The sequence below is a fragment of the Jaculus jaculus genome, chromosome 5 (assembly GCF_020740685.1).
Source record: "Jaculus jaculus isolate mJacJac1 chromosome 5, mJacJac1.mat.Y.cur, whole genome shotgun sequence".
In the NCBI taxonomy this organism is placed as follows: Eukaryota; Metazoa; Chordata; class Mammalia; order Rodentia; family Dipodidae; genus Jaculus; species Jaculus jaculus.
The window spans coordinates 22,413,789-22,485,877 of record NC_059106.1 but is presented as its reverse complement, the minus strand read 5'-3'; the positions used below and the strand labels follow the sequence as shown (position 1 = coordinate 22,485,877).

The window sequence follows — 72,089 nt, the reverse complement described above, 5'->3', positions numbered from 1 at the left end:
ACAGACCAAATGACTGAACCTTCACTAGTCCCTTACAGGAAACACCTGAACCACAAGACACTGGAGAGGGTAGGATCAAGACTGACCTAAATCTCCTACATCTTCCTTCCCTCCCTCTCCCCCTCTCCCCTCTATCTCTCTCCTCTCTAACTCTTGTATATTAGTTATCTTTTTCCTCAATTTCTTAGTGGACACTGACCTGTAACCCCCACTTCCAGCTTGGGCCTACAATCCACAATGAGCTTTTGATCAGAGAAACCTACAAGGTTTCCCAAAACAATGACAGACTTCTGTCAGAGTAATTGATGACCCACCAAAGGCCAGTTGTAAGACCCTATTGCTGAAGACTCCATACGCAGCTGACACGTAAAATGGAATGACATGGCTGGAAGCCAGGAGAGAGTCAGTCCCCAGACAGTCAGCGTGTCTAGTGCCAGATGGCGCTACATAGGCGACTGGGGGAAGTGACCAAGATCTGTCCAAGCAACACATTGTTTAACCTAAGTAGCAACAAATAACCGGATGTGATGCCCACACAAGTGCAAGAGTGGTACACAGCCATGGTGAGGAATCAATTGCTCTTGATTTGGCTAACTGATCCACTCAGTGGTACTAGACCCTTAGCTGGAGCTGGGAAACAAGTCAGAACCATACCCAAACACAAGCCCACTCTACAATATCAAGCTACCATCAATCACGGGGTATAAGAGGGCCTACACCTATCAAACTGTCTGTCAAAAAAGTAAGTGTTATCTCAATTTTCTGGGTGCTAACTTACTCTCCGTTGGAGAATCTGCTTCTCTTTTCCAGATAGATGCAGATCCTAAGAAGAGAGCTGCCCCAACATACCTCAGAAGGGGCCCAACTGAAACTAAGGACAACTGGCGAAATAAGCAAGGGTGATGTTTTCCTGTGAACTGGATACCAGCACAAAGGGGAAGGAGATCAATGCAGAGAAAAATCAACTCCTACCAAATCAGAGAGCCAGAGCCTCAGAGGCCCCCAACACCTCAGCACTGAAGCAGACCAAAAATGAACCCAACATGGCTCAGGGAAATCTTGCGGAAGAGGGGGCGGAAAGAATGTCAGAGTCACATGTTGGGTCATGATTTTCAGAGACATTTATCATACTAATAACTGGGGGCTAACTCCACAATGCATGGCCCATTTTCAATAACAAGGAGGGTCTAATGGGAGGGGGTAGATCACAGATGATCCTAAATAATAGTACCAAACTGCCTGTATTTACTGAAAAGAAAACTAATAAATTAAATTAAAAAAAAAAAAACAATGACGTAAGGTAGACCCACAAAATTTGACCTCAATAAGCTCCCATTTGTAGAGATGTGAAACTTTTGGAATCGGAAGCGATCATGTCTCAATTTGGAAAAGACTAATTGTAGGTTTAGAAGCGGACATTGATGAAGAAGATTCTAGAGTTTGTTTTGGGCTAAAACCCTTGTTGAAATCCACAGAGATAAGAGGAGATGACAAGGGCCAGGTCACTAGCCTCCCCGAGCTGTGTTTTTTCTCCCACCTAGCTCTGCACGCATTTCTCGGCTTTGGGGGGTGTTTTGTGGAGCCAGATGGGAATGAGACAAGGGAAGTGCAGAATTATAAAACAAACATGAGGTCTTTCTAAACCAGGGGGTCTCCAACATTTACACTTTTAACATATTTTGGGAATACTCAAATATTTTCCTTATGTACATTGTATCCAATATTCACTTTCCTAGACATCGGAACATAAATTTTTGAAGTTCAAGAATATACAAACACATAATTTATTAAGCATCAAAGCAGTGACACTAACACATATCAACTTTAAGAAAACTCTAGTATATAACCATTAAAATGAGAATTTATTGGTACTATATTAATATTATTATGAAGATTTTTAAAATATTTTATTTATACATTTATTAGAGAGAGAGAGAGAGAGAGAGGAAGATAGAATGGGCACACCAGTCCCTCTAGCCACTGCAAAGTCCAGATGCATGTTCCACCCTGCACATCTGGCTTATGTGGGTCCTGGGAAATTGAACCTGGGTCCTTAGGCTTCGCAGGTAAGTGACAACTGCTAAGCCATCTCTCCAGCCCCATTATGAAGGTTTTTAGTATGCATGTGTAGCATGCGGTGCGTATACAGTATATGCACATGCATGTGCAGATGTTGACACTTCATGTGCGCAGAGGCAAGTGTCGAACATTGGGTGTCGTCCTGTATCTCTCTTCTGCTTTGCTTCCTTGAAATAAGGTTTCTCACTGAACCTGGAACATCCATTTTCCCTGTCAGACTGTCTGCCCCGTGAGCCTTAGCAATTCTCCTGTCACCACCACTCCTTAGAATCGTGATTATAGGCATGCATATCCATATCTGGTTGTTTACATGGGTAATGGGAATTGAACTCACATCATGCTTGTGCAGAAAGTGGTCTGACTTCCTGAGCCATCTTCCCAATACTGTGAGACCCATTTTGACCTTCACACATTTAGGGACCTCAGCATGGCTTTGACTCTTCATTGAGCCAAAGTCTTAAACTTAAATTTCCTCAAATATTTAGAGAAAAAAATCACATTGAATATCCCAAACAGGGCTGGAGAGATGGCTTAGTGGTTATGATGCCAGTCAGCAAAGCCAAAGGACCCAGGTTGGATTGTTCAGTACCCACATAAAGTAAGATGCACAAAGTGGCACGTGCGTCTGGAATTCGTTTGCAGTGGCTAGAGGCCCTGGAGTGCCCATTCTTTCTCTCACACACACACACACACTCTCTCTCTCCCACTCACTCCTCTCTCTCTCTCAACATTTTCTTTCTGATTCTATTTCAAATGAATAAGTAAATAGTTTTTTTAAAAGAGATTAAGATATTCAGCAGTCACTGAAGGTCGTGATCACGTTTCTTGTGTTTTCAGTGGGGACAAGAATTGAGCCCAATCCATCGTACTCTAAACTCAAGTTCCATTATTCACTTCTCTGTCCCAACACGTAGCCCTGGCCTTTGTCTCTTTGCAACACTTGTCTGTTAGAGCAGCATGCTAGATATAAACAACCAGACTCACCATAAACTTGAGGGAAATAAACAAAGGTGCTCAATTAATATTAGGACCAATCCCCCCAAGGTTTCAGTCATAACTGTTGCTTTATACTTTGTAGAAGATTGGAAAGTTCCAGCAGGGCAGGCTGACCAGACCCAGCTAGCTCTTTTGATTTTAATTTCAGTTTGATCAAATAATTCCACAAGGAAACAGTGCAAATTTGAAGGTTTGAGCTTAAGGCCCCAAAAGAAATCACTCCTTTATTACATTGCTAGTTAATATTTTCTTTCCATGTACAGTTTGCCTATATAAGCAAAATTATCATTTGCACTGCTTTTCAAGAAAGAAAAAATTTAATATAAGATCCCAAACTCATAATTCAAATTGAAGTAGATTAAATTGCATATTCAGATCAAAGTCTACCAAAGTTTCTAATTTTATATGTATGTATGAATAGATGTATGCTATATGTTGACTCTCATGCAAATATGTATATTTTATGCTTTGCAACTTATTCCTTGTTCAAAAATATTGTGAACATTTATCTATGTAAGTAGATCCAAATCAACTGAATTAATAACCTGCTATTGGACTTTTAATTTTAAGTGGAAACCATTTTTTTCTTTTAAAATAAATAATATTTTGTTAAACATCCTTGCCCTGCTTGCAAATTAACTTCTTTGTAATTAAAAAAATGTTAACCAACAATTTTTTATTGAGTCTGTGTGGCTGTCCATGTGGGCATGTGTGAAGGTCAGAGGACAGCTTTTGGTGCTGGTTCTCACCTTCCTCCACATTTGCTACGGGATCTCTAGTTGACTGCTCTTTTGTGACTTCTGGAAAATTCTGTCTCCATCTCCTTTCTTACCATAAGTACACTGGGACCACAGAAGCCTACTACACCCACCACAGGTTCCAGGTATTTTATATGGGATCCATATTCAGGGACTCAGAATTTTCTGGCAAGTAGTTTATCCCTTATCCCCTAAAATGATATTTTAAAGGGGACATCATGACTGATCTAATAACACCTCTTTTCTTAATACTAAATTGTATTGTGTGAGCACAACATTCTTAGGGTCTCACTCTAGCTCAGGCTGACCTGGAATTCAGTATGTAGTCTCAGGGTGGCCTCGAACTCATAGCAATCTCTAACTCTGCCTGGGGATTAAAGGTGTGTGCCACCACTATGATGCATTTCTAGTGACTGAGTTTCTGGGTCAGAGGACAGTGTTCTTTTAAATAACTGGTGATTTTTGGGCTGGAGAGATGGCTTAGTGGTTAAGCGCTTGCCTGTGAAGCCTAAGGACCCCGGTTCAAGGCTCGGTTCCCCAGGTCCCACGTTAGCCAGATGCACAAGGGGCGCACACGTCTGGAGTTCGTTTGCAGAGGCTGGAAGCCCTGGCGCGCCCATTCTCTCTCTCCCTCTATCTGTCTTTCTCTCTGTGTCTGTCGCTCTCAAATAAATAAATAAATAAATAATTTTTTTAAAAAACTGGTGATTTATCAAACTACTTTTCAATAACACTATAATAATTTGTGATTCATCATGAAAATATGCATAAATCTTATTCATATACTTATATGATAGTGATTTTTTTAAGTCACATAAAATCCATTTTCTCAAGTATCTTTGAGGTTTCCATGAATTTGTTATTAGCTTTTATTTTTTACTGGTCAAATTTATACCATCACATATATATATATATACACTTTTTTTTTTCTGTTGGAGTAGATTTATGTGTTTTAGCCTGTGGTTTTCTTTTAGTTCTAGTAATAATATAGGTAAATTTCTAATTTTAACTGCTTCAGCTCCTGTTTTAGAAGTGTATGATATGGGTATGTGTGTTTGTATGTGTATGGACAAGTGTGAATGTCCTCTATTATTCACCACATGTTTCCTTCAAATGGAGTCTTTCACTGATTCTGAAGCTTGCCATTTTCACAAGCCCTAGCCATTCTCTGGTCTCTGCTCCCCCACAGAATTGGGGTTATAGACATGCATTATCATGCCTAGGTGCTTTATGTGGGTGCTAGGGAATCAAAATCAGCTTGCCCCAGTCCCTCTCAGGCTCATGCTCTCATGATTGCAAGGCAAGCATTCTTACCTGCTGAGCTCATAGAATAAGTTTTCCATCACTGCTACTCAATAGATTTTTTTTTCCCCTGTGTAGTTTTTTTGTTTGTTGCTTGCTTATTTTTTCTTATTTTTATTTTTTTTAGTTTTTTCAGGGCAGGATCTCACTGTAACCACCCAAGCTGACCTGGAACTCATGCTGTAGCCACACGCTGGCCTAGAACTCATGGTGATCTACCTATCTCACCACCACAGCTGGCTCCTGTATACTTTTACTCCTTCCAGATGAAATCTAGGATCATTTGGTGTATTCCACATATACATAGATACATATTATTGATGCTGATGCTTAATTTATCAATGCTAGGGAAGTTAAGAGTCATGTTCTTCAGTGGCAAATTGTCAGTACTCTGGTCAAGAATTGACCCACCCATGCTCATGCAAGCAATTCTATTTAATCAGTGGATCCTAAGAGAAAACCATGGAAGTTGGAAGGGAATCAGTTGAGAAGAAGAATGGGCTTATGGGAAGTGGGATACAGATATGACAGGGTAATATGGGTGGTGAATTTGATCCCAATATATTATATACATAGATCTTAGTTACTTTTTTGTGACTGTGACCAAATACCTGGTAGAGGTAAGCTCAAGAGAGGAAAGAGTTACTTCTGGCTTGCTGTTTTGAGGGGAAATATTCTATCATGGTTGTAGGGGCTTGACATGGAGCTGACTGATATCATAGCAGTCATCATTAGAAAGCAGACGGCAAATCTCAAGGCCCACACCAATGCCCCACTACCACCAGAAAGGATCAACCACCTAAAGTTTCTTTAACCTTCCCAAACAGCACCACAGGCTGGAGACCAAGTATTAAATCATGTGAGCTGGCAAGGGCATTGCACATTCAAACCACAACATGTATGAAACTGTAAAAAATAAAATACATTTTTTTAATTAATGCAAAATTTCATTCAAGTTAAAAGTTATCCTGTAGCAAACCGATAAGTTAATAATATTGACTATTCCTAACCTGGGACCTGACATGGCATTTCTTCAAGTTTTTTAAAAGCACTTCTTGAGACTCACTGATCTCTTGCTCCAGTGAGTGCATATGCAAAGTGAATAGGTCAGAGTTTCCTGTTCTCCCACCTCCTCCCTGTTTCCTGGTCCAGGTTAGTAACCCTGCTGTTGGTTTAGGACTGCCTGGACCCTGTAAGCATGTCTTGCTATGGAAACAGGCCCCTTCCTCAGCCTTACTTATTAAATGGTCCCTCAGCCCCCAACTATCATATGCCCTGCTCAGGAAGTTGCACATACACAGAGTGAGTAAGCCAGAGCTCCTTGTTGGTTCCCTATCACTCAATTCCCTGGTGTTGGTACACCTGCTTCTGCCTTGGGGCTGCCTGGTCCCTACATGTGGGCTGCAGAAGCAGGCCTTTTGCTCTGGTACCCAAAGCCCTAGTCCCCTGAGCTAGAGGGTACATGGGCTACTGTAGGAGTTTGTCTCTTGCCCCTGGCACTTCAGCTTCCCAATTCCTGGTTCCACAACCCATGAATCCCATGCACATGGAGTGGGTAGGCTACAGCTCCAAGTTCCCAATCTCCCAGTTCCCCAGATACCTTTGATGTACTTGCAATCTCCACAAGGTGTATATATGTGGTTATAACCCCATCACACACCAATCAGGCTCACATTTAAAACATAATACCCACTAAAGATTCTACAAGGACAAATACTTGCTCCCCACTCAGCAGAATAAAATGTTTTCTCCAATATGAGTAGATAACAACACACACATGCGCACACACAGACACACACCACACACACACAAACACAACAGTCAGAAAAGTGAGAGGTCTCCACCAAGGGTCCCTAGTCCCACAAAGGAAGCCTCCAATAAAATCATAGAGAAAGCAACAGAAATTTAATCCCAAAATGAAAACACAACACCCAATATGACCCTGATCAAAAGGATTTCTGGACTGGAAGCAAACCATCAAAATAATAATTGTATAAATGATATTGAGAAGAATCATCTTTTGGAGCATTCAGCTTTGACCCTAGGCTTAACTTAATTGAAGAAAACCCTAAAAGCCTCAAAGAGCTATGAATGAATTAAAGATGAGTCAACAAATGGAAACTCTCAATAACTAGGTGATTAAGCTTAATGAAGACTTGATCAAATGTAAGAATGAATTTCAAGAAGCACCAAGAAAACCAGGCCTAGAACTGAAGTTGTACCTCAAAAACTAGATGGGTATGATGTAAAATACTACAACAGGAAACAAAAATTAAATAGGGCTTTTAAAAACCTCTCTAGAACCCCTCACTAACAGAGTTACACATGTGGAAGACAGAACCTCTATCCTAGAAGACAAGACAGAAAGAATTGATCAGAAGCACAAAAACTTTCCTGAGTTCAAAAACACATGTGAACAGAATATGAGGGAACTTTGGGATACCCTGAAAGGACAAAATATATGGATAATGGGTATACCAGAAGGAGACAAAATCCAGGCCAGAGGCAAAGAGAAAATATTGAACAAACGTGTTGAAGAAAACATTCCCAATCTCTCAAAAGAAAGGTCCATCCAGATACAAGAAGCTAACATAACATTAAACAGACAGGAGCAAAAAACAAACTCTCCAAGGCACATCATATTTAAAAGTCTTAACAATGAAAACAAAGAGAGAGTGCTAAAAGCAGCAAGAGAGAAACAATTTATTACATACAAAGATAATCTCATCAGAATTACCTTAGATTTAACAGTGAAAACCCTGAAAACTATAAGGGGCCTACAATGAAACATTTCAAAATCTACAAAACTATAGCTTCCATCCTAAGATACTGTACCCAGAAAGAACATCCCTCATAATAGATGGTGAAAGGAAAACTTTCCATGCAAAAAGTCAACTCTCTGGTTACATGAACACAAAGCCAAACCTAGAGAGAATACTTCAGGGAATATTCCACCCAGAAGAGTCAAACAACCAATCTCAAGTGCTTACAAGGAAAAGATCACAATAACCAAAAATAGACCAGGCTCAAAAAAGTATAAAACATAAGAAAGCACCAAACCCCATAAAGCACCCCATCCAGGCAGAGATTAAATTGAGCCTCAAAGTTATAGCCTTAAACATTAATGATCTTAACTTGTCCATCAAAAGACACAGGTTAGTAGGGTAGATTAAAAAAAAAAAAAAGGACACTTCTATCTGCTGTCTTCAAGAAGCCCACCTCACTACCAAAGACAAACATAGACCAATGGAAAAGAATTGAAGACCTGGGTAAAGAAACTACACCTATTGATCTTTGACAAAGGTGTCAATAAAGTAGATTGGAGAAAAGACAGCATCTTCAACATATGGTGCTAGACAAATTGGATAACCATATGCAGAAAAATGAAATTAGCCTCACTCATCTAACCATACATAAAAATCAAGTCCAAGTGATTAAAGACTCAATATAAGACCAGAAACTCTTCTACTGGAAGAAAAGGTAGGAGGAACTCTCTACAATATAGGAGTGGGGAAAGAATTCCTGGACAAAACCCCAGGAAATTAAGCAATCACTCAACCAATAGGATCTAATGAAGCTAGAAAACTTTTGCATAGACAAACATACACAAGCAGAGCAATAGATTGCCCACTTAATGGGAGAAAATCTTCACCAGCTATAGCACTGACATCAACCTAATATCTAGAATCTATAAAGAATTTACAAAACTAAGCAATAAAAATTCAATCCAATCCAAAATGGGCAGAGAACAGATGAAGGAGTTCTCAGAGGAAGAATTACAAATGGCTAATACACACTTATGAAAATGTTAAACCTCATTAACCATTAGGGAAATTCAAATTAAAACAACTATGAGATTGCACTTTACTCCAGTAAAAATGGCAATCATTAAAAAAAATCAAATAACATCAAATGTTGGTGAGGATGTGGGGAAAAAGGAACTCTCATCCATTGTTGGTGGGAATGTAAACTTGTACAATTACTATGGAAATCAATATGGGGTTACCTGAAAATGATGAACAGAAAACTACCAACAGATCCCGTTATTCCCTAACTGGGCATTTATCCTCAATGCATCATGCTTCACTACAGAGATATCTGCTCAACCATATTTATAGCTGCTCAATTCATTATAGCTACGACTGAAATCAACCCAGGTGACCATCATTGGATGAATGGATAACAAAGTTGTTGTATATTAACCCAGCGGAATTCTACTCAGCAGTAAGAAAAAAATGATACAATGAAATTTGTAGAAAAATGGACAGACTTGGAACAGATCATAGTAAATCAACTCACACACAGGAAGACAAATGCCAGATGGTCTCACTTATCTGTGGTTCCTAACACGGACCAACCAGAGTTGCTGACATACCTGATAGGCAACTCCAGGCCCAGACAATAGGGATAGAAGGATTTGAGGGGAGGAGAAGGAGAAGATGGGAAATAAACCACAAAACTGAATCCAAAATAAACTGGCACAATAGAAACCTATATCCTTGGGGATAGACTAAAAGATATAACCCTCAACAGGAGTAAGGGGGAAGCTCCTAAAAAGAAGGGACCTGGAGACAGTGGGATGAAGCATAAAATTTAAAAAAAAAGATGTTGTTGCTGTTGTCTCTGGCCTGTAACTCCTAGTATCAGAAATTGGCTGCTGCCCACAATGAACTGTTGATAGGAGAGACCTATGAGGCCCCCCAAACAAGACAGATTTTTGTCAAAGCACTTGATTACCTGCCTGAGGCAAAAGCTAAGACCCTATTGCTAAAGACACCATAGGCTGCCGACGCAGAGCATGGAGCAACCTGGCTGGAAACCAAAAGAGAGCCAGTCCCCAGTTAGTCTATCTAGTGCTAGAAAATGCTACATGAGCTACTGGGGGAAAGTGGCCAACAATGGTCTCCAAAATCAGAGGTCTAAGCTATTTAGAACCAAACACCATGACAGAATGTACATTCCAGTGCAATACTGGCACACAGCCTCGGTGGCTAAGCAATAGCTTTCTGATTGCCTAAGAGATCCACTCTGTAAGGGAACCCATATCTGGAATCAGGAACCAGATCAGAATCCTATGGAGACAAAAATTATGCTCCCCAGTGTCAAGTTCTCACTAGTCTTTGGCTAAAAGAGGGGTTACAAACATCAAATTCTCCTTAAATTAATAATGTTTATCCATTTAAACTATGCTGACGTCACTCTCCTTTGGAGAATCTGTTCTTTTTCAGATGGTAGTGAGCCCAAGGAGATAAATTACCCTTTGCACTTCGGTCAAGCCACAGCTGAATACACAGAGGAATGGGGAGATGAGCAAGTGTACTGCTTCATGTTGAAACTGATAATCAGCACCAGGGTGCAGGAGGCAGATGCTGAGTACACTCAGCACCTACCAAAGCAGAGATCCAGAAGTTGCTAAGAGCTCATCTCTGCAGTAGATTTAAAATTCACCCAATATGGCTCAGGGACTTTTGCAGAAGAGGGGACAGAAAGATTGTAAGAGCTACAGGTTGAGACATCATGCCCAGAGGCCTTCCCTTTCCCCAAAAATAACTGCTGCTCCCACAATGCATAAATCACAACCCCATAGGGAATACCTCCAACCCCACTGAGGAGGGTCCCCAGCAGAATGGGGGCAGGGATAGGGAAAAGAGGGTACCATCATATGATGTATCCATACAAAATATGTTGATAATAATAATAATAATAATAATAATAATAATAATAATACTTACAGATTTCTAATTAGGAATAAAATCAAAACTAATATACTAAAAAGCACACAGCACAATTTAGGGCCGCACTACCCTAATGAATAAATGAATCCTGGCCTGCCAAAGATCTTTGGATTAGGAGTACTAAAGTTGCATTCATGCTCAGATAACTTTAGCATATAGGTAGATAGATAGATAGATAGATAGATAGATAGATAGATAGATAGATAGATATTTTAGATAGATAGCATAGATAGATACCTGAGAGAGTGTGAGGCAGACAGAAAGAGTGGGGAATGAGTACACCAGAGACTCTAACCACTGTAAGCAAACTCCAGATGCACCTTTTGCATCTGGCTTTACATGGGTACTGGTGAATCAGTCTCAAGGCTTTGAAGACAAGTGCCTTAACCACTGAGCAATCACTCCAGCCCACATGCTCAGAAAACTCTTGTCAAATGAGTATGTTTCCTTTAGCTTGAGAAATTTGGATATACCTAAGAAGCCAGTGTTGGTGTTCACCCTAAAGATGATAAGCTCTCTCATCTTGTCAGTTGAAGGAAAAGGTTATCTTTGCATTTGGGGTTTCAATTTGCAGAAATGATGACCATATTAAGTCTTCACTTTCTTCACTCTCATTTACGTTCCATTTACCCTTCATAAAAGCACTCTGCAGTCACAATTGGTGTTGTCAGCCTTCCAAATGACAATTCTCGGTGACTTTCTGACAAGCCCCCTGCTAGTTGGCCCCAGAGCCAAGACCGGATGTGCCATATGCACTATAGAATGCCATGTACTCTGTCCCCACAGCAGCTGGTATGAGGAGAATTCATGATAAGGACACAGAACCTCAGTGAGAAGTGCTGTACTTTTGACAAAGATGACTACGCCATTCTCAAATTTGAGGAAGGGGGAGAAGTGATTGCTTCTTGAATTAATCCACACGGCCATTTGAGACTCCAAATGACTATTTAATTTCCCACCAGATAGAGGAAGCAGGCAGTACACCCCCAGTTGAGGGCAGGCTGACAAAATGGCCAAATGTGATCCTTAATTTGTCAATAATGATTTTAGGCCATGACCCTTAATAGGACCCTGTCACTGGTGAGGTGATTTATGCCCCCCGTGATGACATCAGTACCAATAGTGCTGATAAAAGAACACATATTGGAGCAAACAGGATGATGAATGAAATCTGGGTCTCCTTCGTCATCATCTTATTACTGCCTCTGCTGTTCACCATGAAGCTAATGTAGCGAGTCATCACCTATCTGGGACTGGTTTGGAGGCTGAATTTAACAGAGTGCAGGGAATGTACTGTAGCCGTGGGTCAGGAGCCGCAGAAGGAGGCAGTTGTGCTGACAAACACTGAACTTCTGTGCCACCCAAGATTCACTGTGCTTTTCTCTCAATGGATGAGATAGCTCAAATGTTTCCAATACTGTGAATTCACACTGCCTTTCATCTTCCTAAACATGAGGGCCTTTACCTCAAATATGCTCATCCTGCCCCATACCTCTGCACCCTTGATCCACATTTGCATAACTTATGGTGTCTGGTGGTACAAAGTGGTCCCCTCTAAATACAGACAGGGGCTACAAGTCAGGATACTCATCCAGGGCGGCCTGGCTGTGTGACCTTGGTCAAGTCACCTTATGTCTCTGGGCCTTAATAATTTCAGAAACCATATAGATTTCAAGATCTCTACCTATGTCAAAACATATGTTTTTAGGAAAGTACATTCAGTGAGAATAGTAACATAAAATAAGTAACCAAATCTTCCCATGGAAATAGAAATTCTAAAATATCCATGACAGAGATATTTACACCCAAAGAGAAGGTACCTCCCTAAGGACAATTCAAAAGACATGTAAGTCACCCATAAATTGGCCAGCCCTTGAGTGCAGTGACTACCCGGGTACAGCAGGGACGGGACGAGGTGCAGTTTTATTAGCACAATTTTATTACCCTCACCAGCTGCAGTCTTTTCTCTATAAAAGGTAATTACTTCCAATAGTAACAAGCTAATTGATTGCTAATTAAATCAATTGGCATGCTAACCGCTGTCAGAAAGTGACAGATTAGCGGGTCATGTGATGGTGTGTTAGTAATGAAAAGTGGACATGGTCCGAGGGTGATTGACACATGAGATGAAAAGCGATTTGGGATCTCTGAGGTGGTCAGAGAGAGGGCAGGGAGAACATGATTGATTCAATGGTGACTGTCAGAAAGGAAATGAGAAGTGAATGGAATTCAGGGTCTGCCTGAACCCTCACCACATGATGCTCCAAGTTTTTTCACATGTAAATAAGGGAGATGGAGACTTCTTGCAAATGAAATACCAAAATAGAAAGGACAAAAGGAGGGAGGGGCTACAGGGAGTATAAGAATATGAGCTTTAAAGGGACAGGGCGGGGTTTTCCTACCATTTAGAAACGTAAAAACAAGTATAATAAAAATCGTGCTTCATTTGCTCATGAATCTTGACAATTCAGTGTGTATGCTTATTATCTTTGAATGTCCTTTAAAAGGGCCGTCTGCTGTCCTTATCCAAGCAGGAAAACACTTATTACCTGCATTGGCAATGCATCAGACCCTCAGTAGGGCAGAGGAAGAAGTAGGAGTGAATTTGGAGCACAGCAAAAGAGTGTAGTAAGAGACCTGGGAAGTGGCTTAGTGGATAAAGTGCTTGCTAAGCAAGAATAAGGACCTGAATTGGGATCCCAAGCCAGGTGTGATGGTGTGTATTTGTAATCATAGCACCAGGGAGGCAGAGACTGGGAATCCCTGTTTACTGGCCAGCTGGTCTAGCCAAGCATATGAGCTCCAAGCCTAGCAAGAGACCCTGTCTCAAACAATAAGGTGTAGAGCAACTGAGGAAGACACCCGACATCTTGGAATTCTGCCCTTTACATGTACACGAACCTGTACACACACATGTATACACATACAACATATGAGCAGGCATAAACATATGCATACTATACACACATATACAAAAAATTTCAAAAGAAGAAATGCAGTCACTTCTGAGATGTAATATTTCATTTCAAATTATGTGATTTTAAAGGCTTACTGCCATTCTGCTACAGAGCCAGGGATCTGAGATCATTTTGATGTATAGAGCTGAGTGGAGAAGGCACCCATGATCCATCCAAGGTCAATAGAAGAGCCCATCCCTATATGGGACTGACATCTGATCCTATCATGAGTCTTGTAGCACTCTGGGATTTGAAGTTTCTCACATCCTTTCTTAGAGACATTTAGTAGTAATGACCTTGGGATAAATCTAACTTTGAATTTGCTGGCTAGGATCATCTTTAGGGGTCAGCCCAAATTTTCTGCCTGTCTTTTGATATGTGAGATGGGATAACATTTCCAATTCCCCAGAGCTGCTATGGGAACCGAGATAAAGGATGCAGCATCCTTAGCACATTGCATTACTAACACTAATACTAGCAGTGATCGTACATGGAGCCATCAACCTGGACATTTGTGGAGTTCAGCACAGAGGAAGATTAGGTTCCAGAGGCTGAGAGGTAGAGTGAACAGGAATTCTGAAAGTTTTCCCAGAGTCCCTCATGTCTTGTGCCCATCTCACCACAGGAACAGGGATTATAGATGCCTGCTGCTGTATCTGTTTGGTGTGGGTTCTGAGGACCCAAACTTACATCATCACTTTTGCTGAGCAAGCACTCTCCAGCCCCATCTTTAGTAATGTGCATTTTAGTGTTATAATGAGCCACAGTTACCTTTGGACACTGCAGTGAGTTTGTGAACAAATCAGTGCCTAGCTTGGTAGTTCTCAGTTTGGGAGTTTTCCAGCATTCCATTTTGACAACTTATTTTATTTATTTATCTATTTATTTAAGAGATGTACACAGAGAGAGAAGAGATAGGAAAGGGGGAGAGAAAGAGGGAGACAGAGAGAGAGAGGAGAGAGAGACAGAGAGAGGGAAAGAGAGAGAGAATGGGCATACCAGGGCCTCCAGCTGCTGCAAACAAACTCAATACTCATGTACTAGCTTGTGCATCTGGCTTATGTGGGTCCTGGGGAATTGAACCTGTGTCCTTTGGCTTTGTAGACAAGTGCTTCAACCACTAAGCTATGTCTCCCTCCCTCCGGGCCTTTCTTAAAAAGAGTTTTCTTAATTATTCACATTTTCAAACAAGTGCCTTTAATCACTGAGCCATCTCTTAAGCTCTAATTCTTCCAGTCACAATTTTAACATTTATCTAGTAAACTGAAAGTGCCAATAATGTATACTGGGAATTTTTTAAATAGTTATTTGTTTATAAAAGAGAGAGAATGAGACTATGAGATAAGAATGGGCACTTCAGGGCCTCCTACCACTGCAGACAAACTATAGACACATGTGCCACTCTGTGTGTCTGGCTTTACAAGGGTACTGGGGAACTGAACCTGGGCTGTCAGGCTTTGTAGGCAACTGCCTTTAACGAGTCATCTCTCCAGCCTGACTTGGAGCTATTTTGAGGTTAAAATAATTTTATGTGTGTAAGTTCCTAACCGACACTATGAAGTACGGACTTTGCCCCTGCTGGAAACTTAAAACTGGTCAAAATTCTCCCTGGATCTGATTCTTACAAGGCTGTTGGAGGAGTGAGACAAATTCTGAGACTTGGGAAGTTTTTGGTCATTTATGTTCTAAAGTCAGTCTCCATGCCTGTACCATCTAAAATGTATCCAAATGCCCCAATAAGATTTTAGTACCCAGTGTAGGATACTGTTAACAAATAGACCCTATCACAGAATATATATATTCATTTGCCCATAAGGGGCCATGGCCTCCTGATTCCTTCTTGTCTCAAGACTGACCTCCAGTGCCCAGCTTCTAAGCTTTCCTAGCAACATGGAGTTCCAACATATGACTGTGTGAAGCCAAGACATAGTTGTGAACTATGTTTCCCGCTCCATGTGGCAATCCCTGCCAAGTCCACAGCACACATCTCAGCTCTACTGGGCGCTAGGGGAAGACTCACCTCTTTGAGGTCATCAGCAGCACAGGTGTCTGGTGATATCTTGCCACCTCACAGAGACAGAGCTGTGTATACCCAGCCCTCACAAGGATGGAAGGAAGGTGTGATGGTTCACCTCTGTTGTCAACCTGATTGGATCAGAAATCAAATAAGTGACATATCTTGGGGCCATTTGTTTGTACCTTTCCAGGAAGGATTGACTGAAAGAGGAAGACCCCCCTGGAGTGGTTGCCCTTCTGGGGCATACCTATATTAAAAGAGGTCCCAGGAAAAGATGGATCTTTTTGCCCGACTGCTCTTGATCCTCACTGGTGAGTGTACCAACCTTGGTCTTACCTTCCTTTGGCTCTCCTTGAATCCTCCAGGCCTGCAGCACCAGATTAAAACAGTGAGGTTTTCTATCTTTGTGCCTTGACAAGCTACTGGGTTCTCAGTCTACCCAGAATACAGCCAGTCATTAAAGGACTACCCAGCCTACAACATGTAGACCAATCCAGTATATCCTTGTTTGATATTCATTATATTGGTTCTGTGCCTCTAGAGAACCCTGACTAGGGTGGTTTGATTCAGGTGTCCCCTATAAACTGAGTTGTTCCAAATGCTATGTTCCCAGCTGATGGAGATTTGGGAATTAACACCTCCTGGAGGCAGTGTATTGTTGAGGGAGGGCTTATGGGTGTTATAGCCAGTTGCTTCTTGTCAGTGTTTGGCACACTCTTCCATTGGTATTGTCAGTCTAATGTTGGCCTGGAGTGATGACCACCCTCTGCTCATGCCATCATTTTCCCCTGCCATCATGGAGCTTCCCCTGAAGCCTGTAAGCCAAAATAAACCACTTTTCCCCCACAAGCTACTCTTTGTCAGGTGATTTCTGCCAGTAATGCGAACCTGACTGGAACAGTAAAGTTGGTACTGAGAGTGGGGTCATTGCTACTAGACACCTGAGTGTGTGATTTTTGACCTTTTGGAGCTAATTTTTCAAGAGAAATGTGGAAGTATTTGAAATCTTGGCCTAAGAGAAGCCTTGCCATTCTGTCAGTACAGCTTGATGAACCATTCTGGTCAGAGGTGAAAGACTTGAATACAGTAAGAACTATGGACTTTGAGGTTTGGCTTATGAGGGCGAGACAAAGCTGTGCCTGGACTGGGCTAGAAGCAGTTTATGTGAGAGACTTACTGTTATTCCTATGTCCTGAGAACTTGTACAGGGTTGTATTGCATGAAAATGGACTCATGTGAGCACAGGTATATGGCACAGAAATGAAATCTTTGTGTGAAACTTTTGTCTATTCAGCTGAAATTATATGAGCAATTACACCTTTGGAGTGGACCAGTTGACCTGTATTGGGAAAACAAGAAGAATGCAGACTCTTTGGAAGGGGTCTGAATACTGAAGGAGTGTCCCATTCTTCAAAGTCTACTCCATTGCCCACTGGATTAGCAAATTGGCAGCCCAGCTAGCATTATGGAGTATAACAAATGCAGGAAAGAGAGGGGCATTGATCTGCAACACAGTTTTGTATTTTGGAAATGGCCATGGGCAGTGTGAAGCAGGCTTTTTGGAGTTCCTGCATGGAGACCCAGTGAAGCCATGAGGATGAATTATGGGTTGCAGTGGAGACCCAGTGGAGATGCCAGGTTTATGGGATGGCTGCCAAGCAGAGTTGCTGGCACTGGATGAAGTTTCCTGGGACTGGGAGTAGCCTAGCTTGAATGGTGGAATTGGAACTCCAGAGATTATCATTGGTTAGAATTATAGGACTTGGAGACTCATCACTGGTTAGAGTTGTTGGACTTGGAGCTACAGAGTTTGATGTTTGTCCTGTCTAAATCTTGTATTGGTTGAATATTTCTTTGCTGTGACCAATGTCATCATTTGCAGTGCAAATGTTTATTCTATGCCATTAGAGTTTTTTGGAGGTATCATGGATCAGTTAAAAGACCTTGGTTCATGGGGATGTTTGAACATTATTAGGGTTAATAAAAATTATGAGGACTTTTAAAGTTGGACTGAATACATTTCATTTTACATCATGGATGGTTATCAGATTATGAGGGCCCATGACAGAATGTGGTAGCTTGATTCATGTGTCCCCCATAAACTTAGATATTCTGAATGCTAGGTTCCAAGCTGATGGTAATTTGGGAATTAAACCCTCCTGGAGGCAGTGTATTGTTGGTGATGGGCTTATGGGTGTTATAACCAGCTTCCTCTTGCCAGTGTTTGGCACAATCTCTTGTTGCTATTGTCCATCTGACATTGGCCAGGAGGTGACGTTCACCCTCTACTCATACCATCATTTTCTCCTGCCATCATTGAGCTTCTCCTTAAGTCTACAAGCCAAAATAAATCTTTTTTCCCCACAAGCTGCTCTCAGTCAAGTGTTTTCTGATAGCAATATGAACCTGACTGGAACACTGACTAATTCCAGGTTGGACATATTCTTCCACACCTTGATCTGGATCTGCTCAGAGAAACACTTCCCAAAGGGGACTAGTCTTGAAGCAGATAATAAACAGAAATGCCAGTCCATGTCCATGAGGGCTAATCATAATGTGGACAATTTTTCTGATCTAGCCACAGACTCTACAAGGTAGAGATATACAGTCCCATAATACTTATAAGGATGTGGTCCAGTGGCTTTTCAACCTTGTATCCACATGGGAACCACTTGAAAGCTTTCAAAAAGTAGAAAGGCCTTGTTCCTAGCCTGAATATCATAATTTCAGTGTCTGGGGTTGCTGCATGGATGTTTAGATTTTTCAAAGCCATACTTAAAGTGAGAATAATGACTGATTTATATAGGAGAAACACTTGTATATTTCAAGAGAATTCCTGGGAACAGACAGTGACCTTCATGGGAAAGAGAAGTGAGCATAAAGCCCTGGGTTTCCACAAAGACGTTCATTGCATGATGGAGTCCTGGAAGTTTCCTCCTGGTGCTGAGTTCAAGCCTTGCTACCAGATGTGGGCTGATGTTTTATATCATTACGATTTATCACTAAGGTGTCCCTGGCCTCCTTCCCCACACCATGCAAAAGGCTCATGGTTGAGGGATTGATCCAATGCAGTATTCAGAGATGGGCTTTAGGAAAGGGGTTGGAACATGGGGGCTCTGACTTAGTGGATGAGTCTATTGATGGAATCATAATTTGATGACTTTATTGGGAGATGGTAGACACTAGTTGGAGGAAGTAGGTCTTTCTCTTGGAGGTTATTTTTAATAAAGTAGTTTTATTACTTTATTTTTATCTATTTATTTATTTGAGAGAGAGAGAGAGAGTGAGAGAGAATGGGCAAACCATTGCAAACAAATTCCAGATGCATGTGTCAACCTGTCCATCTCTGGTAGTTTAAATAGATGCCCCCCCAATATATACAGAGTTTATTAGTTTGTAGTTTCCATCTGCAGCCACTTGGCTGGAGGTGGTGTCACTGGGTGGATCTTAAGGTGTGGTGGTGGGTTTAAGATTTCAATCAAAAGATATGCAAAGTATGCCTAGCTGGAGTTCCTGAAGTGTGCTATGCTGTGTGTCTTTTGGATTTTAGGCTTGTGCTTTTCTCTGCTTGGATCTGTGAAGGCAGGCCAGCTTCTTCTGCTATTGTAGAACTTCCCCTGGATGTGTAAGCTTCAATAAATATCTCTTCCTCCATAATTCTACCTGGACAGAAGGAGGCCATATCCCACTGGGAAATGCACGAGTTCCTCCCCAGCCACCCCATCTGGAAGTTCATCTCAGTGAACCTGATGCTGTCTGCTATACTATCTGACTTATATGGATTCTGGAGAATCAAATCTGGCTTCCTATGCTTCACAGACAAGTGCCTTAACCGCTACGCCATCTCTGCAGCCCCAAGGGTTGTATCTTGCGTTGTGTCTCTCCTATTTTTTTCTACATTCTGGTTACCAGGAAATGAACATGTATGTTCTTGTATATACTTTTACCATGATGTTTCCACCAAACCACATTCATAAATACAATGGAGCCATACCACCATGAGTGAGACTTCTGAAACCATGAACCAAAATAAATCCTTCCTCCTTTAACATGTTTTCTTAGGCATTTTATCACAGTGTTGAAAAGGGAACTGTTGTAGTCAGTTCCATGTTGTTGTGATGAACTTCCAAAGAGACAAATTTTATGAGAAGAAAAGGATTTGTTCCTGGCTTACAGATCCAGGGAAAGTTCCATAATGGCAAAAGAGGCTGGCCCCCTTTCCCAGATCTAAGCAGAGAGAAACCACCACCAGCCAGCAGCACAAGCAAGCACAGAGGGCAGCAAACAGTAGGGACCCAGACAGACCGCAGACCATTCTGCCTGCCTTTGGACTAGAAATCAGGTCCTTCCCCAGTGATACCTCCTTCTGCCAGGAGGCTGAAAATCCAAGTTAACATCTGAGTCTAATGGGGGCCATGCATTCAAACTGCCACAGGAACTAACCCAGAGATGTTGAACTATAGTTTAATTTTCTCCTTTTCTTTCTTATCCTTACAATCATAATAATCCAGATGCCATGGACAGAGCACATGCCCTTTCTAATAAGTCCACTACGTCACTCTGTGTAGACGCTAGTGGGTATGGCACCTCAGTGAGTTTCTGGATATTCAAAATCTTGGGCAGATTGCATTTTTAATGAGTATATAAATGTTTTTATGCTTGTATTGGCAGGTGAACATGAGGACTGTGCATGTGTGTGAGCATGTGCATGTTAGAAAACCAACTTTCGTTCTCATCTGTAAGAACACTGTCCAATTTCTTTGACACAGGGTCTCTCATTGGCCTAGAGTTCATTGGGATGCACTAGGTGGCCAGTGAGCCCCTCATATTTGCCTGCCTCTGCCTTCTCAGTTCTGTGAATTATAATTGTGTGCCACCATGGCCAGCATGTTTTTTTTTTTTTTTTTAACATGGGTTCTGGGGATTGAACTCAGGCCCAATGCTTGTGAGACAAGCACTATACCCATTGATTTATCTCCCTAGATTGACATCTTGTATCTTAATTGAAGACTGTGGTAACTTTTCAAGTGGACTGTCATGATTATACAGACATAAACGTTAGCCAATTTCATGAACATATAAGGAGTCTTTATGTTTGAGCTCATCTATTACCTGGACAGAAGGAGGACATATCCCACTGGGAAATGCATGAGTTCCTCCCCAGCCACCCCATCTGGAAATTGCCATTATTTAACACCATCTGCCCCCAAAATCCATCCTGTCATCAAGGGTTTTGTACACTCACAGGACCATTATTTTTCAACTTAATTACTCGTAGCAGATGGAGAAGGCTGAGCAACAGAGGCTGTGTAGTGGAATGGTTAAGGCACAGCCTGCAGAACCATGTTGCTGGGGTTCAAGGGCTGGCACTATGACTGTCTGTATGTGACTGTGGGCACAATACTCATGTTGTCAGTGTCTCGTCTATAAAGGGGTAGAATTATATGTACTCCATGGAGTTATCACGAAGATTAAAAAATCTAATAGGTTTGAGAGTAGAAGGCTGGAGAGAAAGAGAAGATAGCTTAGTCAGTGTAAGCTATAGGGACATGATTTCAATCCCCAGAAAGTAAAGCTGGGCATGTATTTATAATCCTAGTGCTGTGAAGGTGGAGACAGGTAGATCTCAGGCTTACTGGATATTGAGCCTAACCTTACTGGGCAAGTTCCAGGTCAGTGAGAAAGCCATTCTCAAAAATCAAAAGGTAGATGGAGGTGCCCGAGGAGCAACGTGCAAGGAGTTCTTGTGACTTTCGCATGTGCATGCACAGAAACTCATGTGCCTGCATGCACACAAGCAACATGGACATACGAACAGAGCAGAAGAATTACTACAACATCATTAGAAAGCATCAGGTAGCGAACACTCAGAGAAACCCCATTAAATGTGGAGGACTTTCTGTTACTGAAGTGACTGGAAACTTAGGTTTCCTAGACACCATTAGAAAAATGAGCACACACAAAAGGCATTCCAGAAAGTGGTAGTTGTTTTGCTCTTATCAGAAAGTCTGAATTAGACAAATTCGGGTAAAGATTTTAGCTTTTCTGTTTAATTATTGTCTGCTTATTTCAAGAAAGCAATCAATCCCAGCCCAGACTACATAGTGTTTGATGAAAAGGAAGAGTACAAAGGAAAAGCTCAACAGAATCAACTAGACAAAAGAAAACTCTACTCTGACCCTGGATAATCTTCTATCACATTTGACCAGGGCCCCGTCGATTGCTATAATGATGAAGATAATCACCACAGCCATGTGTTGGGTATCGTGATAGGTGCACAGTTTATCTCTGATAATCCCACACGAGGTCAACGCTGTCAGATCCACTTTAGACAGAAGCTGAGAGAAATTAAGTAACTTGCTCTATGTCACATGAATAGAAAGATTATGTGACTAGATAGTCTGAATTCTTAAAGAAAAATTGTATAGCACACTCAGATTCCAGATAAAAATTATTCATATTTGATGACATGGGTACTTGTGATAGGCATATAAACAATAAGACAATCAGTAAAAATATAACTTGGATCTATATCATACCTGAAATAACACATCAAACTAATTTTCAGTCACAATTTATCAACTTGGCATCAGTGTAGTTTTCCATAATAATCTCAAAATTAATCCAATATCAAAGTCAAACTTATACTTGACATATTACAACCACTCTGAATGCAACTGAAAACATGCTTAAACTTTCTCTCAAAGAGGGTACAATACCTTTAAATGTTGTTCATACGTCTCATTTGGCATCCCATATATCTCATGTTAGGTAAGAAGATAAAAGAAAGAAAACCAAGATTCTGATTAATGTGTAAACAGTCAAATTCATCAGGCTGGAGATATGGCTTAGCAGTTAAGTGCTTGCCTGTGAAGCCTAAGGACCCTAGTTCAAGGCTCCTTTACCCAGGACCCACATAAGCCAGATGCACAAGGGGGCACATGCATGTGGAATTTGTTTGCAGAGGTTGCAGATTCTGGTATGCCCATTCATTCTCTCTCTCTATTTTTTTTCCTCTTTCTCTCTCAAATAAATAGATAAAAATAAACAAAAATTAAATAATCACAGCACTCAGAAGGCTGAGACAGAAAGTAGCTGTGAATTCAAGGTCAGCTTGGCCTACAGAGTGAATTCCAGATCACTCTGCCTCAGAAAACAAACAAACAAACAAAAAATAAAATAGTTCATGGAGCTGGGACTATTGCTCAGTTGTCTATCTAGTATGCAACAAGCCATGAGGTTGATTGGGCATGGCAGTGCACACCTGTAATTCACTTACTCTGAAAGCAGAGGCAGGGGACAGAAATTCAATGTCATCCTTAGTTACATATTGAGTTTAAAGCCAACTGCTCTTGTGGTTGCAGTTGACATCTACCTATCATCTATATGTCTATGTATGTGTGTATCTATCATCTATCCATCCATATCATATCAATTGTGATAAATTCTCACTACACAGCTCAAGTTGGCCTGGAACTCATTCTCTAGCCCAAAATTGCCTCAAGCCCAGGATTTTCCTGACTCTGCTTCTTGGGCATTATCCATCCTACCTGGCTTTGCACCTGACTTTCTTCTGACTGCAATAAATGTGAAGAACCTAGAGCAACCAGGTTTGTTTTAAGAGGTAGGGTCTCACTCTAGCCTAGGATGACTTGGAATTCACTAAGTAATCTCAGAGTGGCCTTGAACTCACAACAATCCTCTTACCTCTGCCTCCCAAGTGTTGAGATTAAGACATGTGCCACCACGCCCAGTGTTAACCTCCAATTTATTGTAGTCATTGTTAGTTGTGTTCCCGGGTGGAAGCCTTCTTCCTTTGCAGCTAAGAACTTTATACCAGCACAACCATCACAGGGACAAAAGCTAAATTTTTATTAGTGGGTCACTAAGGAAAAGCAGGGTAAAATAACACCCATTTTGGCCTCTTGATTCTTAGGCCTACAAATCCTTGCTATGGAAGAAATGTTACCACATATTGCCTGCACTTATGCAAGCTCCCAGACAGCATTGCCCCAAGCTCCTTTGTGGAGCCATCCAGCTGGCTCTGTCATTGTATTAAGATGATTCCACCTCTATATTCAGGATGAGAGAAAACATGGCACAGCTAGAAAATCTCATGAGCATGGAACAGTTGCTTCCTTTTATTTTCTGTGAAATGAATTCTTTGATCCAAAGTAATACAGAAGGGAATAGCACAGTGATATACAAGACATTGTGTTAGGTCATGGGTAGGTGGTAGGTAGGAAAAACAAAAGCATTTCAGGCCAGAAAGGCAAATTTGTAGCCAGAGTACATGTGCGTTAGAATTAGAACAAAGTGCTGTCTCTTGCATTTTGGAAATGGGTCAATGTATTTAACCTGCCACTAGGCAATTGATTAATTGCCCTGGGTGAATGGTGATATATTAGTGACTCAGTGCTGGATTTTACTGCTGGCTGATGGAGTGCTCAACAAGAGTCATAACTAGATTGACCTTGATGAGTGGAAGTCTATGTTACTGAGTCTTTGCATAACCTCCATCTCATCTATTGCAGCCGCATTGTTCAGGAATCCATTGGGTAGTGATGGGAGTAGCTGGGGAAGGAAATTGACTGGTATCCACAAAACATGTCATTCCTTCTCTTATTGTTAAAATTCCCTTTGCTGAGGTCAACTCTTAGTAAGCATTCACACGAGATACTCTTTGACTTCCCAGAAAGTCAATTTTTGTATTTCATACATTTCCTCATAATTTGTCACCAATCATGTTTTCCCAAGTTCTTCACCATTCAAACCATCTGAGAAAGACTGAACCATATGCTAACCACACCAATTTTTTTCTTCATCAGTCAGCTGCTCATAGGGATATAGCTATAGATGCAGGCTGAATTAGAGGTAATATAACAAAAATCATAACACACATATTTGTGATATTTTCTCAGTCTACTTACTTAAGCCTTCAGAAATTACCTGAGAGTGGTCTTCTTTCTTGTGCATGGCCAACTTTATGGTTTGGTGACTCAGTTAAAAATGGGCTGTTCAAATTTCATGATGTTTAGATGGTCCCTGGTTACCAATTCCATCTTTTAGAGACTATAAGCAAGTTAAAGTAGTTCACCAGAGAGAGAGAGAGAGAGAGAGAGAGAGAGAGAGAGAGAGAGAGAGAGCAGCTATCTGCTGAAGATGGCAGTATTTTTTTTCCCACATCCTATGACTGATGCCATGATTCACCCACAGTATTTTTCCTACCTGTTATCAAAACTTCAAGTACCATAGTATCTTCTGGGTCTAATATCAGAACAGCTTACATAATAACCCAGACCTGCTGTAAGAGTTTTCTTTTATCCCAGGCCCTACTCAACAGTGGCATCATTTCACATCATGCACAAAATGAGCTACAGCACACTTGCACAGGGATTGTTGCTTCCAAAACTCAGACCTCAACTAAGCATTGAGCCTTACTTTTAGTCATAGGAGAAGCCTTATGGTCAGGAAATCATAACCAGGGAAGATAAAGGAACTTGAAGCAGTTTAAGGTTAACAGTCCCCCACCCTGCCCCCAAGGGCCCCCAAAGTAAACTAAAAGTGGCTGAAGGATAAAACTGTCCTTAAACCTATAAGGGGGAATCTGCCATTTCCTTATCTCATTTTGTGTAAAGGAGTTCCCTCTCTGGATCTCTTCTTTAAAAACTTGTCTCCTCCCTAGATCTCTTACTCCCTAAAGGAGTTACCTTCCTATAGCACCCCCATCCCATCAGAGTCACCAGGTAGATTACCCACTGGGGACCTCTCCAGTTTTATAGGAACTCTGACTTCTTTCCTTCCCTATGTTCTATAATACTCTACAATAAAATATTTCTAAACTTTATCCTTGGGCTGGAGGGATGGCTTAGCAGTTAAGGCATTTGCCTTCAAAGCCAAAGGACCCAGGTTTGATTTCCCAGGACCCATGTAAGCCAAATGCACAAGGAGCACATGCATCTGGAGTTCATTTGCAGTGGCTGGAGCCCTGGTGCACCCATTCTCTCTCTCTCTTCCACCCTTTTCCCCTCTTTCTCTCAGTCAAATAAATAAATAAAAATAAAATATAAACTTTACCCTCTATAGCCTGTGGATTTAATATTTTTTTTTTCAGGTAGGGTCTCACTGTAGCCCAGGCTTACCTGGAATTCACTATGTAGTCTCAGGGTGGCCTCAAGCTCACAGTGATCCTCCTACCTCTGTCTCCCAAGTGCTGGGATTAAAGGTGTGCACCACCACATCTGGCTTCATTCTTTGAAATTTTTAAAATTAAAATCCTGGAGGCCATTGACTCAGTGGAAGTTTGGTGTGACCATGACCACTTACCACCCTAGTCTCCACTGATCTGGGCACCCCAAATTCTTTTTCTTCTAACATTTTTAAATTTTTTTATTAATTAGTTTTGTACTCAGTAAATACAGTCAAGTTGGTACCATTGTTAGGCTCGTCCATGTCCTACCCCTTCCCCCTGGCCCCTCCTTGTTGAGGTATATGGTTCATGCATTGTGAAGTTAGCCCACACTTATGACACCCCAAATTCTTTTTTTTGTTTGTTTTTTTAATCTGTAATTTTATTTTTATTTATTTTTTCTTTTCACAATTTTTATTAACATTTTCCATGATTATAAAAAATATTCCGTGGTAATACCCTCCCTCCACCCCCCACACTTTCCCCTTTGATATTACATTCTCCATCATATTACCTCCCCATCTCAATCATTGTAGTTACATATACACAATACCAACCTATTAAGTACCTTCCTACCTTCCTTTCTCTTCCCTTTATATCTCCTTTTTAACTTACTGGCCTCTGCTACTAAGTATTTTCCTTCTCACACAGAAGCCCAATCATCTGTAGCTAGGATCCACATATGAGGGAGAACATGTGGTGCTTGGCTTTCTGGGCCTGGGTTACCTCACTTAGTATAATCCTTTCCAGGTCCAACCATTTTTCTGCAAATTTCATAATGTCATTTTTCTTTACTGCTGAGTAGAACTCCATTGTATAAATGTGCCACATCTTCATTATCCACTCATCAGTTGAGGGACATCTAGGCTGGTTCCATTTCCCAGATTTTATAAATTGAGCAGCAATAAACATGGTTGAGCATGTACTTCTAAGGAAATGAGATGAGTCCTTAGGATATATGCCTAGGAGTGCTATAGCTGGGTCATATGGTAGATCAATCTTTAGCTGTTTTAGGAACCTCCACACTGATTTCCACAATGGCTGGACCAGATTGCATTCCCACCAGCAGTGTAGAAGGGTTCCTCTTTTTCCACATCCCCTCCAACATTTATGATCATTTGTTTTCATGATGGTAGTCAATCTGACAGGAGTGAGATGGAATCTCAATGTAGTTTTAGTCTGCATGACTAGTGACGTAGAACATTTTTTAGATGCTTATATGCCATTCATATTTCTTCCTTTGAGAATGCTCTATTTAGCTCCATAGCCCATTTTTTGATTGGCTTGTTTGATTCCTTATTATTTAACTTTCTGAGTTCTTTGTATATCCTAGATATTAATCCTCTATCAGATGTATAGCTAGTGAAGATTTTTTCCCATTCTGTGGGTTGCCTCCTTGCTTTTTTCACTGTGTCCTTTGCAGTGCAAAAACTTTGTAATTTCATGAGATCACAATGACTAATCTGTGGTTTTATTGCCTGAGCAATTGGGGTTGTATTCAGAAAGTCTTTGCCAAGACCAATAAGTTGAAGGGTTTCCCCTACTTTTCCCTCTAGCACTTTCAGAGATCCAGGTCTGATGTTAAGGTCTTTAATCCATTTGGACTTAATTCTTGTGCATGGAGAGAGAGAAGAATCTATTTTCATCCTTCTACAGGTATATATCCAGTTTTCCCAACACCATTTGCTGAAAGGCTGTCTTTTCTCCAATGAGTATTTTTGGCATTTTTATCGAATATCAGGTGGCTATAGCTACCTGGACATACATCTGGGTCCTCTATTCTGTTCCACTGATCTACAAGTCTGTTTTTGTGCCAGCATCGTGCTGTTTTTGTTACTATGGCTCTGTAGTATAGGTTAAAATCAGGTATGGTGATACCACCAGTATTATTTTGTATTATTTTAGATATTCGAGGTATTTTGTGATTCCAAATGAGTTTTTGGATTGTTTTTTCTATTTCTGTGAAGAATGCCTTTGGAATTTTGATAGGGATTGCATTAAATGTGTAGTTTGCTCTTGTTAAGATTGCCATTTTCGCAATATTGATTCTTCCAATCCAGGAACAAGTGATGTTTCTCCACTTTCTAGTGTCTTCTGCAATTTCTCGCTTGTGTGTTTTAAAGTTCTCATTGTAGAGAGTCTTTACTTCCTTGGTTAGGTTTATTCCAAGGTACTTTATTTTTTTGTTTTGATGCAATTGTGAATGGGAGTGATTCTCTGATTTTATCCTCTATGTGTTTGTTGTTAGCATATATGAAGGCTACTGATTTCTGTGTATTTATTTTGTATCCTGCTACATGGCTATAGGTTTTTATCAGCTCTAACAGTTTGCTAGTAGAGTCTTTAGGGTCTTTGATATATAGAATCATGTCATATGCAAATAATTATAACTTGATCTCTTCTTTTCCAATTTGTATCCCTTTCATGTGTATCACTTTCCTTATTGCTATGCCTAAGACTTCCAAAACTATATTAAATAAAAGTGGAGGCAGTGGACACCCTTGTCTTGTTCCTGATTTTAGTGGAAAAGCTTCTACTTTTTCTCCATTTAGTAATATGTTGGCTGTAGGCTTGTCATAAATAGCCTTTATTATATTGAGATATGTTCCTTCTATTCCCAGTCTCTGTAGGACTTTTATCTTGAAGGATGTTGGATTTTTTAGAACACTTTCGCTGCGTCTAATGAGATGATCATGTGATTTTTGTCCTTCAACCCATTTATGTAATGTATTACATTTATAGATTTGCGTATATTGAACCATCCCTGCATCTCTGGTATAAAGCCTACTTGGTCAGAGTGAATAATGTTTTTTTTTTTTTTTTTTTTTCTTTTCTTTCTTTCTTTTTCTTTTTTTTTTTTCTGTTTTTTTTTTTAATTTTTATTAACATTTTCCATGATTATAAAATATATCCCATGGTAATTCCCTCCCTCCCCACCCCCACACTTTCCCGTTTGAAATTCCATTCTCAATCATATTACCTCCCCATTACAATCATTGTAATTACATATATACAATATCAACCTATTAAGTATCCTCTTCCCTTCCTTTCTCCACCCTTTATGTCTCCTTTTCAACTTACTGGCCTCTGCTACTAAGTATTTTCATTCTCACACAGAAGCCCAGTCATCTGTAGCTAGGATCCCCATATGAGGGAGAACATGTGGCGCTTGGTTTTCTGGGCCTGGGTTACCTGACTTAGTATAATACTTTCCAGGTCCATCCATTTTTCTGCAAATTTCATAACTTCATTTTTCTTTACCGCTGAGTAGAACTCCATTGTATAAATGTACCACATCTTCATTATCCACTGATCTGTTGAGGGACATCTAGGCTGGTTCCATTTCCCAGCTATTATAAATTGAGCAGCAATAAACATGGTTGAGCATGTACTTCTAAGGAAATGAGATGAGTCCTTTGGATATATGCCTAGGAGTGCTATAGCTGGGTCATATGGTAGATCAATCTCTAGCTGCTTTAGGAACCTCCACACTGTTTTCCACAATGGCTGGACCAGATTGCATTCCCACCAGCAGTGCAGAAGGGTTCCTTTTTTTCCACATCCCCGCCAACATTTATGATCATTTGTTTTCATGATGGTGGCCAATCTGACAGGAGTGAGATGGAATCTCAATGTAGTTTTAATCTGCATTTCCCTGATGACTAGTGACGTAGAACATTTTTTTAGGTGCTTATATGCCATTCGTATTTCTTCCTTTGAGAACTCTCTATTTAGCTCCTTAGCCCATTTTTTGATTGGCCTGTTTGATTCCTTATTAGTTAACTTTTTGAGTTCTTTGTATATCCTAGATATTAATCCTTTATCAGATATATAGCTGGCGAAGATTTTTTCCCATTCTGTAGGTTGCCTCTTTGCTTTTTTCACTGTGTTCTTTGCGGTGCAAAATCTTTGTAATTTCATTAGGTCCCAGTGGTTAATCTGTGGTTTTATTGCCTGAGCAATTGGGGTTGTATTTAGAAAGTCTTTGCCAAGACCAATATGTTGGAGGGTTTCCCCTACTTTTTCCTCTAGCAGTTTCAAAGTTTCCGGTCTGATGTTAAGGTCTTTAATCCATTTGGACTTAATTCTTGTGCATGGCGAGAGAGAAGAATCTATTTTCATCCTTCTGCAGATATTTATCCAGTTTTCAAAACACCATTTGCTGAAGAGGCTGTCTCTTCTCCATTGAGTATTTTTGGCATTTTTATCGAATATCAGGTGGCTATAGCTACTTGGGCTTACATCTGGGTCCTCTATTCTGTTCCACTGATCTACATGTCTGTTTTTGTGCCAGTACCATGCTGTTTTTGTTACTATGGCTCTGTAGTATAGGTTAAAATCAGGTATGGTGATACCACCAGCCTCTTTTTTGTTGCTCAGTATTATTTTAGATATTCGAGGTTTTTTATGATTCCAAATGAATTTTTGGATTGTTTTTTCTATTTCCATGAAGAAAGCCTTTGGAATTTTGATAGGGATTGCATTAAATGTGTAGATTGCTTTAGGTAAGATTGCCATTTTCACGATATTGATTCTTCCAAGCCAGGAACAAGGGATGTTTCTCCACTTTCTAGTGTCTTCTGCAATTTCTCGCTTGAGTGTCTTAAAGTTCTCATTGTATAGATTCTTTACTTCCTTAGTTAGGTTTATTCCAAGGTATTTTATTTTTTTTGATGCAATTGTGAATGGGAGTGATTCTCTGATTTCATCCTCTGTGTGTTTGTTGTTAGCATATACGAAGGCTACTGATTTCTGTGTATTTATTTTGTATCCTGCTACATTGCTGTAGGTTTTGATTAGCTCTAACAGCTTGCTAGTAGAGTCTTTAGGGTCCTTTATGTATAGAATCATGTCATCTGCAAATAGTGATAACTTGATTTCTTCCTTTCCAATTTGTATCCCTTTTATGTGTGTCTCTTGCCTTATTGCTATGGCTAAGACTTCCAAAACTATATTAAATAGAAGTGGAGACAGTGGACACCCTTGTCTTGTTCCTGATTTTAGTGGAAAAGCTTCCAGTTTTTCCCCATTTAGTAATATGTTGGCTGTAGGCTTGTCATAAATAGCCTTTATTATATTGAGATATGTTCCTTCTATTCCCAGTCTCTGTAGGACTTTTATCATGAAGGGATGTTGGATTTTGTCAAATGCTTTCTCTGCATCTAATGAGATGATCATGTGGTTTTTGTCCTTCAACCCATTTATGTAATGTATTACATTTATAGATTTGCGTATGTTGAACCATCCCTGCATCTCTGGGATAAAGCCTACTTGGTCAGGGTGAATGATCTTTTTGATATACTCTTGTATTCTGTTTGCCAATATTTTGTTGAGAATTTTTGCATCTATGTTCATGAGGGAGATTGGTCTGTAATTTTCTTTTTTTGTTCTATCTTTGCCTGGTTTTGGTATCAGGGTGATGCTGGCCTCATAGAAGGAGTTTGGTAGGATTCCTTCTTTTTCTATTTCCTGGAAAAGCTTAAGAAGCAATGGTGTTAGCTCTTCCTTAAAAGTCTGGTAAAATTCAGCAGTGAATCCATCCGGGCCTGGGCTTTTTTTAGTTGGGAGATTATTGATAACTGCTCGGATCTCCATGTTTGTTATAGGTCTATTTAAGTGATTAATCTCATTTTGATTTAATTTAGGTAGGTCATATAGATCAAGGAAATCATCCATTTCTTTCAGATTTTCATACTTTGTGGAGTATATGCTTTTATAGTATGTCCCTATAATTTTTTGAATTTCTCTGGAATCTGTTGTGATGTTACCTTGTTCATCTCTGATTTTATTAATTTGTGTCTCTTCTCTCTTTCTTTTGGTCAGATTTGCTAAGGGTTTATCAATCTTGTTTATCCTTTCAAAGAACCAACTCTTTGTTTCATTAATTCTTTGGATTGTTCTTTTTGTTTCTATTTCATTAATTTCTGCCCTAATCTTTATTATTTCTTCCCGTCTACTACTTTTTGGTTTGCCTTGTTCTTCTTTTTCCAAGGCTTTAAGGCGAAGCATTAGGTCGTTTACTTGCGACCTTTCTAATTTCTTAATATAGGCACTTAAGGCTATAAATTTACCTCTTAGAACTGCCTTCATTGTGTCCCAGAGATTTTGGTATGTTGTGTTCTCATTATCATTTGACTCTATAAATTTTTTGATTTCCTTTTTGATTTCTTCATTGACCCACTCATCATTTAGTAGTGTATTGTTTAGCTTCCATGATTTTGTGTATGCTCTGTAGCCTTTCTTGCTACTGATTTGTAGTTTAATTCCATTGTGGTCAGATAGAATGCAAGGAATTATTTCAATTTTCCTGAATTTGTTAAGATTTGCTTTGTGTCCTAATATATGGTCTATTTTAGAGAATGTTCCATGTGCTGCTGAAAAGAATGTATATTCTGCAGCCTTTGGATGAAATGTCCTGTATATATCTGTTAGGTCCATATCTTCTATGACCTCATTTAGTCCAGATGCCTCTCTGTTTATTCTTTCCCTGGATGACCTGTCAATTGATGAGAGTGGGGTGTTAAAGTCACCCACCACCACCGTGTTTGGTGTTATCTGTGACCTTAGTTCTAATAGTGTTTGTTTGACGAATTTGGGAGCCCCCATGTTAGGTGCATATATGTTTAGGATTGTAATGTCCTCCTGTTGGAGTGTGCCCTTAATCAATATAAAGTGACCTTCCTTATCTTTTTTGACTAACTTCGGACTAAAGTCCACCCTGTCTGATATTAGGATAGCAACCCCTGCTTGTTTTCTAGGCCTATTTGCTTGAAACACCGTCTTCCAACCTTTCACCCTAAGATAATGTCTATCCTTTGTAGAAAGGTGAGTTTCTTGAAGACAACAAATTGTAGGATCCTGCTTTTTAACCCAGTCTGCAAATCTATGTCTTTTCGTTGGGGCATTGAGACCGTTGATATTAAGAGATATTATTGAAAGGTGTGTATTTATGTTTGCCATTTGTGTGTGTGTGTGTGTGTTACTTGTTCTACCTGTGCTCTCTTCTGTTAACTGGTATTTGAGTATGGCTGGTTTTTTCTAGGTTCCTTATATGTGTGCTTTTCCTTTTGTTCAGCATGGAGGATTCTATCAAGTATTTTCTGTAGAGCTGGTTTTGTCTTCAGATATTCCTTTAACCTGCTTTTGTCATGGAATGTCTTTATTTCTCCATCTATTTGGATGGATAACTTTGCAGGATAAAGTAACCTTGGTTGACAGTTGTTATCTTTCAGAACTTGGAATATATCACTCCAGGCCCTTCTGGCTTTAAAAGTTTGTGTTGAATAATCTGCTGTAATCCTGATGGGCTTGCTTTTGTAGGTAACTTGATTTTTCTCTCTAACTGCTTTCAATATTTTTTCTTTGGTTTGTGTGTTTGGAAGTTTGAGTATAATGTGGCGAGGAGAGTTTCTTTCTGGGTTTTGTCTGGCTGGGGTTCTAAAGGCTTCCTGTATCTGTATTGGCACCTCTTTCCCAATTTGGGGAAAATTTTCCTCTATGATTTTGTTGAAGATGCCTACTATGCCTCTGGAGTGGAATTCTTCTCCTTCTACTATGCCCTGAATTCTTATATTGGATCTTTTCATAGTGTCCCGAATATCTTGAAATTCCCACTCATACTTTTGTATAAGTTTGTCTTTCTCTTTGTTGGACTGCATTAGGTCTGCCACCTGATCTTCTAGCTTAGATATTCTGTCTTCTCCCTCATCCATCCTACTGGTGAGATTTTCTACAGAGTTTTTTATTTCATTAACTGTGTTCTTCATTGCTAGTAATTCTGACTGGTTTTTCTTTATTATTTCTATTTCTCTATTTATGTCTTGTATTGCCTTCTTTATTTCATTAAATTGGTGTCCTGCCTCTTCTTTGATTCCTTTGATTTCCTCTTTGATTTCCTCTTTGATTTCTTCTTTGATTGTTTTCATGTGTTCTTTGACCTCTTTGAACATATTTATAATTATTCTTTTGAACTCTTTCTCAGGCATTTCCTCTAACTCTTTCTCACTGGAGGACATTTCTGATGCATTAATACTTTTAGGTGGATTTATATCGTCTTGCTTTTTAGTGTTTCTTGTGTTATAATGTATATATTTTTGCATCTTGGATTAAGTTAATGCTTGGATTTTCTAGCTAGCTGTGTATTCTTAGCTGTATCAATTGATTTGGTGTAATATATTTTCAGGGTAGGACCTTAAGGTATTAGGTGTGGCTCTTAAGACTTTCAGAGTATCTACAAAGATGTTCTTAGGGGTTGAGTTTCCCTGCTATAGGAGTATTCAAGCAGGCTGAGTGGAATAATATACTGGTAGATTCTAAAATTTAGCTAAACACTGTACCCATTCCATCAAAAACAGCCCCGAGTATGTATGCAAGAGTAGTTATTATAATGACCAGATCCTCTATCAACAAAGAGGTTTAGATTTCTGGTCTGTTGAGGTATCCAAGTCAGCTTGTGACCAAGTGAGACCCTTCCCTGGTGCAATCCCAGTTACGTGAATAATGTTTTTGATATATTCTTGTATTCTGTTTGCCAATATTTTGTTGAGAATTTTTGCATCTATGTTCATGAGGGAGATTGGTCTGTAATTTTCTTTTTTTTTGTTCTATCTTTGCCTGGTTTGGGTATCAAGATGATGCTGGCTTCATAGAAGGAGTTTGGTAGAATTCCTTCTTTTTCTACTTCCTGGAAAATCTTAAGAAGCAATGGTGTTAACTCTTCCTTGAAGGTCTGGTAAAAGTCAGCAGGGAATCCATCCGGGCCTGGGCTTTTTTTAGTTGGGAGATTATTGATAACTGTTCAGATCTCCATGTTTGTTATAGGTCTATTTAAGTGATTAATTTCATTTTCATTTCATTTAGCTATGTCATATAAATCAAGGAAGTCATCCATTTCTTTCAGATTTTCATACTTTGTGGAGTATATGCTTTTATAGCATGTCCCTATGATTTTTTGAATTTCTCTGGAATCTGTTGTGATGTTACCTTTTTCATCTCTGATTTTATTAATTTGTGTCTCTTCTCTCTTTCTTTTGGTCAGATTTGCTAAGGGTTTATCAATCTTGTTTATCCTTTCAAAGAACCAACTCTTTGTTTCATTAATTCTTTGGATTGTTTGTTTTTGTTTGTTTGTTTCTATTTCATTAATTTCTCCCCTAATCTTTATTATTTCGTCCCATCTGCTGATTTTTGGTTTGCCTTGTTCTTCTTTTTCCAAGGCTTTAAGGTGAAGCATTAGGTCATTTACTTGCGACCTTTGTAATTTCTTAACATAGGCACTTAAGGCTATAAATCTACCTCTTAGAACTGCCTTCAATGTGTCCCAAAAAATATGGAACGCTTCACAAATTTGCATGCCATCCTTGTGCAGGGGCCATGCTAATCTTCTCTGTATCATTCCAATTTTAGTGTATGTGCTGCCGAAGCGAGCATGACACCCCAAATTCTTATCTCAAACTGAGGGCCAAATATGAAGGATGAAAAGATTTGGGAAAGGAGCCATAGATTAAAGGTCTGATAAATGCATTATTCCAGAGCAAGGAATGGTACTCAGACTCATCCAAAGACGGAAGCTACAGTGAAAACACTTTTAGCTCAATGTTGTTGCTGGCATGTAGCATACACAAAGTTTAAAAAAAGTAGCCAAGAAGCTGTAGGTTGGGAGCACCCAGGTAAGGAAATAAGAGGGCTTGCAGTTGTGTATGAAACAGCCTAGCTGACCAGATGAGAGGAAGGACAGGGCTCCATGGAACAGGCTCTGGATGGCTCCTATGAAGCACCTCTTTGAGGGAACGTGCAGGGTACCATCTCCCTTTCTCATAATAAGTTCCTGAACTTTATGGAAAGGTACATCTTATTTACATTCCTACCTCTAATGTCTCTTATAATGGACTGATTTGGGGGAAGAATAGCTTCCAAAAAAAATCACTGTCTATTCCAGAAAAGAGGTCACCCTGGCCCACCACAGGTAGAGAGAAGAGGATAAGTATTAGATCTAGACTCATAAGTCTGGCTACAGGAGCGACCCTGTCACCAGTGCCCCTTGGCTCAGTCCACTCTGCACTCGGGAAGGTGCACTTTTCACTCTCCACTGTTGCTTTCTCATTAGTTAAATATCTTTTTAAAACTATTAGACCTTATCATACTTATGTAATTATATTGAGCTGGGTATAGAGGTAGATTAATAGGAAAATAAGATATAAACAGACATTTTGTTATTTACTTTTAATTCATAATAAACTTGACTCTGCAACTCAGCTAAATTGGAGGGGACTAGGGAACCCAAAACTCAATTAGTCTGGGTTTGATTTGAAACGCCCCTCACCCGCAAAATTGCAGGGAGCACACAAAGGCTGTAGGATATTTGGAGCAGGCAGAGTGGAAAGGTACTCCCCTAAGCTACAGAAGGAAGGGTCTGGTGGTTAAGACAGGCACAGTTAAATGTGTTCATTGTCCACTGTCAGCAGCGGTGATCTGTCTGATCTTGCCATTCCTGGCCCCAAAGTGCCCCATAGCTTCCATGGTACTCGTGCCAACATCTCAGTCTTGGCAGCATAGATGAAAAACAGAACCATTTGCGTTTGGCATTTGCCATGAATAAGGTGTAAGATTAAAGAGTGAAAACACCCTGTAGCTCATCAACTTTCTCCCGTAGATGAACTTACCACCAGTGCCACAATGGCATGTGGTCTCCACCCTGACACCTCAATCCTAGAATAGTTCTATGAAAGCAGGAATCCTTGTAACCAAGGCTTTCTCCCCAGTGCTCAGAGCACCAGAGTTCACTACTGTCTTTGGAGCTCAGAAAAGAGCTTAAAGGAGACTCTGCCCAAAGGCTCACCATCAATAGCAGTGGTGCAGAATATGACAGGTTTGTTCATGGCTGCCAGTGGGCAGGCATTGGGTTATGGCAGCATGTGCAAGGCCAAGATATACAGTCTTGGGCTGGGGATATGGCTCTGTAGTTAAAGGCATTTGCTTGCAAAGTCAGTTGGCCCTAGTTTGGTTCCCTAGTAACAACATAAAGCCAGATACACAAAGTGACACATGTATCTGGTGTTCATTTGCAGGGGCAAGATACCACAGTGTGCCCATTATCTCTCTCTCTCTCTCTCTTCTTCTCTCTGTCTAAAATATATATATATAATGTTTGCAGGGCTGGAGAGATATTGTAGTGGTTAAAATGCTTGCCTGCAAAGCCAAAGGACCTCAGTTTGATACCCCAGGACACATGTAAGCCAGGTACACAGGGTGGCACATGCAACTGGAATTCATTTGCAGTGGCTGGAGATCCTGGCACGCACATTCTCTCTCTTTCTATCTCTCTCTTTTTCTGCCTTTCTCTCAAGTAAATAAAAATGAACTACTAAAATTTATTACAAACTAAGCAACCATAATTTTAGCTTATTAAAAGAATTATGCTATATTTGGAGTGGCAAGTCTTATAAAACAAGTTTAGGATCATTTATTTCCCAATGTAAGTATAGCTCATAAGAACAGAAGCCTAGGACTGAGGAGGTGGCTGTGTGAGTAAATTATTGCCACACAAGCAGGAAGATTTCAGTTGGATCCCCCAAATCTATGTAGAAGCTGTATGTGGTGGCACACATCTATATTTCCAATGCTCTGGAAATGGAAACAAGAGGCTCCTGGAACTTGCTGGCTAGCAGGACTAGCTGAATTGAGTTCTAGTTTCTGTGAAAGAACTATGTATTTGCTATTTAAAATAAAATTTGATTGCTTACTTGATATAAATGCAAAAAAATGTGACTGGACTACACCTTTTGGTTTGTAAGTGACTCCTTCTTGCTCTTGCCCAATGTTCCTCAAAGGCATAGCTTTTGTCATGACCATATGATTTTAATCATTTTTTCTTTGTTAGTTATGTACATATTCAGTGTGTAAACAGCACATGTTGGCACCATCCTTACCCTCATTTCCCCCTCCAAAGGGACCCTCCTCATTGGGGATGCCAATTATCATTTGGGGACATTGGTTGATACAACTCCTTTGTGTTTTAGATCCGTTTTCATCAAACCCACCACTCCTGAAATCTCTACATGACAAGCTCAACCAAAATGAATTAGTCATTCCTTAACTTTTAGGATAATACAAGTAAAAAGTGGAAACCACTCTTCTTTCCTTCCTTCCTTTCTTCCTTCCTTCCTTCCTTCCTTTCTTTCTTTCTTTCTTTCTTTCTTTCTTTCTTTCTTTCTTTCTTTCTTTTGCCTTTTCTGAACTACATATAGAGTTAAAAAATTTTTACAGGGTCTGAGGTGATGACTCAGTATGTAAAACACATGCTGTACATGCAAGAGGATCAGAGTTCAAATCCCCAGTATACATTTCTGTAACCCCAGTGCTGGGGAAGTAAAGACAGGGAATCCCTGGGGCTCACTTGCTAGCTAGTCTAGTTAAATTAGTGAGTTCTAGGTTCTGCAAGAGAGCTTGCCTCAAAGAGTATGGTCAAGCCTCCTCATAGTGGCTTTCATGTGCACCCATACTTAAAAACCTACACACACACACACACACACACACACACACACACACACACAAAATTAAATGCTAACTTGTCAAGCTTCTTAGGGTATCTTTTAGCAGCCCGAGGGCCACTAATATTTCCTGTGCTTTCTCCATCCATTTTCCTTGGTATGTTTTCTTTTTGACTGACTTGCAGGACTGAATTCTCTTGGGCATAAGTCTACACTTTTATTTTGTGTTTGTCATTTCTTTACCAAACCTGGGACTTTTATCTCTAGAAGAGCAGCCAAGTGTCAAATTTGGCCTTTCCCAAGTCTTGCTTGCAGAAGATCCTGTGACTGGTGATGTTGTCCTTTAGCCAAATGCAGAAGGCAGCTGCAGATGGTGCCATGAAACGATAGCGTGTGGAAGGTACCTCCCGCCAATCCTGGATGCCCAGGCCTGGTCAAGCCCCTGGAGTCCTGGCTGCTAGTCAAGGCCCCAGCCTTCCCCCATGTGGGACAGCATCCAGATACCTTAGGAGACTGTCTGGCAACCTGTTCCCCCAGTGGGAGGTGCCTCTTTCCTTGGCCTTGGTGCCAGCCAGCACCTGAGGAAAGAATGTCTGGCAGAATTAAGGTCTAAGGGCCTATTTGCCTCTTCACAGCCTTCAGAATATCCCTACTTTCTTGTCTTATTACTTTCTGATGCTATGTAAATCTTTGGTCTGATATTTCACTCTCTGAAACTCAGTAACACAATACCCCTCTGAAGAACGTTTTGGCTTCATCTATGCAGCATTCATTATGCCCATTTTCTGGCAGCCGCACTCCAAAGTTGCTGTCCTGGTCCATGCAGCTCTGGCGAAGACCCTGACTCCAAGTAAGGAGAGGACGCTGAAATTGGCCAGCCATTACTTTATATTCCTCCAATAATGGATTTATTGGTTCAATTGTGAACACATAACTTCTGGTGGAGATAGTTAGTGCGATTCCACACATTGTTTCAGTGTTGAACATATGAACCAAATTGTTCTGATTAGAATGGTGTTGGATTATATTGAGTGTTAACTTGATGGGACCTAGAATCTCCTATGATGTCACTACCTAGATTAGGTTAGCCTCTGGACATTCCTAGGAGAAACTACCTGCGTTAGGTAAATTGAGGTGGGAAGACCCATCTTTACTGTGGGCAGAACGATTCCATGGGCTGGGACCTGGACTGTAAAAGGAGAGAGCTGGCTAAGAGCCTGCATTCATCACTCTCAGCTTCCTAACTGCGGCTTGAATGTGACCAGCTGCCTCATGGTCCCGCAGCCCTGCCTTCCCTACCACGATGGACTGCAATCATGAACTATAACCACAAATAACTCCTTCCTCCCTTAAACGGATTTTTGACAGCTATTTTTGTTCAAGCAATAAGGAATGTAACTCATGCATAGCAACTAGGGGAAAATGACATTTTTTTTTTAATTTAAATTGGAACAAGTGAGACTAGAGCTACCTTCACCTTTGTGCTGCCACTGAGAGCCTGGGAATAAAACCAATGTGGTGAGCAGAGCTGAGAGCTAGTGCTTGGGTTCTGATGATGTTATTTCAATTCTGGGAATAAACACTGAAGAAAATTACTTCAACCCTTGGAATGTTTCTTCATTATATGAAACAAGAATTCATCTTTTTTTCACTCAATTAGTTTGGATTTGCTTTAGAAAGCCCTAAAATGACATCTATGTCTCTTCCAACTGGATACATGATCTGTGAAGTCTCAGTTGGGGCCAGTTAATAACATTTTTCTTGTGATCCAAGTCAAGACACTGACAGCCAAGTTTAGGCAAGAGAATGAATTTGCTAGGTACAGAGGTACACAATCATACATCTTCAATAGCTATTGCAAAATAAAGCAGCCTCTTCAAACATCTTAACCATTTTTAATTAGGTTGACTATCTTCTATTCTTACTCATAGGAGTTGTAATCAGACCTTTATGAGCTATGTGCTTTACCCATATCTTACCTACAGCTTTTCTTCTCTAAGTTATATTTTTTAAACAAAGTTCTTAAGCTTAACAGAATCTAATTTATTTGTGTTTTATTTTGACTTTCCTTTTCATTTACCATTCAGGATATCTTTGCCTACACAAGTTAAAGATTCTGTCCTGTGTTATGTGGTTTTTTTGGTAAATTTTATTTTTGTTTATTTACAAGAAAGAGTGTGGGAGAGGGAGAGGGAAAGGGAGAAAGAAGGGGAGAGAGAGAGAGAGACAGAGAGAGAGAGAGAGAGAGAGAGAGGAAGGGAGGGAGGGAGGAAGAATGGTTACTCTAGGTCCTCTAGCCCAGATGCTACCATGTACATCTAGCCTATGTGGGTTCTGTGGAATAGAACTTGGGTCCTTAGGCTTCACAGGCAAAACACCTTAACTGCTAAGCCTTCTCTCTAGCCCTGTCCTATATTATCTTCTAGAAGCTTTATTGTTTCACATTTCATACTTGGCTCTACAAACCATCTAAATTTGATTTCTCTGTTTTACCTACCACTCAGTAATGATATGAGTGAAATTTAATTATTTTCAGAGGAATGAACAATTGATCAGCTATCATTTACTGAAAGGGATGCACTTTTCCCATTGCTTGTCAATGGTATATATCCTACTATACAAGTGTGCGTGTGATCTTGAATTTTCTATTCTGTTTCATCAGTCTGTAATTATGTCAGTTATATGATGTTATAAACTTCTGTTTCTTTCTAATATCTTGATATATAATATCATCAAGCTTCTAATTATTTTCTTTTTCCTCAGACTACCTTAATATTCTTTGTTTATTGTTTATTTTTGGACATCAAAGAATTTCAGCCATGTATTCCTACATATATATATATATATCTTGTTGGTCTTTTTTTTTTTTTTTTTTTTTTTTTTTAGGTTTTGAGGTAGGATCTCACTCTAGCCCAAGCTGAACTGGAAGTCACTCTGTAGTACCAGGCTGGCCTTTACCTCACAGTAACCTCCTACCTCTGCCTTCCAAGTACTGGGAAAAAAGGTATGTCCTACCATTTCTGGCCTAGATATATATTTTAAATATTTTTAGAATTCATTTTAGTCTGGAGGAATGGCTTAGTGGTTAAAGGTGCTTGCTTGACAAGCCTGCCAACCTGAATTTTATTCCCCAGTACTTGTGTAAAGCCAGATACACAAAGTGGCAGATGTGTCTGGAATTTGTTTACAGTGGCAAGAGGCCCTGGCATGTCCATAATCTCTCTCTTTCTCTCTTCTCCTTTCTTTCTCTCTCAAATAAATAAATAAAATGATTTAAAGAGGACAGTGATTTCCTAATGAACCACTAGCTTAAAAATGCATTTTATTTAGTTATTTGAGATAAAATGACAGAAAGAGAGAGAGAGAACTGGGCTGTGCCATTCCCTCCTGTCATTGCCAACTCACATCAGAAGCATGTACCGCTTTTATGCATCTGGCTTTATGTGGTTACTGGGAATCAAATTGGAAGGATCATGGTCTCTTGCTTCTAGAAACAAATGGCAGACACTTGCATCACTTTTTTATGCCTGGTTCTGTAGATGACTTGGGATGAAAGGATGGTAAAGCAACCACCTTTGACTGCTGAGCCATCTGTCAGCTGTTAGGGATAAAATTAACCAAAGACACACACAACCTTCACACAAAAACCAAAGCGTCTGTAATGATATTTTCTCCTTTTACTTTAATGTTTCGTCCTCATTCTTTTGAGGAGTGGCATCTGATTAGTGGTTTGTCAGTTATTCTTTTTAATTTGTGTTTGGTGTGTAGTGATGGTTACCAAACTTAGGGTTTCCCATTTGCTAGCCAAGCACCATGGAGTTGTACCCCAGCCCTCTTTGTTGGTATTTTTTTCTCAATTTTTTATTAACATCTTCCATGATTATAAAAATATCCCATGGTAACACCCTCCCTCCCACTGCTCACATTTTCCCCTTTGAAATTCCATTCTCTATCATATGCCCTCCCCATCTCAATCAGTCTCTCTTTAATTTTGATGTCATGGTCTTTTCCTCCTCTTATGATGGTCCTGTGTAGGTAGTGTCAGGCACTGTGAGGTCATGGATATGCAGGCCATTTTGTGTCTGGAGGAGCATGTTGTAAGGAGTCCTACCCTTCCTTTGGCTCTTACATTCTTTCTGCCACCTCTTCCACATTAGACCCTGAGCCTTGGAAGGTGTGATTGAGATATTACTCAGTACTCCAGTCACTTCTTTCCAGCACTATGATACCTACTGAGTCATCCCAAGGTCACTGCCATCTGCAAAGAGAAAATTCTCTACTAAAAGTGAGAGTAGCATTAATATAAGGGTATGAAGATTAAGAGAAGTGCATACTGGGCAGTTTGATAAGCATAGTCTATACATTTAGCCAGACAACAGCAGACGTTACATCCCTAGGGCTCATGACTACCCCTGTTTTAAGTTTTCAGTATTAGGGATATATTCCCTCCCATGGAGCAGGCCTCCAGTATTGGTATTTTTAATTGTATATTTGCCTTTTATTTCAATAACCTCTTTTCTTGTTAGCTTCATTCTTATTTGTTGAGAAAAAAGCTTCCATCATTGAGTTTACCTCCTTTTTCCTTAGAGACAAACTATTGTTTCACATTTTCCTGCCAACACAACTTTTCATCTTTGTTCCATAATATTGATATGCCTTACCCAACACCACACACACAACACAACACACACACCACACGCACAGCACCACACACACAACACCACACACACAGCACTGCACACACAACACCTCACACACAACACCACCACCCAAATACCTTCCACTGTGATTTACTTTCTAATTGTGGATTGTTTAGAATTGTAAGATTGATATGAGACACTGAGTTTATATTCACAAAGCTTTTAGAATAGTACTTGACATATAGCTTTACAAAACACTTGCTACAATTTAAAAGTCCTCTTTTATGGTATGCAACAAGGTCATTAACAATACCTCAATAGTATATGCCATTGAGACTTTTAAAAATATTTTTTTCTTTATTTATTTGAGAGAGAGAGAAATAGGCAGGGAGAAAGCACACCAGGGCCTTCAACCACTGCAAACAAACTCCAGATGTGTGGCCCTCCTTATGCATCTGGCTTACGTGGGTCCTAGAGAATTGAACTTGGGTCCTTTGCTAGGATATTCATTTGTGTCTAAACATGCATACTTTGTAACATCTACTTATTCCAATTCATGTTTCAGAGAAAGACAGCCAGTGCATGCAAGCTTGGCTTTTTCCTGTATAATGTTGTATATTGCTGCCATTTCTAGGGGAATTTGGACTCCAGCTTCTTTGGCATTTCAATATGGCAGTTGTTCCCTAGGAAGCTTCCAGGCCTTAAGCATTATATAAAACCAAAAGGATGTATGTCTTAGAAAAGGGGATTTATTGGACTGGCTAACATAGTAGGGGGCAGAGCAGTCCAATAATGAATATGTGCATGCTGGATTTAGATTCAGATATTACACTCAGAGGTCAAGGAAGGATAAACAATTGCATACTAGATATCAATAGCAATCCATTTTCAACTATATGCTCTGACCTCTCCTCAGACTGTACTTTGGTTGTGAGAAAAAGAAAAGATATAGATGATGTTCTGATTTCTTCATCCACTTTTTTAAAACAACTTTCGTACTTGAACAAACATTCCCACAGTTAGAATACTTTGAAATGGAACTTCTCAGAGCTGGGGTGATGGCTCAGTCTGTAAGATGCTTGCTGAACAAGTGTGAGGACCTAAGTTTGGACCCTCAGAACCCATGGGCATTGCTACCATTTTATAATCTCAGAACTCCAGATGCAGAGACAGTATCCCTGTGGCTCATTGGCTGGCCATACTAGCTAAATTTGTGAGCTCCAGGTTTAGCAAGACTTCAAAGAATAAGTGGGAAGTGACTAATGCACCTGACACCTACTTGTGGCCTCAGCACACAATGTGCTCATGTGTACATATACTTGCACATATGTGTGCCCACGCACATGTCAACCTTCCAATATACAATCACACACACACATTAAACATGTTACCAACATGCATAGACACACATATATTATACACAGACCAACATGCATATAGACAATCACACACACATTAAAAACAGAAATACAATTCCTCTAGAGCATCATTTCAATCTTTGTGCCCCCTCAGAGAAGAGCTGGTAGTAGTTACTTCTCCTGATAAAGAATTCATAAGTCTGGAATATAAATTAGTTCATGGTTATTTTCTCCTTAGCAAAATCAGGAAGTTGAAGTTGGGGCTCCTAAGATGACTCAGTGGGTAAGAGCACTTGATGTGCAAATGTGAGGACCTGAGTTTGATCCCCAGCTTCCATGTAAAAAGCTAGCATGATCACTGTCACCCTAATACTGAGGGAGGTGGAGACAGGAGGATCACTGGAGCTCCCTAGCCAGCAAGTTTTACCAAAAGATGTCTATCTAAAAAAATCAAAATCAATGATCATACATTCTCCATAGACATTACCAAGCATATGCCTAGCCTTATAAGCCACACCATACAGCCATTATGCATCTAAGTGTGAGTAATGCAGCCTCCATTCTAAAACTATAAAATGATGATTGACTATTCTCCAGAAAGTAGACAGTAAAACCTTAAACATATACACATATTGCATGTGATATCCTAATTTTGCAAATATTTGAAATGTAAACCAAATGTACCTTTAAAGTAAAAATAGCAGCTACACATTTAAACACACATGTAACACATCACTGGTTAGAAGCAAATAATTGTTGGGAAATATTTGTTGAATGTGTTGATAAGGGACATTTAACTATTGGACAATACTTTACAGTTGAAGTCATCATGGAGTAAAGTGTAAGATCCTGTGGCTATTCTGGAGAATAGTATTTCTATTGCTAGATTAGAGGCTAAATGTCTAATTCATTTAAAAGTCAGATTTAATCACTGAGATTATTGTCACAAGAAAAGGGGTTGACATCTTGAGAGATAATGATTTTTGGCTTTCTTCTTTTCTTTCTAGTATCTCCTCTTCTTATTTTTTTCTTAGTATGTTGTATCTGATAGAATTTCCAGAATAATACTAAGTAACAGTGTTTAGTAGAGGTTATTTAATACTGATAGAAATGTCTTTAGTGGCTAACCATCAAACCATATATTAGTGGTTGGTTTGAGCAATATTTTCTCAATCATTTTGCAGAAATATCTACCCATTGTAATCTTACTAACAATTTTCAAAAAGTAACAAAATGAAAGCAAAACTTAAAGCAATGACTTTTAGCACCTATAGGTAAGGCATAAAATTTAACTTTCTTCTGACTTTCTAAAGCTAGCAATCTGAATATTGGATTACAGCTATCATTTATCACTTTAAAACTGAATGGTTTGCTTTGCCAATTACCTACAGCTAGTTTCTAACCCCAGGTAGCCAGTCTCCATATGCCAGCATGTGGTCAGTGTCTTAGGGATGAAAGACTAATTATAATAGTGCCAGCATAGGCTGGGCACCCTTGGGGGGTCAGACCTGCCAGAAGAAATCAATTATAGGAGATGATCCTGTTTGGGTGTGCTTTGTGTCCCCACCCCACCCTGTCAAGGTCCAAGGCCTTGCAAAGATCATGAGTGCCAGAGCCTGTCACTCGTCCTGCACTTGGCCCTGACCTTCCCTTCTGCCTGACTTGGTCTTTCTGTTCAGCACAGAATTAATGATGAGGCATGGGTAGGGCAAGTGGAGACGAGAACTTCTCTTTATGGAGACACAGGCTTTAGCCAAGACAGCAGATTGCAGACAAATCCAATTACCCTCCAGCAGAACTCAGGGACGTGTGCACACTTGCACACATGTTCTAAGAGGGTACATACATGCTTGGGCACCTAGGTTCTTTCCTCAGTTTAGGAGGTGCATACTGAGGATGTGTTAGGAGTGGGCTCCATGCAGGAGAGGGTTAGAAAGTGAACTCATATGTCCTCATCTGCACATTGATGCATATGAAGGCTCACTCTCAGGTCCATAGGCAAGTAGGAGTGTGACCTCCCCCCACACCTTCCTATATGTAAACTAATGCACTGAGATGGTAACTTATAGAAGTCTCGGCACAATTTGATTGCAAGTTTGAGGATTTCAACTTGAAGTACCAAAAATCTCAATTCTAGAATGAGACCCTATCTTGAAAAACAATACAACAAAAGAAAACAATAATGAATCTCAATTTAACCCCGGTGTGGTGACACACCCTTTAATCCCAGAGTTCGGGAGGCAGAGGTAAGAGGATTGCCAAGAGTTTGAGGCCAACCTGAGACTACAGAGTAAATTCCAGGTGAGTCTAGGCTAGAGCAAAACCCTAACTCAAAAAACTTAAACCACACAACAACAAAAAAAATCTCAATTCAAAGTGCCTGAAATTCAGATTCAAATCTTTGTCTTATTTTATTGATGTAGGGGTGTGTGTGAGTGTATGTGTGTGTGTGCGCGCGCGCACACATGCGCGCACATGCATGAGTCAGGATATGTAAGTTGGAGATGAGAGGATAATTTTCAAGTATTTGTCTTTATTTTCCATCCTTAAAAAATATTTTATATATTTATTTATTTATTTCAGGGAGAGAAAGAGAGAAAGAGAGAGGCAAATAGAGAGAGAAAGAATGGGTGCACCAGGGACTCTAGCCACTGCAATTGAACTCCAGATGCATGCAGCACCTTGTATGTCTGCCATACATGGGTACTGGGAAACTGAACCTGGGTCCCTACACCTTACAGGCAAGTGCCTTAAGCACTAAGCCATCTCTCCAGTCCTCTATCTTTTTTTTTTTTCAGGCAGGCTTTCTCATTTGTTCACCACCAAACATATCAGGACAACTGCCCCTGAGCTTCTGGACCATCCTTCTCTCTGTCTCTGATACTACTGCTGACATGCCAGGATTATATGTATGCTCTATGCTGTCTAGTTTGATGTAAGTTCTTGGGAGCTAAACTCAGGCATGTATACTTGCCTAGCAAGTGCTTTATCCACCAACCCATTTCCTCAGTTCCCAGACTCCATTCTTGCTGTAGACAACAGTAAGTGCCGAGATGAAGCCAGCTATAAGGACTGATTTGAGAACTCTCGTCAAAGACTCAGCCTTATCCCATCACCATGTCATTTGTGGAGTCATATTTGCCTTGAGTCTGGTTTCCTCAGAGAATTGAAACAAGAGGCTTTCCAGGATATCTCCTCAGCCCAACTTTTATGTATTGAATATTTTAATACATAAACATATTGTAATTTGACTGTATTCTCCTTCAACTGCTGCTCTCTTTTGTCCCCTCTACGCTATCCCATTCCCCTGATCCCCCTTCTCTTTGCATTTAGTCCATCTACTATTGTTATTCTCGTTATTTTTGTCCACCTCCATCCTCTAAGTCAAATTGCGATGGACTCAATATTGTGCAGGTCCAGAGAAGTAATGACTGCTGTTGTGAGATCACAAATGCACCCATCAGCTCATGGTCAGTGGCCATTGCTCTGAAATACCCCTTCCCAACCTATGGCTTGTACAATCTTTCCACCTTCTCTCCCACAGTGTCCCCTGAGCCTTGGAGTGTGTGAAGAGATGTTTCATTTGGCACTGAACTCTCAATAACCTCCTAGTTTTAGCACTTTGATAAGGTTTGTGATCTCTGTACTATTTATTGCTATCTCCACTTATAAGCTCCGCTATGGCAAGGGAAAGCATTCCATGAGCAGAGGATAAATGTCACATGCCAACAGCAGGTGAAAAACAGCAGCAGGAGAGTGAGCTCAGTTCTGACAATAAGCTGTCCCCATCAGCACACCTCCTCTAGCGAGACTCTACCTCCAAAATTGCTACTACCTGGGGGCCAACTATTTAAAACACATTAGTTTATGGGAAACATTTGATTGACCACAGTTAGCAATAACTTATATTTTGGGGGTAACTCAGGGTCTTTCTGACCAATTTCACATGATGAGGGGAGTGATATACCCCTGGCACTGGGCTTACCTATAACATCCTAAAGTTCTGGGTATAGCATTAACCACTCCAGCAGGATACTTTTGCCCAAATTCTCTCTCCTTTTAAAATTGTGCATTTTTATTAACTAATGATGAACTGTGTCTAAATAGAATTTTCCTAACATCTTCAGTTTTCCTCCACTCCTCTACCCCTCCCTTCCTTTCTCCAGACCCCACTTGCATCTCTCCATCCCTGTATTCTATTCCATTATTTGCATAGCTAATATCCCCTTGTCCACTCTCTCCCCACTTCTCTCCCTCCTGGCCTCATTCTGTCTTCCTGGCTTCTGCTACTGACTCTTACTCCATCTTATGTACACATCTAAAACTTCAAAGCTACAATCCACATGTGAAAGACAACATACAGTGTTTGTCTTTCTATGCCAGAGTTACCTTACTTCATGTGATGTTTTTTCAGATCCATCAATTTTCATGTGAATTTCATAATTTCATTTTGCTTTATGCCATCATTAACCATTAATCATTTGATGAGCATTTAGACTGATTCCAACATTTGTGTTTACTTGAAATGTTTGAACTCGGTGATACAGGGTCTCCCACTGAACCTCGAGCATGCTACAGGCCCCTGCAATCCTCCTGCCACTGTCCTCTCTTCATGGAAGCTGGATTGTATTCAGAAGCAAACACCCTGACAAGATGTGCACATGTGGGCAATAGTGGCACACAGCCTTGGTGGGTAACTAATAGCTTTCTGATTGGCTAAGAGATCCACTCAATGGAAAGGAACCCACAGCTGGAAGTGGGAAACGGATCATAATCCCATGAAGACAAATAATATGGTCTCCAATGTCAAACTCCCACTAGTCTTTGGCTAAAAGAGGGGTTACATCCATCAAATTCTCCCAAAATTAACAAAGCTTATCCCATTTAACCTGTACTGACTTCACTCTCTATTGGAAAATCTGCTTTTCTTTTTCAGAAGGCAGCAAGGCTCAAGGAGATAAACTACCCCTTGCACTTCAGGTGAAACCACAGATGAAAGGGGGAAATTATAGGGAATTTTAAAGTTATACTGAGTGCAATTTTCATTGTGAGAGGATAATCCAAGGGGCCAAGGGTAAAGATGTGGTTTGGATGCAAAATGTCCCCTGCAGCCTCAAATGTTTGTGACTAAGCTTCATACTTAGTCTTTAGTTGGTGGAGCCTTTGAGAGGTATAACCATGCTGGAAGAGGTGTGTCACTGGGAGGAGACCTTTGGGTTGATTAGTTTAGCCCACTGGGTATTCAGAGTTAGCTTACTTAGACTGCTTCATCCCTGCCTCATATGGATATGTGATGCCCCTGTGGCTAATACATGAAAATATCAGGTAATTGTCATACTTCCCCTATATCTGTAAGCCTGAAATAAAGCCTTCCCTCTGATAAGTATCTTTTGGTAGTATGTTTTGTCCTATCAGTGAGAAGGTAAATGCCACATTACCTCCACATGATCTACTATCTATCTATCTATCTATCTATCTATCTATCTATCTATCTATCTATCTATCTATCTATCTATCTCCCATCTATCATTTCTCAATATACATATAGTATCTTTAAAAAAGAGAGCCTTTAGTCCCAGCACCCAGGTGGCAGAGGTAGGAGGATCACCAGGAGTTTGAGGCCACTCTGAGACTACATAGTGAATTCCAGGTCAGCCTGGGCTTGAGAAAGACCCTACCTTAAAAAAAAATTAAGAAAAATTTCCCTTGTTTTCCCTAGACTTGCTTAAGTGCCAAGACCCTATCAAAAGCCAACCGTAAACTTCCTGCATATGAGTATCATCTTTACAGAGTTATGGAGATAGTGTAATTGGTAAAGTGCTTACCTTGAAAATATGAGAATTTGAGTTCAATCCCCAGAACTCATGTGAAGAAAAAAAAAATTGGGCAGAAAAAGGAGGATTCCTGTGTTTCACTGACCAGATAGTGACATAATCTTCAAATCAGTGGATGGCAAATGAGGAATTACATCCTCTGGCCTCCGTACACATGTGCAAAATACACACATGTGTGCCTACTCATATATAAGTACACAGATTGAAAAAAAAATGCCACTATTGGATAGTGCTCTTTTCCCGAAATAGGAGATGGGGTTGTACCTACAGCAGGTATGCCTGTGCCCTGATGAGGTCAGTGCCAAGAAACCAATGTAGGAAGGTCAAGCACCTGATTCTTAATGGCCTGGTGGCTATTTGTGCCCTATGAGTGAGTTTCCATACTAGCCACATGCATGGCAACAGGAAGTTGGCAGGCAAGGTAGAGGTTTGTGGGCCAGGCACTGTCAGGCTCTCACGAAATCACACAGCCAAGACAGCTGCCTTTCGTAGACACAAGGAAGGTGGCAGCAGCTGGTCTGTTCAGACCTCATTATTTCTTTCACTCCTGAGACCTGTGCATGGAGGCTACTGAGGTGACTCCAAACCCGCCCATGCAGTGAGTGAGTAGTTCCAACCCATACTTTGCCTCCATCCCTTCTTCTCCACTCACCTCTTCCTATCCCAAGAAAAAAGAAAAGACAAACAACTGTTTTGGAAAAGATTTTTATATGTCCCTGGCTGTCTCTCAATGCTCACCCACCCAGCTCTGTCAGTCCTAACAGTAAGCCAGGAATCCCTGTGGCCATAGAGCTGGTGTGTGCAGAAAAGAATGTGTATATGTATGCATAGCTGTGGATATTAGTATTTGTATGTGATTCCACATGAGTACGTATGCATGGGCTTGTGGAGTGTATATATGTGTACACAGACATGCATGTATGTATTTGTGTGAGCAAGTTTGTATACGTGTATGAGTGTGTATAGGCGTGTGAGTGTATGTATGTATACATACATAGGTGTGTATGTGTGTGAGTATTCATAAGCATGTGTGTATGTGTGCTTACAGGTCTGTGCGTGTTTATGTGTACTCATGCATGGGTATAAATCTGTGTGAGTGTACATACAAGTCTGCTGATCAAACCCTTGCTTGGTTTACATAAAACACAACTTATGGAGGCCTTGGAAAGAGAAACTCCCTGGATGAAAAACAATCTCAGTGGAGGTGCCTTAGCTGAAGAAATTTTAAGCAGTTATTAAGTTATAATCTACGTGTTAGCTTTTAACAGTTTATTGAGATATAATCCACATATTATACAATTCCTGTACTTGAAATGCAGAAAATCCCAATGGTCTTGAGTATAATCAGAATCATTAATCTATCTGGAAATCAACTTGAGGGTGCTGTCATTACCCCCTGAAGAGAAGCCTCATGTCCTTACGCATCCCTCCTCAGTCCCCATCCCTTTCCAGTACGCCTCCCTTCCAACCCAAGGAACATTGATTTATTTTCTGTCTCTTTAAAGTTGCCTCTTCTGGACATCATATCTATATTAAGCTATACAACATGTGGTCCTTTAAGGGGCTTCTCTAGCTTTGCACAGCATTTTCAAAGTAACTGGTGCTGTAATATGAATCACTGCTTCATTCCTTTCTATGGCTAGAAAGTCAGCCATCAAAGAGATGATAAAATCACGTTTTATTTATCCATGAAAGAGCTAATGGGCTTGTTTGTTGCTTTCACATTTAGTCTGCTACAAATAATGTTGCTGTGAATATTCACATACAAACTATTCTGGATGTATTCTTTTGGCACGTATGTATGTGTGCATGTGTGCACGTGTGTATGCACATATGCATGGGAGTGCATGACGAGGCTGAGGTCGCTGTCAAGTGTCCTTTTCAGTCGTTAACACCTTATTTTCAGAAAAAAGGATTGGCAGTGAATCTAGCGGCGTCCACTAATTAAAGTAGATTAGCATTGCTTCTCGGCCTTTTGGCTAAGATCAAGTGTGGTATCTGTTCTTATCAGTTTAAAGTAGATTAGCTAGCCACTAATCCTTAGAGTTTGCCTGTCTCCACTTCCTCCAATACTGGGACAGAGGTGCAGGTAGCACATCTGTCATTTTCACCTGAGAGCTGGGGAGCTAAATTCAGATCCCCACGCTTACATGGCAAGAGCATTACCCATGTCCCTGGGGATATATTCTCTTCATGTTCTCTTGCTTTTCCTGGGAATACACCTAGAGGTAGCTTTTTTTTTTTTTTTTTTTTTTTTACTCACATGGCTAACCATTTGAGGAACTCTAAGACTGTTCTCCAAAGCAACTATACCATTGAACACTCAGCACTGTATGCAGGTTCCAATTTCTTCTGACTTTCACCAACACTAAGTGTTTTGGATCTGTTTTTTAATTGCAATAATGCTACTGAGTAAAATTCTGATTTGCATTGTGGTATGGAGTTGCTTTTCTCTGAAGACTAATGATGTTCTTCAGCTTTCCTGGTACATTTTGAACATTTGTATATTCCTTTTGAAAATGTCTGTTTAGTACCTGTGGTAAGGAGTTTCACATCTGTGTATGAGCCACAGTCTCACTTAAAATAAAATAAAGGACGGGGATCAGGGAGATAGCTCAGTGGATAAAGAACTTGTGCAAGTATGAGCTACTGGAGTTCGAATCCCTAGAGCTCACATAAAGCCAGATGCTACAATATGAGCATCTATAATCCCAATGCATCCAGGGCAAGAGGGGAGGCCAAGACAAGAAAATCACCAGATGCTCACAGGCTACCTGGCCTGGTGAACTCAGCAGTGAACAGCAAGAAACTCTACCTCAAACAAGGTGGAAGGTGAAGACTGAAACCCAAAGATATTTTCTGACCTATACACACACACACACACAGAGAGAGAGAGAGAGAGAGAGACAGAGAGAGAGAGAGGCCTGTCCTGAGTAATTATCAAGGAAGCTTTTCTGTTCAAGTGTCCCTGGCTCCAGGAAGTAGATGCGACAACTGTTCTTCAGCTGCCCTTGCCATTTCTTTGGCCTCAGTGATTTCCTTGTATCATTCTTCTCCCCAAGGAGTGTTCGCCTTTGACACTGACTTAAGCTGTTCAGGAAATTCAAGCATCATTCACTTTGGGTTTCAAAGAGAACTTAGTAATCACCGCACATCTGTTCCCATCATGGGGGTCAAGGTCAGTATCTGATATCTCAGTTATTACAAGCCTCCTCCGGGTCTGCCATCAGGCTCTTAATGTTACATTTCTACCCTGATCAATGGCCTCTTTGCATTGGGTAGATGGATGTGAGCTGCTCTTCCCAAATGTAAAAAGCATTAATACTCTTTCTCATGATAATGAATATGATAGAAAACCAAAAATCTTCATATCCTACCTCTATGATGTTGGATATTAGTGGATAGATAGATGGATAGATGATTGATAGATAGACCTTGAGGGTTTACTTAACTATAAAAATCAAACATTTCATAGAATATGCAGAATAGTAATCTGAGACCAAACTACTATCTTTTAATCAGAAAGAAAGCAGTGGTTTGGGTTATGGAATATATATATATATTCACCTAGTCTAGATTTTATAAAATGAGAACCTTTTATCTAGGCAGTCTTTTTTATGTTTGGAACAAATAATAAATTCTTAGTGGTTTCAACACTTTGTCAAGTATATTCTTTTCATTTTTTCTCTCTGCTTTCAAAAAGGCTTCCAGCTAGACACCTCCATGGAAAATGAGGGGGAGGAATTCTGAGGAAGAAAAGCACCAAACTACTTTCTTTGAATCACCCTAGGCAGCTACTGATGAGGGGACTTAATAAGAAGGTGAAGGCTTTGCTAAGCCAGGTCTTCACTTATTCAATAAAGCACACAGGAGGTATATTTGGGAGCAGGGAATATTTAACTGCTGCAGGCAGCTTTCTGAATGCTTTTCTTTAAGAAGAAAAAAAGCCTCCCATTTGATTTACAGGCTGGACTTTTAAAAAAGCTTTCCCTATTAGATATACAAGTAGATAATTTTACAGAAGAAGAGAAATGTTCATATTACTGTGTTGCTTAGATACAAATATGCATTGTCCCCCTTTTGACTACCAAACTAAAGGAGCTCTGTCCTGGCTTTGCTTGCTGTTAGTCTTTATGCTTAACATTGAGCACCTCTGGGCTTTGTTTTCTTTTATTGCTGTCCTACTGTATACTAGGATGCTTTTGTATGTATCACATGATGCCAGTGCTAGGAAACAAAATAGCAAGTTCTTTTCAGATTTGTCTTTATCCTTTTTGTTCCTTTCCCAACTAAGTAAGTGAAGTTTATGGTTAAGGTTAAGGTTAGAGATTAACCTACCCATTCACTGATTTCATGCAAGTTTATATACATACATATATATATATATATATATATGTATATATATATATACATATATATATATATGTATGTGTGTGTGTGTGCCTCAGTTTCCCCAAAAGCATGTTGCAGTGTTCCTACCTTGAACCTAAGCTATTTTCACTCTGTGAGTCAAAATGATTAGGACATGTCTGGAAAAAGCCACTAGGAAGGGAGGAAGATTCAGAAGAGATATCTCAGTTGGTAACATGCTTGCCTTAAAAGCAAGAGTACTTGAGTTAAATCCTCCAAACCTATGTAAATAAAAAAAAGCCAAGTGTAGTGGTATATACTTATAATCCCAGCATTGTGGAGGCAGAGACAAACGGATTACTGAAGCACCCTGGCCAGTGAGTCTAGGCTAATTGGTGAATTCCGGGACAGTGAGGGGTTCTCCAAAAAAAAAAAAAAAAAAAAAAAAAAAGTGAATGGCAGCTGAAGAATAACACCTGGGTTGCCTCTGTAGTTGACACACACAAATATTGTATGCACACCCACATATATACTGTTTGGATGGCACCTTAGCAGTTAACATAGAAAGCATATTTTTTTCTTTTCTTTCCTTATATGTTTGCTTTACCTGCAAAGCACTAGCTAATGCCAATCCAATATCATGAAGAAAAATAAGCATTCATTACGAGCTCCAGATGGTGCATGGATGAGTCAGCATCATTTGTCTATTAGTTGTAGCAAATACTATGGTTCGATTCTCCAACATCTAGTCCCAATATACACTGCATCAGTTTCTTTCATTCAGGTCTCAAAGCTTATCCATGTAGCTCACAAGAGGCCATCCATCCTCTGATATGAATGCTGATTGCTCAAAGACAGCCATTATAATGTCAAACCCCTTGCCACTGATTGGACTAAGAATAAAGAACAGTGATTATTCAGACTAGTGTCAGAGGGAGATAGAAGCTGGGGGCTTCTTATGATAATGAGAAGATAAAGAAGAGACGAAACATGGGGGAACATGGTAACAATGACTGAACAGATGGATGAGCAAACTGTAGAAGTGAGATGTGCTCCTTGCCTTATAAACCTCAGTGTGTCTTTTCTTTCTCTCTAACTTTCCTTTCCTTTTCTTTCCTTCATTTTCCTTTCCTTTCCTTTAATCTTGCTCTCTTTTTTTTTCTTTCTTATCTCTTTATTATTCACTCCTGTTACAGTCAGGCTCCCATTGCTGGCAGAGATCACCCAAACAAGAGCAGCTTGAGGAAAAAAAAGGTTTATTTTGGCTTACAGACTCAGGGGAACCTTCATGATGACAGGGGAAATGATGGCATGAACAGAGTATGGATATCACTTCCTGGCCAACATCAGGTGGACAATAGGGATAGGAGAGTATGTCAAACACCGGCAAGGGGACACTGGCTGTAATACCCATAAGCCTGCCCCCAGCAATACACTGCCACCAGGAGCTGTTAATTCCCAAATCTCCATCAACTGGGAACCTAGTATTCAGAACATCTAAGTTTATGGGGGACACCTGAATCAAACCATCATGTTCTGCCCCTGACCCCATAAACTGTTAACCATCCATCATGTAAAATGCAACACATTTAGTCCAATTTCCAAAGTCCCCACATTTTTTTAATCAATCCTACTGATGTTCAAACATCATCATAATCCAAGGTCTTTTAACTGAGCCATAATACAAAAAAAAAAATTCCCTACAAAAACCATAATGGCACAGAATAAACATTCACACTGCAAAAGATGGCATTGGGCACAGCAGAGAAATATTTAACAAATACAAGAGTTAAATATGGCAAACATCAAACTCTTTAGCTCCAAGGCCAACAACTCTAGTCAGTGACAAGTCTCCAAAGTCCAATAATTCTAACCAGCAACAAATCTCTGGAGTTCCAATTCTGCCCCTCCAGCCAGGCTACTCGCAGTCCTGGAAAACTTCATACAGGGCTGGCAGCTCTCCTTAGCAGCTATCTCATTGTCCCAGCATCTCCACTGGGTCTCCACTGCAACCCACGGTTCATTCTCATGGCTCCAGGGGGTCTCCGTGCAGGCATCCAGCAAACCTGCTTCACACTGCCCATGGCCATTTCTAAAACACAAGACCACATTGCCACTCAATGACCCTCTCTTTCCTGGATTTCTCATAACTCCATAGTACCAGGTAGGGTGCCAGTTTGTTAATTCAGGAGGGAATAAAGCAGACTTTGAAGAACAGAACACACCTTGAGCACTCAGGTCCCTTCAAATGAGTCTACATTCTTCCTATTGCCCAGTACAGATCAGCTGGCCCAATCTGAAAGGTTGTAATCTCCCAATTGCAGCTGAACAGGCAGAATTTCACCCAAAGATTTCATTTTTTCTGTGCCATATCCCTCTGGTCACACCAGTCTGCTTCTATGCAAAGCAACCCTGCACAACTTCTCAGGACACAGGCACAACAGCAAGCCTCTCACACAAACTGTTTGTAGCCCAATCCAGCAAAGTTATCTTTCACCTTAATAAGCCAAACCTCACAGTCCTTAGTTCTTATTGCATTCAGGTCTTAAAATCTGACCATAATAGTTTGTCATGCTGTTCTTACAGCACTGCGGGGTGTCTCTTAGGCTTAGGTTTCAAATCCTTCCACCTTCTTCTTGAAAATCAGCTCCAAAAGGCAAAAGCTTCACAGTCATGTGTCTAGCAGCAAATGACACCACTCCTCAGTACCAACATTACTGTTGCAGTCCTGTTCACATTACTGGCAGAAAACATCTGACCATGAGCAGATTCAGGGAAAAATGGGGTTTATTTTGGTTTACAGACTCAAGGGGAAGCTCCATGATGGCAGAGAAAAATGATGGCATGAGCAGAGGGTAGACATAACTTCCTGACCAATATCAAGTGGACAATAGGAACAGAAGAGTGTGAAAAACACTGGCTATAATACCCATAAGCCCGCCCTAATAATACACTCCCTCCAGGAGGTGTTCATTCCCAAATCTCCATGACCTGAGTATCTAGCATTCAGAATGCCTAAGTTTATGACAGATGCCTGAATCAAACCACCACAACCCCCAACCACCATCAGCCATATATGTCCTGCAAGGGGCAAACAACTCTGGTCCCTAGGACCATGTGTGCATTTCCCTGTGATTTGTAGAGTCATCACCTTCTGTTTCTGTAGCATAACTTGAATTTTCTCAAGATTGAGTTATGGTTTGTTCACTTAAGAATGCATCATGGGCTGGAGAGATGTCTTAGCAGTTAAGGTGCATGCCTGCCAAACCTAAGGACCCTGGTTCCATTCTCCAGGTACCATGTAAGCCAGATGCACATGGTGGCACATGAGTCTGGAGTTCGTTTGCAGTGGCTAAAGGCTCTGGCACACCTATTCTCTCTCTCTTCCTCTCTCTGTCTCTAATAAATTAATATTTTTTTAAAAAAGAATGCATCAAGGCCGGGCGTGGTGGCACATGCCTTTAATCCCAGTACTCGGGAGGCAGAGGTAGGAGGATCACCGTGAGTTCAAGGCCACCCTGAGACTCCATAGTGAATTCCAGGTCAGCCTGGGCTAGAGTGAGACCCTACCTTGAAAAACCACCAAAAAAAAAAAAAAAAAAAAAAAAAGAATGCATCAAGGAGTGCATCTTGGGTTGGTGTAGCCATGGTGGCTCAAGTCCTTTCTTTCCTTGTCTGCCGCTGGCCTTTGTGCAATTGCTGAGGCTTCCCATGCTGGCCCTTGCCCGGCCGCTCAGAACTGCTTTGTGCCTCATGGGAACCCGGAAAAATCCTGAAGCTGCAAAACCAGCCTCAGTGCTTGCTCAGGTACCAGGGAGGGTCACACATTTCTACCGCCAGTATAGTGATACACCTCCTCCGATGTTAGAGGGGACCAAGGACCGAGTTCTTTATGCCTTGAAACTCTATGACAAGTTTGACCCTGAAAAGCTCTCAATCAATTCCCATTTCATGAAAGACCTGAGCTTAGATAGTTTGGAACAAGTGGAGGTTATTATAGCCATGGAAGACGAGTTTGGATTTGAAAATCCTGATATAGATGCAGAAAAGTTAATGTGTCCGCAAGAAATTGTAGGTTATATTACATATAGGAAGGATGTATATGAATAAAGTTATCAGAGCTCCTGCTTGCTGAGGTCACAGGTAACACTGGTGAGTATCTGGAAGCAAGAATACAATATGGCATCATCATTGACTGATGTCAACTCTGTTGGACTTGTATTTAAATTGTCTAAATGTTTTGCCGTTTAAAAATAAGTCTATTATAAAACCAAAAATAAAAAAAAAAAGAATGCATCAAGGCCACCATGTGACAACATAGTGAATTCCAGGTCAGCCTGGGCTAGAGTGAAACTCTACCTCAAAAAAAGGAAAAAAGAAAAGAAAAGAAAGAAAGAAAGGACTGAGTTTGATCCACAGCACTCATAGAAATCCAGGTGTGACTACACATGTCTGGAATCCCAGTGCTGAGAAGAGTGGAGACAGGAGGATCACTGAGGCTCCTACACAGCAACCCAGGGAGCTCTAGATCCAGTAACCAAGTCTGCCTTGGGGAAATAAGACAGAAGAGCAATGGGGGGGTCACCTAACATCCTCCCTTGGCCTCTTCATGCCTGTGTATATTGTACACACATCTTCAAACAGATGCACACATCATGTGAGCATAGACACACTTAAAAAAACAGAATGTCGAGATTACCACTGACCGTCTGAGGTGCAGCTCAAAGTGAGGATTGATTAGGATGAGCCTGGAAGAATTTGGGGGTGAAGAAACTGATTTAGATATTGGTTATGGCTGAGAACCATTTGGAACCATGAGATATAAGCTAAAGTGGCAAGTCAATTCCGTTAGCTAAACAGTGACCTCAGTGAGCACATATCCCTCTGCTCTGCATGGCTCTGCCTGGACGTTGGAACCAGTGGTAGCTTATGAGCAAATGGGGATGGCCACTGAAAAAGCATACGCAGCTCAGGCCCCTGATGGTCCTATGAAGCCTTTTAATTACTACCGGATAGCTGCCTTTTGATATATCTTTTGTTCTTGAGAAAAAACTCACTTAGACCATTTTTATTTTGCCTCCCAATTTTCAGGCTCTTATAGCCCAGGGCAATTACTAACTGGCCCATCTTTATTGCTGTGTGTCTACACTGGGAAAAAAAAAAGAAAAGAAAAGAACCTGGGAAGCTGTCTCAGTGTACCAAGTACTTGTCCTGAAAATGTGAGGACCAGACTTCAGCTCCCCAGCACCCACATGAATGCCCGATGGACAGGGTGACAGCCTGTAAGCCCAGAACTTGGGTGGCAGAGAAAGCGACTCTCTAAGGCAAGATGAAAAGTTAGGCTAGAGGAATCATGGAGCACTGGGTTCAAGTGAGAAATCTTACCTCAGAAAATGAAATGGAGAGCAATTAAGGGAGATGTCCAACATCAACCTCTGGCTTCCATACACATGTGCACACAAGTACATGTGCACAGAAACACATGTGAAGATACATAAACACATGCATGCACACTACACTCATACACATCAAAAAGCCAGAAGAAAACAATGTGTAATGTATTCAGTGGATGCCAGTTGGCCAACTAATTTGTTTTCAGTTAGAATCATCCAATTGTCCCCAGTCCTTCTGTAGAATTGTATTTCATACACACTGGTGTGTGCTTAAGTCTTCTTTTGCTCTGTTAGTGTGGTGCACCTTTCTGGTGTCAGACTTGGCTGCCTGCATGGAGATCAGCCCCGCCCCACCCCCAATGGTAGAACCGATCCCAGTGTAATCAGTTCAGGCCAGCCCTGGAGAGTTACTTTGTTCTTTGTTTTTATATAAAAAGCTGCCAACCGGAACAAAAATAAATCAATAGTGGCTAAACATGGAGGTTCCTCTTTTCAAATTTCTTTGGACCCCCTCAAGAAATTTAAAAACAAGGAAAAAAGAAATTCCATTATGAGAGCCCTCATAGAAGCTAAGAGAAGGATCAGGGCTGCCCTGGAGGTAGGAATAGAGAGAAGCATGCAGGGTTTCATCAAGCCAGCCCCTGCTGGCCTCACCTTGCTGTCCTCAAGGGCCTTGCTCAGTCCCAGACAACAGGAGGAGGTCTAAGCCCCAGTAGTGTAAGGTGGAATCTACTTCCATCTCCGGCCTACATTCTGGAATGGGACAATTTTTCTAAAATTCCTTTCATGGCCTAGAGAGATGGCTCAGTGGATAAAGCACTTGCCAAGCAAGTGAGCACCCACATTTGGTTTCCCAGATCCCATGCAAAGCCATGTACTGCAGTGCTCATGTCTCTAATCCCACCCTGCCTATGGAAGAAAGAGTAGTGGAGTCAGGAGGATCCCTGGAAGCTGACCTGGAAAACAGAATGCTGAACAATGATATACACTGCCTTGAAAGGTGGAAGCTGAGGAAGGCCCTCAGTGGAACGGGGACAGGGGAGAGGGGCATAAGATGTGACATATACCCAATGGGTATATTCCTTTATATATATATAAATATACCCTTCCCCAGTAAAAACTGATGTAGCCTGTATTAGTTATTTGTTTAGTTGCTATGACAAAGTACCTAATGAAAAGCAACTTGAAGAAGGAGGGGTGTATTTTGGCTTACAGTTACAAGGTATAGTCCATCATGGTGGGGAAGACATGGCAGCAGGAGCATGAGGCCACTGGTCACGTTCAGTCCACGGTCGGGAAGAAGACACAGGTGAACGCTGGTGCTCAGCGCACTTTCTCGTTTTCTACTGCCTAGGGCTCCAGCCCATGGAATGATGCTACCCACGTTCAGGATGAGTCTTCTCACTTCCATTAACGACACATGCACAGATATATCTCTCCTTGGTGATCCTAGATCCTGTCAACTTGAAAATATTAGTCATTACACAGCTTTAAAAGTTTCATTTCTTGGCTGGAGAGATGGCTTAGCAGTTAAGGCCCTTGCCTACAAAGCCAAAGAACACAAGTTCAATTCCTCAGGAGCACATAAACCAGATGCACAAGATGGCACATGTGTTTGAAGTGCATTTGCAGCGGCTGAAGGCCCTAGCACACACATTCTGCCTCTCTCTCTCTTTCTCTCCCTCTCTGTTTCCATTGTTCCTTCACTCTCTTTAGAATAAATAAAATTTTTTTAAAAAATTATTTTAAAGAGTTTTATTTTTAATGAACACAAAATTATAACCAGATATCTCCATGCATTGCCCCCTAAAGGCACATTTGGGCTCATTTTTTAACTATTATTTATTTATTTATTTATAGGTTTCTCTGGGTAGGGTCTTACTCTGGCCCAGGTTAACCTTCATTATGTAGTCTCAGTCTGACCTTGAACTCACAGCAATTCTCCTTCTTCTGTCTCCCAAGTGCTGGGATTAAAGCATGTGCCATCATACCCAGCTCTCACTCCCACTTTAATTCAACCTTATCATTGTGATTGCTAGAGAAAATTTAACCCTTAGTATTTTCACAAAGCTATAGATAGTAGCCCTGGCTGGAATGATTCCTCTTTCTTCAAGCTGTTTCATGTGGACATGCAATGAGTTTTCTCCCGTCACAAGTGTGTGTTATGTCATCCATCAACAGTAAGCCCTGTAAGTTGCTCCTCTGCCACACACTTCACAGACTTACACTGCTTCACACCATGTGTCACTCAGCAGAGGCCTGGGTAGTCACACCTGTGACCAAGCTTGGCATCCTGGAGATTGGGTCCAAATCTAGCTCAGCAACACCTAAAATCTGTAACTTGTCAAATTCCCAAATCCCCTGGGTCTCAGTTGCCCTGGTTCAAGAAAAATTTTTTTTAAAGAGCTTAGCACAGAGGTTGATCACTAGCAGTTGTTGTCTCAATGTGAGTTACAGTTAGAACAGATTTGGTTATTTCTCTGTCATTTTATTCTTGGTATTGCTTCCATTTGGGGGGGAAATTCTGGTTGTTGGTGTGAAAATAATGCTAATTTTTACTAATATGAAATTGATGTATACCTGGCATGGCAGTGGTGTTCCTGCAGTCACAGACCACATATCACACAGCACCGGTACATCTGAAAATGCGACACAGTCACACTGTGGGCACACTCTGGGCATGTACACTGAGCCCTTGCAAAGCTATTTCAGCGCCATCCATGGCTGGACAAGGCTGACACCAGGTGAGTGACGTTGCTTCCTTTCTAACTTCTTTCTAGAAATACAACCAAGTTCATAGTAAATAGAAATTAGCATATTGTTTCCATTCAATTATGCATCTATTATGAAAATACAAAATTTCCAAAGGCACTTACACAGAAAGGTCCTGTAGAGCTGTGGTACCCAGCTGAAGACTGGGGCAGATGGCATCACTTGGCATAAATTCAGAATCTCAGATTCTGCCTGAGCCTACTTCATCAGAATCTGTATTTTAACAAGGCCTGCAGGTGGTTGATAGTTTAATAGGAGGGTGCATGGGTCTGGGGAGATAGCTCAGTTGGTAAAGTGTTTGCTTTGCAAGTGTGAGGACCAGTTTGATCACAAGAACCCATCTGAAGCTGGTGTGGTGGCGCACGCCTTTAATCCTAGCACTTGGGAAGCAGAGGTAAGATGATTGCTGTGAGTTCAAGACCACTCTGATAGTACAGAGTGAATTCTAGGTCAGCCTGGGCTACAGTGAGACCTTACCTTGAACCTCCCCCCCCCAGAAAAAAACAAACTACATCTGAAAAAATAGCTGGGAAGGATGGCTTGCACTTATAATCCCAAGGCTGAGGAGATGGAGAGAGGCAGATCCTTGGGACTCACTAGCTAGACAGCTTAACCTGGTCATCTCCAGGCCAATGAGAAAAAAGGTGGCACTTAAGAAATGACACATGAGATTATTGTCCTTTGGCCTCCTTGAACATGGACTTCCACCATCATGCATGCATTCCACATGGGTAAAATGCACATGTATAAACATACATGTACACACCACACACACACACACACACACACACACACACACACACAGCAAAAGGAGACTTCCATGAAGAATCTCTAAACAGTAAGAAGTCTGTGTACAATGCCTGCTGTCAGACCTTGCTTGCTGGCTAGCATTCTACTCCAGCCCTGGAAGAGGGGAATTGAGCCTCAAACAGGGGTCCTTAGGCTTCACAGGCAAGCACTTAACTGCTAAGCCATCTCGCCATCCCAAGAAATGTGTATATTCTTTTTTAAATTTTTTATTTATTTATTGGAGAATGATAGACCGAAAGAGGGAGAGAGAGAAAAAATGGATGTGCCAGGGCTTCCAACCATTGTGAACAAACTCCAGATGCATGAGCCACCTTGTGAATCTGGCTAATGTGGGTCCTGGGGAATCGAGCCTTGAACTAGGGTCCCTAGGCTTCACAGGTGCTTAACCACTAAGCCATCTCTCCAGCCCAAAATGTTTATATTCTTAATGGGGGGCATCATGAATCAGGTTGGGTTTTCTCCATCTTTCTTAGCAAAAAGCAAGAGCCAAGGAAGGAGCAGCTGGAAAAAAAAAAAATCGAGGCTCCAACTTGCAATCACCAGCTTTATATAGCTGCTCTTCTCAGGTAGGCATAATGGTTCATGTATCTTTATTAACCCTTCCTTCCAGGGACAAAACACAATGTCTTTACATTTCTTCACCCCCCGACCCCCGAACTAATATCAATAGCTCACCTTGACTTTATTCTTAGTACAATTTCTCTACTCAGGTTTTTATTTTCCAGATACATTACAGCATCTGTAATACAATTAGATCAGGGGAAAAAAAAAGAAATAAAGCTTATCAGTGATTTCTGCCATTATCTGGCAAGACTATGGAAGAGATGTTTAGATTAGGCAAATCTTCATTACTAAAAACACTACAGCACAATAAATTAATTCGATGTTGTGCACTTATCTAGTAGGCACATGACTATGGGAGTATAAAAATGTTAATTATTCATTATCATCACTCTGATTATTTGTTGTGGCTGATAATTACATTGAATATATTTTATATCAGTAATAGCCTTCTGTCTACATTTACAACATGTCATATCTTGGGGGCTTGTCAAGGTTTTTCCCCAAGCCTTTCCTTTATTAAGACACAGACCTCAGGAGTACATAACCTTTATGTTGAAGGCTGATTTTCTTCTTTCATATAAAGAGCAAATATTATAGATTAATTAATCCGAGATGATTATAATTTAATCACTCTTCCTCTGGCTTCATAAGGGATTTGGCTTGTATTCAGTTGCTCATTCATATTGTTATGAAGAATAAATGCAGTCATAAAATATTTGTGTGCTATGAATTCACAGAACAACTAACCCAAGAGACTGGAGGGGCTGTGTGCCAGATGAACGCTCACTCAAGTCCCACACCATGTGGCCTCAGACTCTGGCATAAGCCACTGACCATCATGTGAAGAAATTTGACCAGGAAAGCTTGGTCCTCCAGCCAACTAAATTTACAAACAAGTCACAAACAAAATCTTTCAGCCCCACATCTTCCCCAGCACCAGACACTGGGATAAGCTCTCTGAATAAACTGCTTATTAGCTGATTTTGAAACTATTATTTCATCTCATTTTGCCTTTGTTCCTCATCTGCAAAAATGGGATATAGGACTTACTTGTTGGGCATCAAGAATGCAATAAATTCATCATACATACTGAAGTACTTTGAATGGTGCCTGGCAGGGTTAAGCAATCAAAAGACCAAAGATGCCATGATTACTATTATTCTGATGCCATGACTTCTTTTTTAGTAAGGAAACAGACACTGTTCATACTGGCAATCAGTGTATTGCAAGGCATAAATGAAGAATAAAGTCAGTGTGCTTGGGTTTAGATGAGTTTAAAAGACATCCAAAAGAGGATATAGGGATTGGGGAAATAGCTCAGTTGATGAAGTGCATTCAATTGCACATGTGAATCCTAACTTCAACACAGAGAGAGAGATGGGGGAGGGAATGAGATCTATAGAGTTAGTTCCCAAGATGAATGTGCTGTGTGGGTCTAGTGAAGGAGATGGGGTTAGGCAGGAGGCTGCAATTCTAAGAAGATGGAGGCTGTGAAGTTTACAGCTCACTGTGAGAGGCAGAGAGCTTCTCAGGTGAGTGAGAACAGAACTCTGTGGAGCCATGCCTGGGGCCAAGCAGCCTGACCTCTCATCTTGCATAACTGGATGTGAAGGTTGTAAAGGCCTGGCATCAGGTTGTGGCAGATCAAATCAGCATTGTGAAGCACACGTCCTGCAGCAACTGGGCATGGAGCACAGTGGGAGAGGGATCTACAGACGCCCGCAAGTCCATTCCAGGGAAGATATGGGTTCATGGTGCAAAGGTTGTTCAGACACGGTTAACTTTATGTTTTCAGAAAGAAAATGGAGCGAAGAGGATTTGGAGTGCATGTGTTCCTATGTGTGAGGGGGTGCATGAACGTGGGTGGAGGCTACAGACAATCTAAAGGTGTCATTCCTCAGGCACCAACCATCTTTTTTGAGCCTGGGTGTCTCACTGGCCTGCTACTCACAATGTGAGTTGACCTTGATCATCCATATGACAGGTCACCATAACTACTCCGATGTTGTTTCCCTTGCCGGGAATGGAACAACAGGCCACCAGGAGCTGTCCAATACCACAGAAAACAGTCCGTGCTTGGTAGCACCTTCATCCAGCACTGGAGGAGTTATGACACTGGACTCCTGACAATTGCATTGTCCTCCCACATGCTTTGGAGTAGACATTTAGGGGCCATATTTGAACATCAGATGAAATGAATTAGCTGAAAGATGTCCTTAGCATAAAAGTCCCCGCACTGTCTTCTCATGCAGAGACTAGGTCTGGGATTTTGGAGCCACCTCCTTTATGGAAATTGAGGACACCTCTCTTCCACCTTTTACCTGATTAGCCAAAACTCGATGCCAAACTGAATCAGAGGGGTCACATACCACAGGGCACTGAATGTCCATTGTTTGCTGCCCACAGATCATGGTGTGCAGATCCAAGCACGATGGTCATGTTTGTGTTGTTTTCTTTTCTATGTTGTACTGATGACCAACACTATCTAGAATGAACTGTTGTTCTTTGACAACCACATGCAAAATCCAGAAATAGAAAACAGAAACATTTTTTTCTCTTTTTGTGTGTGTATGTGCTTATCTATGTCCACACGTGCCACATCCCACATGTGGAGGATCAAGGGAGCACCTCAGGGTGTTGATTGCTTCCTTCCACCTTGGTTGAGGCAGGTTTCCTTTCTTCTCTTTGCCACTGGGTAGGTCAAACTTGTTGGCCCGTGAACTTCTGGATTCTTCTGACTCCATCTAGCATTGCTGTAGGAGGGCTGGGACTACAGAAGCATGCAACACCTTCTATCTGACTTTGAGTGGGTGCTGCGGATCCAAACTTCATTAAGCTGGCTTGCAGAACAAGCACCTTTAAATATTGTGCCATTGTCCCAGTGCCCAGAATTTTTTTTTTTTTGTTAAAGTGATGTGGTTCTGTAATCTCTTGTTATACTGTAGACACAATATGAACTCATCTGTGTTTCCAGAATGATCCACCTAAAGCTTACTAAGGAACTGAAGCAAATAATTGCTATATGCCTATTCAGATGTGATATGTAGAGTTTATAAATAAAGGACTAAAACAAGTCAGCTTAAGAAAATGCAGATGCCTGAACTCAGGTAAATAGCTTCAGAAACTATAATCCGATGAAGGGCTCATATAATATAGGATTAAAAGAAGTGAGGGTGAGGTAGTTTACTGGACACAGGAGCCAACTCTCAGTTTTAAAAATGTTACAAGTGGTTTTGATGCATATAGCTGAAACTTTCTACATATCCACTTGGGACTACACGTATTCAAATTACCAAGGTTGTGGAATATTCTGAAAAACAGTGTCAATTGAACATGTTTTCCTTGTTATAGTTCCCTAAATAGTAGAGCATCACAGCTATTTACCTGGCATTTGCATTGTATTGAGTATTATAAGTAATCTAGAGATTATTTAATATGTACAGGAGGATAAACGTAGATTATATACAAATACAGCATCATTTATATTTAAGCATTTGTGGATATTTGCATTTGTCGAGATTCTGCAACAAATTCCCCATCGATACTCGGGGACAACTCTATTCTGGTCAGTTTGTAGGCTGGTATTTATTCTAAGATACATGTTTGGGTTTAAAGAGCCACATGGGAGAAAGTTCTGTGTGTGGCGGGGGGCATGTGTGTGCATGCATATGAAGACCAGGAGGCCAGAAGACAACCTTGGCTGTTGCTCCTCAGGCACCATCTACCTTTCTATGAGATAAGATCTCTACCTGGCCTAGAACTCACCAGGTAATCTGGGCTTGCTGGCCAGTGAGCCCTAGGGATCTACCTGTCTCTGTGTCCCCAGCACTGGGATTATAGGCACATACCACCACACTAGCTTTGCTTTGAACTTCAGTACTGGGAATCAAACTGATGTCTTCATGCTTGCAAGGCAAAACCTTTACTAACTGAATCATCTCCCCACTCTATGAGAAAGTTGTTTACTAGAAATGGTAGTATAGAATTTTAGGCCCTTAGGATGGGGAAAAATCTACTAAAATGTTAGGTTTTGCTTTGGAAGCACTATTAGGAACTGAACATAATGTTGAAAAAGTTTTATTTAAGTAATATTTCCCTTGCACTCCTGTTTTAGTGAGTTGGCATTTTTATGAAGCTCCTACCTAGCACATAGCACTGTTCCATCAGCTATATCTTCTCCCAGACAGGCTTCCTCACCCTTGCTTTGCAGGTTATGAGCACTGTTCATTTGATCATCAGCCCTAGTGGTAATGTTGCCAATGGAGTATGTATGAATAGTTCTCATGCCGAAATGTTTTTCATGGTTCACCTAGACATGTCTCTCTGGACTTTCTGTTTATTTGCTGCATGGAATTATTTTTAAATCCTTTTCACCTCTTCTGTTTTCTTTCAGAGCTGCATTTTAAGGTCAATATATAAAATATGTTATCCATGGCTTTGTAGCTCAATAGTGCAGAAATGAGGAAAGATAGGGTTGTATACAATCCTGGTTGGAAGATCAGAGCCCTGATTTCTCTCCTGAGATCTGTCTACCTGTCCTGAGCCAGGACCTTCTCCTCTTAGCCTATGAACGTCCATTACCTGTGATGAACTGATCCATCTTCACTCACCTAACAGGTTGTCTAGGGCCTCTTCTGCTCTGGTCAGACCTTCCTGTCCCTGCAACGTTTGATGACTTTAGACTTTTACCTTAGAGCTGCTTCACTTTGCATATTTCTCCACTTCTTCATTTTTTTGTGTATGGATAGGTATACATGTATGGGTAGTGCACATATGTGTGTCCACAGGTACTTATATGTCTATGAAAACATGTGTACATGTATGCATGTGAATGTGGAGGCCAGAGAACAGTAGTGGGTGTCATTCATCCAGCATAGTCTATCTTTTTTAGAGACTGAACTCACTAAATCAACTAAACTGCCTGACCAGTCTGAGGATTAAACTGCCTCCATCTCAGTGCGTGGGTTATGAGGGTACACCGTCACACTTGACTTCATTTACATGGGTTATAGAGATCAAATTCAGATTCTCATGCAAAATACATAGCAAGCATGCTACTGATTGGGCTCTCTCTCCAGCCCTAGTCCTCTTCCTCAAAGATCAGAACATATTAGTGAAATATTTCATGCTTTTGAAATTGCTCTGCCCTGTTTTTTTGTTGTAGTTGTTGTTGCTGTTTGTTTCTTGGTGAGGGCAGTAGAGTCAGGGTTAAAAGCTCTGACATAACACTCATTGCTTCCCACAGACAATCTCTTTCTTGCCTAAGCCTCTACTTCTGATCCATTTTGCTGGCATATTATTAATGAAAGAGTAGAGCCAGAGGCCTCATTGGGAGTTGGACATAAATCCCAGTGCACAGCAAAAAGAGACCATCATCCACAGACACCAGAGAAAAGGTTGTTGAATAATTATAATTATAATAAATACTGAGTCAGGAATGAAAGCACACCCTGTATCCAAGCACTCAGGAGGCAGAGGCAGGAAGATCAAGAGTTTGAGGCCAGACAAGGGTGCATAGAATGACCATAATATCACCTTGAATTTTGGCATTTAAAGTTATTTAAAATCCTCCAGATTATTGTTTGCTATTTCCAAGTAGGAATAATAGTCCAATTAATATTCATTTTCTCATTATAAAGGAATATATTTGAATGGGGATCACATGTCTGATGAGTTTTGGTATTGCTTTCTCTCATTTGTCTGAAAATGAATCTCATACTTAGTGTATGAGATTAAAGTTAGCTACCCTTTGTGGAAGCTACTTGAATTGCAAGCATAATATAAACAAACCATAAAAGACTATTCTTTTGGGGCTGGAGTGATGGCTCAGCAGTTAACGGGCTTGTCTGAAAAGCCTAATGACCTGGATTAAATTTCCCAGTACAACATAGACCCAGAAGCACAAAGTGATGCATGCATCTGGAGTTCGTTTGCAGTGGCTAGAAGCTCTGGCATGCTCATTCTCTCTTTCTCTCTGTCTCTCTCCTTGGAAATATATATATATATATATATATATATATGTATACATATATATATATATGTGTGTGTGTGTGTGTGTGTGTGTGTGTGTGTATGTGTGTGTGTGTATATATATATATATATATATATATATATATATATATATATAATTTTTTTTTAAGATGGCTCTTGGGGCTGGTGAAGTGGTTCAGTCAGTAAAGCACTTGCTGTGGAAGCATGCAAGTACTTGAATTTGGATCCCTATGTTAAAGTCAGAAGCTGAGGCTGACTGTGTAATCACACCCTGCCTACAGTGAGATGGGCGATAGAGACAAGAAAATGCCCTAGAAGTTCCAAGAACAGCTAGCCTGGTGAATGGAGCAATGAACAACCAGTTGGTATGGATCCGGCCTCAAACAAGGTACAAGGCAGATTGACTCTGAGAGCTGTCCTTTGACCTGCACACGCACTGTGTACACATGTGACTGCACTAACACAGATAGACATGCTCACAAATAAGTAATATCACACAAAGGATGGCTTTCAACTTTGGTGGCACATGTTGATTACCTGGTAAGTGTCTAGAAAGTGTTGTGATCTGAGTCCTATCTTCTTAGATGCTATTTTAATTGGTCTAACTCCTGACCTTGGCGTTGCCTTTTCAAAGTCTCTCAAGTGATTCTAAGGTCAACTCCATCTTCCTAGTTCTCATTCTCCCCTTGTCTAGGATCCACACCTCCATCTCATCCTCCAAACTCAACCCCATCCTTTCATTCATCAGGCTACCACTCCTATCCAGGACTACATAAGCAGTCTAACACCAGTATTTCTTTTTCCATCTAAACGCACTTTCTACTGTCTTATAAACTTATGTCTCTCCAGAAATAATGTGCTTTACACGGGAATGCTCTGGGGCTTTCTGATCACCCCTACTGCTCATCTGTGATAATGACTGTAGCTGGCACAGAGGACTCTGAGGCATTTAGACAGAGTTTTCTTCATCCACAAACCCAACTGATATGTCCCCAAAGTTCCACTGCCTTTCCCTGCCTCTGTAAGCTCTTTCTTTGCAGGAAAATCTTCAACAGTGAGTCACAGTGCAGTGAACACACCTGAGCAGTCCTCCTGGGAAAAGAAAACATTAAAATCCTTGTTTGCTTTGCCTAACACATTTCTAAATTATTTGCCATAGAACCTTTCTTCCCTAAGACATTTATTAGCAGAATGCTTAAAAAACATGCTTAAAAACATGGTTCCTCCCTACATGCCCACTCTGTTCACATCCCATGGTTTCTCCTGCCCTTCAACACGAAGAAATGTTTCAGTGGGATGCTTGGGGTACCTTCACAACTCATTTTCTCTTTTCTACACAACAGTCTTAGACATTTACAGGCTTTTCCCTGTCAGATATTTTAAACCTTGATTAGTATCTTCTTAGGCCAGAAAAATATTATAAAATGTGCCTACATTCTTTGCCCACTCTGAGAAAGATGACTGTTTCATCTGGCATCATCATGGGGCATTGCTGAGAGTGAGTGGCGTAAACTGGGACTCACCACCATGTACCTACCCCTCGTGTTTCTCCAACTAGCTGACAAGTTTTGTCTATGATGAGCAGCAGGGGATGGAAGCCTACCACATTTCTCTGTATATATTCTGCATTGCTTGTGTCAGATTTAAAAAATAATGAAATTGGGGGTTGGGAAGATGGCTTAGTGAGTAAAGTACTTGCCACACAAGAGTGAAGACCTGAGTTCCGATACCCAAAACCCACATAAAATTCCAGTTATGGCAGTGTGTTGCTTCTAGTTTCAGCGCTAGGGCGATAAAGATGCGAAGATCTCTGGGGTTTCAAGGCCAACATAGCCAAATCAGTGAACTCCAGGTCC

At 40.6% G+C, this 72,089-nt stretch overlaps 1 protein-coding gene, 1 non-coding gene and 1 pseudogene across 2 annotated transcripts; 2 read left to right on the top strand and 1 right to left on the bottom strand.

The window, feature by feature from the left end:
- The first annotated feature begins 21,646 nt into the window (after positions 1 to 21,646).
- Positions 21,647 to 58,813, top strand: LOC101593617 (acyl carrier protein, mitochondrial-like). The gene is made up of 5 exons (XM_045149059.1): positions 21,647 to 21,770; positions 39,243 to 39,371; positions 53,416 to 53,531; positions 57,870 to 57,901; positions 58,348 to 58,813. Exons 1-5 carry the CDS (start codon positions 21,647 to 21,649, stop codon positions 58,811 to 58,813), a joined length of 867 nt encoding a protein of 288 aa, XP_045004994.1.
- LOC123461090 lies at positions 35,356 to 35,462 on the bottom strand. Its single transcript, XR_006637408.1, has one exon. It is a non-coding gene; the product is annotated as a U6 spliceosomal RNA (small nuclear RNA).
- LOC123461024 lies at positions 52,313 to 52,578 on the top strand (annotated as a pseudogene).
- Positions 58,814 to 72,089: the final 13,276 nt, after the last annotated feature.

Excerpts from the sequence above, each read along its gene's own strand:
- LOC101593617 (XM_045149059.1), top strand. The coding sequence starts at position 21,647 with ATGGACATACGAACAGAGCAGAAGAATTACTACAACATCATTAGAAAG. Across the intron at positions 21,771-39,242 it reads TGAAGTGACTGGAAACTTAG|TAACACAATACCCCTCTGAA; the intron begins GTTTCCTAGACA and ends TCTGAAACTCAG. Across the intron at positions 39,372-53,415 it reads GGCGAAGACCCTGACTCCAA|GAGTGTTCGCCTTTGACACT; the intron begins GTAAGGAGAGGA and ends CTTCTCCCCAAG.